The sequence below is a fragment of the Vulpes vulpes genome, chromosome 14 (assembly GCF_048418805.1).
Source record: "Vulpes vulpes isolate BD-2025 chromosome 14, VulVul3, whole genome shotgun sequence".
In the NCBI taxonomy this organism is placed as follows: Eukaryota; Metazoa; Chordata; class Mammalia; order Carnivora; family Canidae; genus Vulpes; species Vulpes vulpes.
Genome location: NC_132793.1, coordinates 78,566,177 through 78,638,265, shown reverse-complemented (window position 1 = coordinate 78,638,265; position 72,089 = coordinate 78,566,177). Strand labels below are relative to the sequence as shown.

The window sequence follows — 72,089 nt, the reverse complement described above, 5'->3', positions numbered from 1 at the left end:
CGTCTAGTTCAGGAACACGTGAGGGGGACGGGTGGGACCCGACTGCTGGTGAGCAGGTTTGCTGCACGACCTCGGGGTGGAGACAAGGGCGAACACCTGCGATGGGCCCCATACGAGCTCAGCAGGACACGTCTGCCGAAGGAGCCGCCCTTGCTGTGAATGATGAAGTCAGAATCTTTTGGATTGGAAAATGTTTCTCTGGATCCCTGGGTGGCTCAGTGGGTTTAGCGCCTGCCTTCAGCCCGGGGCATGATCCTGGAAGTCCCAGGATCGAGTCCCACGTCGGGCTCCCTGCATGGAGCCTGTGTCTCTGCCTCTCTCTCTCTCTCTCTCTCTGTGTGTTTCTTATGAATAAATAAAATCTTAAAAAAAAAAAAAAAGAAAGAAAAGAAAATGTTTCTCTGCAGCAGAGGAGGCCCCTGTCGCCTTCGCCGTTGGCAGCGACCGCATCTCGGTGGGAAGCCCCTTGGGTGCCCAGCATCAGCTGAGCCGGGTACGTGGGAACTGGATGTACTTCCTTACAGTTCAGTGCACGATGGGATTAGGGGTGGTTCTGAACAAGTTCAAGTTGCCCTAAAAATTTCCAGGCGGAACGCACTCCCACTCGTACACACTGTTGTGCCCAAGATTGCGAATCCGAGAAACCACCGAGGAGCCGACACCTATGGAAACACACGAGGGTTTATTTACAGGCTCGAGCCTGGGTTCAAGTATACCCGACACAGCAGAGCAGGGACTTGGACCCCGAGACTAAGAGGTGTAGCAGCTTTATAGGGGCCAGTGGCCCATGGGATACACAGAAAGTTGCACAATCATGTCGGTCCACACGCAGGTGGCCAATTGAATTACATCTTACCCTATAGTATCCATTTCAGTGGCCTATTACTTTGGTCAGAATTGGCACGCAGTTTGGCGCCAAAACTGCGGGCACAAAGCAGGGTTACATTGTTATGAGCCGATTTCCGATTAGGGTGTGCCCAGCGGGTGGGCAGCGCCTTAAGCAATAAGCAGGTCATGTGGGGGTCATACGGGAGGTGGCGGGTGTAGCACAAAATGGAATCAGTCCTACTCTGCTTGTCCAGGGGTAGGGGATTTTTGTTAAATTTCCTGGGTCCCACACACACATGCTGTTCAGACACACACCTGGGGCTCCGCTAGCGCATTGTTGACCCCCTCGCCTTGAGCAGGCCCAGCAGCTCCCATAGAGGAGCAGCGCTCCAGGGCCTGCGGGGCCCTGCGCCTGGGGCCATGCCCTCAGCGTAACATGCAGTGGCTGGTGGCCCTTTGCGGCAGCAGGAAGCTCGGTTTCTCCACTGGAGACTGCACATGTGTCTTCCCTTTACCCAAAGGCAAGAGACCTCTTGGATCAAAAAAAAAAAAAAAAAAAAGAAAGAAAAGAATCGCCACGAATCCAATCCCCGACTGGAGTGAGGGCCCCGTGAAGGCAAACGGCGGGCGCGCTGGGGCGGGGGCGCGGGGATCACAGCCGGCTCCGGGCCAGGCCGGGGACAAGGGGGACACGCTGCTGCGGGAGCCCCCCGGAGCCTCTGCCGGATGGGCCCTGCGGCGCCCGCCCCACCCCGGGCCTCAGTTTCCACCCCCGGGGAGCCTGGCGCGCCTGGGCCCCCGCAGCCCCTCGGTGCCGGGGGATCGGAGACTCCTGCGGCCTCCCGGCCTCCCGGCCTCCACACTCGGAGCGCGGGGACACCCTGCGCTGGCGGACACGTGTGTGTCCGAGTGTTTTAACACCCCAGGTATTTCCTCATGGGCACAACCTTTGCTTCACGCCCAGAACTCACGGATGATTTCATCACCAGACGCTGGATCCCCCGGGGAGATTGTAAGACCGCCCCCTGCTCACAGGGGTTCATAGGTGCCCACAGGGGCTCACAGGGGCTCACAGGTGCCCGCAGGTGTTCACAGGGGCCCACAGGGGCTCACAGTGGCCCACGGGTGCCCCCGGGTGCTCACAGATGCCCACAGGGGCTCACAGGGGCTCACAGGGGCCCACAGGTGCTCACAGGGGCCCACAGGTGCTGTCAGGTGCCCACAGGTGCTCACAGGGCCCACAGGTGCCCACAGGGGCCAACAGGGGCTCATAGGGGCTCACAGGTGCACACAGGTGCAGGCTCGCTCACCTCAGCTTCCTGGCGTCTTGCCGGCGCCCAGCTTGTAACCGAAGGAAAACATCAATAAGCTAAAAACGTACCTTTGTTTCTGATGGCCCCTGAGAAAGACACTCTTGTTGACATTTTTGTTCGTTCCCCACCCTCGAGGCTCCCGGCGCCCGGGTCGGTGGAATCTTAGGGTGGCGTGAGGTTTCGCAGGAGGCAGCGGTGGCTCCGGAGTCCTTGGGCCCGCGGCCCTCGCAGGCCGGCCCTGCTCCACGGGGACAGCGCCGGGCTCCTCGCGGCCGCTCCTGTGACCCTGGGCAAGTCGCCTCCTGTGTCTGGTTCAAGACTTGGTGGCTTGGGTCAGACCATAAACGACTATTTCTTTGAAACACTGTGGCCCTCTTGATAAGAAATTCTTACCCCGGAAAGGAATTTAACCATTTTCAATGTACAGTTCAGCAGCATTAAGTCCATCCCCATCACCCTGCAACCGTGGTCACCATTCATCTCCAGAATTGTCCATCTTTCCAAACTCCAAGTGTGTACTCACGAGACACCAACTCCTCATTCTCCCCTCCCCGCAGCTCCTGGGAACCACCACTCTACTTCCTGTGTCTGTGGACCTGAGTACTCTGCTACCTCTATTAAAAATCATTTTTAATGGTTGCCGACTAAGCCAACATGTGAATATATCATGATTTCTTAAATTTTTATTTATTTATGATAGTCACACAGAGAGAGAGAGAGAGGCAGAGACATAGGCAGAGGGGGAAGCAGGCCCCATGCACCAGGAGCCCGATGTGGGATTTGATCCCAGGTCTCCAGGATCGCACCCTGGGTCAAAGGCAGGCACTAGACCGCTGCGCCACCCAGGGATCCCTATCATGATTTATCAAATGAGTCTCTTTGTGAAGCATGTAACCTCTTTTCAGCTTTTCACTGTTAAAAATACCATTGCGGTGCATGTCCCCTGTACCTGTTCAAAAATGTGATCTTGGGGCACCTGGGTGGTTTAGTCAGTTAAGCACTCTGCCTGTGGCTCAGGCCATGATCCCAGGGTTGTGGATCAAGCCCCTCATCAAGCTCCCTACCCAGCGGAGGGAGCCTGTTTCTCCCTCTCCCTCTGCCCCTCTCCCCACCCATGTGCTCTCTCTTTTTCTCTCTCTCAAATGAATAAATAAAATATTTTTAAAAAACAAAATGAATTAAAAAAAAAGTGATCTTAGTCTATTTTCCCTTATGCCCATATGGGACACCTTGACTTTCCCTGTGTCTTTTTTTTTTTTTTTTTTTTTTTATGATTGTCACACAGAGAGAGAGAGAGAGAGAGAGGCAGAGATATAGGCAGAGAGAGAAGCAGGCTCCATGCACCGGGAGCCCAATGTGGGATTTGATCCCGGGTCTCCAGGATCTCGCCCTGGGCCAAAGGCAGGCACCAAACCCCTGTGCCACCCAGGGATCCATCCCTGTGTCTTTTCATTATGCAAGTGTTGTCCCTTCCTTAATGTGCTTAGATTACATTTTTAAAAAGGATTTTATTTATTTATTCATGAGAGACACACAGAGAGACAGGGACCCAGGCAGAGGGAGAAGCAGGCGCCCTGCTGGGAGCCCGAGGTAGGACTGGATCCCGGGGCTCGGGGGTCATGCCCTTGGCCGAAGGCAGACGCTCAACTGCTGACCCACCTGGGCGGCCCTAGATTTCATTTCTGAAATTTTTCATGGCACAGGCAGCAGACTCCTTTGCATGTTGCTGCTGGTCTTGGCAACGTGGAACTGGTGGAAATCTTGTGAAGGCAGGCTGTGACCTGAAGGTCGTTGATAAGGTCGGCTCGTGGGCTTCACTGTGTTGGGCTGAGCTGCGGCGAGGCACTCCCCGCGGGCTGTGAGCCTGGAGCAGGAGCCCTCGCGGGCCCCTTGGGAGATGGACACACGCTAGAGAAACCTCGGGTCCTGGCAGTCAGTAAAACATCCTGATTTTGACCGAGGTATGTAGGTATTTTACTCTAAATGATCAAATATGTATGTTTTTAAAGATTTTACATAGACATAGGCAGAGGGAGAGGCAGGCTCCATGCAGGGAGCCCGACGTGGGACCCATCCAAGGTCTCCAGGATCAGGCCTTGGGCCGAAGGCGGCACTAAACCACTGAGCCACCCGGGCTGCCCCTCAAATATGTATTTTTAAAATTAGAATTACTTCTTAATCTTTGGGAAAGATTATAAATTCACTTGATCCCAAAACTAAAAAACATAATCAGTAAAAGTTATATAGTAAAAATGCCCCACCCACCTCTGACCCTATTTGTCCGGTTCCTACACTACTCTTGCCATGTGGATCTATTGTCATAAATTTCTCTGTTCTTTCCAGTTTCTTTACGCATAAACAAGCGAACATAAATATATTCTTATTACATTCCTTATAATTACTGCCCTGCATTTTGCTTTTTTTCCTTTAAGTATATAAAGTGGAAACTGTTCCATATTAGTTCAAGGAGTTTCCTCATTCCTTTTTATATGGTTGCACGTGGGCTGTGGTATGGATCTATCCTCATTTGCTTAGTTCTCAGCCAGTAGGCGCTGAAATTGTTCCAAGGTTTTGCTATTATGAACAGAGCTGCAGTGGACAAACATAAATGTGTCTAAGCTTGTTCTGACTTAAAAATTCTTCAATTGTAAAATAAACACAAAATTTATCATCTTAACCATTTTTAAGTGTACAGCCCGGTGGTTGTTAAGTCCCTTCACACTGTTATGCAACCAGTTTCCAGGACTTTTCCCGGCTTGCAAAACCGAGGCTCTGAAGGCCCCGGCTTCCCCCTAGGTGGGCAGCCCCTGGCGCCGTCCTGCAGGTTGGACCTTGGTGCCTGGCTGCTCTCACCGCCGCTTACCCGCGGGCAGCCGCATGGGGCCCACAGGGTCGTCCTGGCATCTGGGGGCGGGCCCTGGGTGCCTTGCACCTTTGCTCATTGCAGGCACCTGCTGCAGCGGGCCCGGCCCACCTGGGTGCCTTCCCGGGGGCGGGGAGCCCTGCCCGGGTGGCGGGCTCGGGGGCTGTAGCACAGCCCGGTTCTCGGCGACCCCCTGGTGCCACCGCGGCCCGCGCTCCGCGCCTGGTCCTGGGTCGGGCTCGCGCGCCTCACGTCGTGGGCTGGAGGCAGAGGAGGCTTTGCCGTCCTCCACGTGCGGGCCTTAACCGCACCATAGGCAGGGACGACCGCCCACCGCGGGCAGCCTGGGGCACCGGGATGCTAAGGCGGCGATGCCACCCATGGTGTCCCCGCGGGGCCTACCCCTGCACCCCCGTCCTTGACCTCTGGCCCCGGGTGACGTCACCCACGGTCTCCCCGGGGGTACTCCCACCTGGCGCCCCTCCCCTCCCTGACCTCTGGCTCCGGTGACGTCACCCATGGTGTCCCCGCGGGGACTCCCCCCCGGCGCCCCCCCACCCCTGGCCCCGGTGACGTCACCCATGATCTTCCCGCGGGGACTCCCCCCGGGCCCCCCCCCTCCGGCCCCGTCGTGCCCTCCGCGTCCCAGTTCCCCCACGTGCTCTCCGACCTGTGTTGGCCTCCCCGCGGGTACGGAGCCCCCCGGGCCGGTGCAAGCCGGGATCCGCAGGACCCCAGCCCCTCGCTGTCCGGGCCCCGGGCCTGGCACAGGCTCGCCCCGCCGTGTCGTCAAGAGGAAGCACCGTTTCTGTTCCCACGACCCCGATGCCAAGGGCGCGCGGCTGCGACCGTGGATCCACGTGCGGGTGGGACAAAGGGGCCCGGGCCTGGGGTCCGTGGGACGTTCCCCGAGGCCCGTCCTCTTGGCGCGAGGCCCCGAGGCCGCCTCCTCCCCTCCGGCGGGATCTGCTTCCCCGGCGGCCCCTCAGCTTCCACTCGGCGTCCTTGCATCCTGGCTGGGGGGCCAGTAGGCTGGCGCCAGGATTCAGGTCCTGCATCCACTCGAGAAGCCCCGGTGCATATTTGGTGGAATTTATAATCGGGTTGGCGTGACGACAGCAACACTCACAATCCAAACACAATCCAGGGTACCGGTGCTGGCACTAAGGAACCAAGCCCCGTGGGCTTTTTTTTTTTTTTTTTTTTTTTTTTAATGATAGAGAGAGAGAGAGAGAGAGGCAGAGACACAGGCAGAGGGAGAAGCAGGCTCCATGCACCGGGAGCCCGACGTGGGACTCGATCCCAGGTCTCCAGGATCGAGCCCTGGGCCAAAGGCAGGCGCCAAACCGCTGCACCACCCAGGGATCCCCCTGTGGGCTTTTTAAGCAGAGGAGTGACACGTCGATGGTGATGGTGAAGAATCAGCTTGGCAAGGGCAAGATCAGGAAAGGCCAGGATTCACCTACAGGTACATTCTTTATGGGGACGTTTTGCACTCCCTGAAACACCTGATTCTCTAACAGTCTGTCCACCAGGCTTTGTCCCCAGAGCTTGGGCCCTCCTTTTGTGGCACCCCCCTGCTCCCACACACCCTGGCTGAAAGTAGGAGCCTGGGGATCCCTGGGTGGCACAGCGGTTTGGCGCCTGCCTTTGGCCCAGGGCGCAATCCTGGAGACCTGGGATCGAATCCCATGTCGGGCTCCCGGTGCATGGAGCCTGCTTCTCCCTCTGCCTATGTCTCTGCCTCTCTCTCTCTCTGTGTGACTATCATAAATAAATAAAAATTAAAAAAAAAATGAAAGTAGGAGCCTGTTCTGTTTGTAAATGTGAACCTCTGTTGCCAGAGACCCATCTCAGCACTTCTGCCCGACATCTCTCAGGGGTTAGGGATCCAGCGAGTATTTGCCCAGAGAAGAATCCTGGCCCTGGGATGCGAACTTCCTGGAGGGGCGAGATGGCACACGTTCGCTGCTCGTAGTGTGGTTAATAGACAGCAGCAGCAGCTGGGTGTGTATGAGAAGCGCAGATCCCAACCCCAGACTGAGTGGGACTCGCACTGGAACAGGATCCCCAGTTGAAACACGCATCTGCCGTGTGGGACACGGCACAGCAGGGCCGCTTTTGCCATGGAGGAGAGTTGCACACCTCAGCAGTTGTTCCCTGCTGTTGGGCAGGGACCCCTTGCTTGATGCCTTATCTGCGCCTCTGGTCTGTGTGAAGCACAGAAGGGGCACGGCACGTGCTGGAGGGAATCCAAACTCTGGTCACCCTAGAGAACTTCCAGGGAGGGGAACTGGAAGGGCTTTCATTCGCTGGGCTTCCTGTCCAACGGCCCTCAGAAGAGGAATGAATCACAACCACAGTCATACAGAAAATTCAGTTAGAATTAAGATCACAATAAAAGAGACCTCAGCACGTGGTGTCTCACCTCTGACTGTATGTACTTGGCATAGGAAAGGGAGGTTTCCGTGAACACGGCCCAGGGCTCTGCTCATCTGGCTGCACGGGACCCTGATGACACCGGGCACTCCAGCCAAGCTTCTGTATGAAGAGCTGGTCCGCGCTCGTTTCCCAGAACTAGCCGGTGAGTTAGTTTCAAAATAGAAGCTCCTTCTCCCTCAAAATGGTGGGGAGACAGTGAGCAGAACAATACTGTCCATTAACAGCAACAGCCCAGTTTGGGGAGACCTACTGCTCCTGAAGAATATGCAGCTCCTGGGGAGGGATTATCAGTGGATGCTCCTCCAGGGAGGATTATCAGTAGATGCTCCTCTGGGCAGGGACTACCAGTAGATGCTCCTCTGGGCAGGGATTATCAGTAGATGCTCCTCTGGGATTATCAGTAGATGCTCCTGGGGGAGGGATTATCAGTAGATGCTCCTCTGGGCAGGGACTACCAGTAGATGCTCCTCTGGGCAGGGATTATCAGTAGATGCTCCTCTGGGATTATCAGTAGATGCTCCTGGGGGAGGGATTATCAGTAGATGCTCCTGGGGGAGGGATTATCAGTAGATGCTCCTGGGGGAGGGATTATCAGTAGATGCTCCTGGGGGAGGGATTATCAGTAGATGCTCCTCTGGGATTATCAGTAGATGCTCCTGGGGGAGGGATTATCAGTAGATGCTGATCCCGGGTGAGCCTCTGTGTTCTCGGCGTCACTCTCCTATTGGGCGTTTGACAAAGTGGAAGAGCATTTCTGTTGCTGTGTATTCGAGGCAGGGGGTGGAAGGGTTGTGTGGGGCGTGGGGAAGCAGAGAGTGCAGGAATCTCAAGGTTTTAGGAGAGTTTCCACAACTAAGCGTGGTCCTGCAGGTCCTGCTCACAATGCCGTTACCCCCTCTGGGGAAACCTGCCAGTCAGTGTATTCAAAAGCAGGATCTCTAGGTGAAGAGAAAAGAGCAGACAGGCTTTTACTCTGGCAGCTTGGGTTTCTAAGAACTGCTTGCCAAGGACTGCATCGCCACGGAAGGTGCTTTCAAGACCTATTGATAGATTAGGGCTGGGGAACGCTCCTGTAAGGATGGCCATTCAAGCAGAGTGTAGGCACATCTGCTGTTGCCTGAATCACACTCCGCAAGACTCAGTGTCAGGCGTGGTAGGTACAGGGATGACGTCTCCTCCCATGACCTTGTCCTTGAGCACCGGGATTGTTCCCTCAACTTTAAATTTCCTGGTTTCTAGAAAAGAGGGAGAATTCTCAGGGGAGACTAAGTGGCAGTCCCCCGAAGTGGTGCAGGATGTGCTTGGGCGAAGACCATGGGCCTGGGCCTCAACGCCGGTGCTAGCCTCACTGGGCCGGTGCTCTACTTTACGAACTAGAAAATGGTCTACGTCGAAGGGTTGTTGTGGGATTACGTGAGTCATAGTATCTGGCACGTAGCAAGCGCTTAATAAATGTTACCTATTAATAATAAATGTTATCCTGTTTTTTCCAGAAAAGATCTGTCAATTCAAAAATGAAACGGACTCGAGGTCCAAGAAATGTGCAGTTTCATAAACGCATAAAGAAATTGTATTTGATTTTCCACTCTGCACTTTTACAATTCAGTTCATTAATGCCGTAAAATTCCAGTAGTAGGGTGGACTCCCAACTATGAAGATGGTGATGACGGAAGCTCTACCAGATGGAAAGACGGTATTAGTATTTGCCAATTACTGAAATGGAAGGTCAATTTTTTTTTTTGACTTATAGCCAATGGTATGATTTTTGCATTTCTGCCATTTTTTATAAGGTTTATTTTATTTTTCTATTTTTTTAAAAATTTATTTATGATAGTCACAGAGAGAGAGAGAGAGAGGCAGAGACATAGGCAGAGGGAGAAGCAGGCTCCATGCACCGGGAGCCCGATGTGGGATTCGATTCCGGGTCTCCAGGATCGCACCCTGGGCCAAAGTCAGGCGCCAAACCGCTGTGCCACCCAGGGATTCCTGCATTTCTGCCATTTGATGCAACATATGTGATAGCATAATCTAGGTTTTACACTGTTTATTTTTTAAATGATGGTAGGGGCAGCATCCTAGGATATGAAAAAAACAAAGGATTTAGAATACATAGACATGGTTTTACTCATGGTTTTGCCACTATTAACTGTGAGCCTTTGGGCATACTAATATTCAAGCTCAGATCTTCAATTTCCTTCCTTACAGAGGAGTGTCTCTCCCACAGGAGCAGAGATGAAGGTTGAGTGCCTGGGAAATGCCTACTCTCATGTCCAGAGCCCAGAGTATTGAAATCATCCACTGTTCATTATTTCCCTCCAGTGAGAGAACTACCTTTGGAAATGTATAGTTACTCTTGGCTTTAAATAACACCTATAAGTAGTATATTGCTTAGACAAGACCAGAAGTGTATACCAATGTTGTTTCTTTTTAATCTCTTGGTTATGTGATTACATGTCATTTTTATTTTCTTTGTACTTTTTGGTACTTTCCAGGGTTTTTTTTTTTTTTTGACAATCAGCATGCAGTATGTTTATAATCTGAGAAAGTTGTGAAATAAACATGATATCAAGTATCAATGTATATCAGTTTCTGTGCACCTATTCATTATAATTTAAGGCTCTCCATTCTCAAATTCTGACTCTAATTCTATAAAGCCAGAGATAAAAGTCTTGAGCAATAGGAGTCCAGTTATCCTATCATAAATTTAGTTTTACATCTCTGTCTCATGCTCTTTGTAAATGGCCCCCTTACTTTTATGAATGTTTAAAATAAGTAGTATGTTCACACGAGTCCAAAAAGTTTTTAGAGGGATGCCCGAGTGGCTCAGCGGTTGAGCGCCTGCCCTCGGCCCAGGGTGGGATCCTGGGGTCCCAGGATCGAGTTCCACATCAGGCTCCCTGTGTGGGGCCTGCTTCCCCCTTTGCCTGTGTCTCTGCCTCTCTTTCTGTGTCTCTCGTGAATAAAGAAATAGAATCTTAAAAAAAAAAGAAAACGTTTTTAAGAAAAGTATTCAGTGAAAAGTCTAGTCCCCATCTGTTTTTCAATATGAATATGGCTGGTTTCCACTGACCATGCTACTTACTCCCTCTTATAAAATCTGGGTAACCTCTTAATGCAGAAGCAAACAAATAGAATACATACTCTTCCTGTAGGAGTGTTTTAACTGTGGAGTTTAACTTAGGTTAACACTATTTGGTTCTGCCTTGGACAATATACTTAAAGCTTAAAAAGATGCTTATGATACTCTTAATTACAATATTCATAATATGCCCTTTCGTTTGTCCATATAGTAATGGCTTAGATACTGAAAACCACTCCCAGTTGTCATCTAGGTTCCTCAAAAAGCAGAGCCTGAGATTAAAGTCTATGAGTAGCTCCTTTTTTAGGGGTGCAAATCCAAGGAAGCAAGAGTGAGTTGAGGAAGCAAGGAGAGCCCAGACCGGGGTAAAATACCAAACTGGCAACCATTTGGTATTAAGCATAACTGATTATATGACTTTCAGGGTACTCTGTTCTGACAGATGCAATGGACACTTCAGGGCAGTTCATACAGGGAAGAAAGGAAGGACTGATCTGTTACCACAACTGGGTGTTAATTCTGGGCTGCGTAGGAGTAGGTGCCAAGTGGAGCCTACAGTCTCCTGTGCGTCTCACAGAGTGCACGGCGCAGTCATAGAGAAGAGTGTGGCTGTGGATGGGTAGCACAAGAAGTGCTGTTGGTTTGCGTTTGTTGAAACCGATGAGGAGCTGTTTGCCACAGTGGTAGCTGGGCAATTCAGAATAAGGATCTAATACGCTAATTTTCTCATTCTTTACTTCAGAAAAGCCTTAGTGTGCCCTCCAGAAAATGGGATGTCTATCTCACATTTATTCTCTGTTCTATTACAACAGAATGCAGTAAGAAAAACTATTTCCTATAATAAAGTTAGAGCATAGATCATGTTCAAAGTCAAAGAGGCTTCTAATTAAGTCCATCCAGTTCTGCTAAAGATATGAAAATTGAGGCTCCGGACAAATCCTTTAGAATTTGTTTTTATGTAACCCAGAGTACTGGGTGAGATAGGAGGGGAAGGTAGATGTCACTGTTTCACAGACGGGATCCTATTATTCACGAAATTAAATGTCTGGCCCAAGATAACCCAGTCAGCTAGCAATAAAACCATGAGAAGCCTGGTCCTGCTTTCCTCAGTCACTTTTACCCAGATGGCTTCCTCCTATTGGCCAGCCTCTGAAAAGTCTCTGCCAGGTCCAGAAGGTTTGCTGAGTTGCCCAGTGCTATACCCACCCCCATTTAACATTAACATTATTCATAGATCTCACCAATTCTCATCTTTAATTTTAATAGTCTTAGGAAAATGAAAACTAATATTAATATATTAATAATAATCACAAAGACTTTGTGATACAGTATCATTATTACTCTTTATTTTTAAAATAAAAATACCTTAATTAAATCTGTTTAAAATAATTTTTTTAGTAAAGTTCTCAAAATTTACTTAGTAACACTGGAAATGATTTAGCCTTTTGGAAATAACATTGAGAAAACAGGATTTATACACTTTTATGGTATACTCAGGGACAGGCTGAACTTACTAAACAAATTAAGTCGCTTTTTAAAAAAGTTTTACTTAATTGCTTAAATTAAAAAAATAACATTAAAATAAGCCTACATATAGTTACAAAGGATGGTATGACTTGAAAGAGTCTCTTGTAATTTTGAAAAGATGAACATGATGTATCCATGGTGTTCTAAGAATATGAAATTTTAAAAGCTAGAGACTTCAAATCCTTGGTAAAACCAGAAGAATTAAAAGATCTCAATGTGCATATTCATTTTAGTCAACCACTTTTATGGAGTGAATGCTTGTGAGAGACTGGGTGTGAGTTGACCTGGTTCCGAGGGACCGAGAAGCTGAGGTACTACTTTCAGGATGAATCGTCCGGGGATATTTTGCTGCAGCAGCTTGAGGAATGGTTTGCTGAAAAAGTTAAAAGTCTACTTTAACAATCCCGTAAGATTACACACATTAAGTGCCATTTCATTATATATAATTTAACCAAACAAACATTTGTTAAGCATCCAGTAGACAGAGGCAGTAAGCTAGGGAGGCAGCCATTAGAACAATTAAGCTGTGGTCCTTAATCCGTAAGTTAGACTCGTGTTCAATACTCAGTATAGAGCTACCTTGCAGAGGGTCACATAAGGAGCCGTGGGAGTCACTCCACAGAGAGGATTCCAGGGGAATCCTGAAATGTCCACAGAGGCCAAGTACAGAAAGGGACTTTATGGTGTCTGGAAGAAGGGTCAGCCCCAAGCCCTCCCTCCATTCTGGTCAGTTTTCTCCTCCCTGTATCTGTGAACACACGGGGTTCAACCTCAGGGAACAAGGGGGAAGCTCTGAGGAATCCTGCCTGGTCCTTGCTTCAAAAAAAAGAGTACGTGTCTCCTACCTCAGCCTGGCTCACCTGGGAGCTGACTAAACCTTTTATGATCATACAAGCGAAGGTATTTCCAGCAGTCTGGTGCTCCTCAGCATGGATTACAACTTTCTATACAAATAACTGGATGCTGGGGACACACTGAGAGGAGGATACCCATGCCACGTCAGAGCTCTGGGGAACATCTGGGACGTGAGCATCGAAGCCTCAGTCAGGGTACAACCGACTTCACCTACACATGTAATACGTGCAAGTACAGGTTTTCTAAGTACACGTTACATGCATACACACGCATGAGACGTACCAGTACAAGGATTCCCTATACTCTGGGGCTACAGCTTCCAGTAGGCAGCAGTGGAACTCATTATCCAGTCTGCAGGCCATGGCACTGAGTGGTGCAGGCACATTCCTAGTAGAGTCTTCCACTTAGAAGAGTCCTCTTTAAAGTACTTGAAGTAAAATTATATATATCTGACCACAACATTCACTATGTATTTTAAAAAAACCTTTTCTTAAAAAAATAATGAATGAAAACTCTTAAAGCTGTTTGTGACATTCCGCTTTAAGAGTTCCTCCTTAAAGAAACAGAAAAATAATTTCCTGACTTTAAGGTATTTTACAGAACTGTTTCACTGTACTAAGTAACTGGATAAGCATTAGAGGTGGGGAGATCTTCCAACTAGTAAGAAACTAGTTGCCAACCACCTAATCCGACCCTGTTCAGAGAGCGATTTCTCCTTGGGGACCTGGGCTACAGGAAATGGAGAAACAGATTCACCCTACCACTGCTTTCATGATCTACAAAAATATGGCCGAGAATGAAGGAGCACAGGGAACAAGCAATTATCCAGCAGATGGGGCTAACGTGTCAGAAATCCATGGTTTGTTAGGAACAGCTGTTTCCAGTAGTTACAGCTTCCGAATTCTGGGGATAGACGGGGAGTACAGAGGACTGCTCTATCTGTCTGTCATACAGTCCCACTTAGGGAATAACGGAAGCAGTTGACGGCTGTCTTGTTCACAACCAGTTGCTGGAGAAGTGTTATAGACAATCAGCAAAGGGCAGCTGGGGAGGGAAGCCTCAGAGGAGTTGTCTTTTATTTCTTTGTTTTTTTTCCTCGTAGAATACAAATTCCTATCATTACTACAAAAACAAAAGGCTGCCTAAATTAAAAGTAAGCATATATGTATGGTCTCTTTATGCCTTCATCATCTTACAAATGGATAGTCCCTTCTCTATACACATATGTGCTGACAAAAATAGAAATTAGCTCATTTCTTATTTCTGATAACTAATCTCACATATTCAAACATATGTCGAGAAGTCACCTAAGGACTTCAGAGTCTCTGCAACCCCTGAAGGCTGATACTCCTCCACCCTCCATATCCCCCATCTGGACTTGGTGCCTCTGTGTCTGTCTTCCACTTTCCTTTCCTGTGGCTATTCTTTACCTGAGGCTAAGTTTAAACAATCTCTCCAGCTTCTCTTAATCATCTAGCAACCATCTAGTGCCCAGAAAGAAAAGGATGCAAAATCATTTCACATATATTTTTGCTAATATTTTGACACAGTAAGTAGACAGGAATGTTGTCTAACATTGAAAATTTATGTACGGAGCATTCTCTTTTAAAATCAATTCTTGTTTCTCTTTAAGGATGTGATCTTATAACTTTCAAAAAAAACATTTTGAGAAAATTGTTGATTCATATGCATTGTTAAGAAATAATACAGCAGTATCCCATGTACCTTACTCTAGTAATTTTCAAGTTCAATATGCTTATGATGTTACAATTTATAAAATACCTTTTAAAAAAATATATATCTCATTCAATTTTTACATTATCTCATTTAATCCTGAATCCAGAAAATAACTGTAGGAGTGAAGTACTCTTAACATTCCCATTTTACGCAATAGGAAATGGAAGCTCAAATCTTTTACTTGATTTGTATATAATCACAAAGGCAGTAAATAGCAAAACTGAGGCATTAACTCAGGCTTTTTTATTTTTGCTTAAATTCCAGGCATTTTCTCTTATTTCACGTGAATTAATTACAACCTGAATTTCTTTTTTTCCAAACTACTAATATGCTGACAGTTGTACTGAAAAAAGGGGAAGACGACTTAAAAAGAACAAAAATTAAAGACTATAAAACTATAGGGAAGTGTTTCTTGTAATTAAATACCCGCTGCATGAGTAGCAGATAATGAGTAAACAGTTTTTGTCTCTTTAAATTAACGAGAAATCATGTATAGGTTTCTTTTGGTCACCAACATAGTGGATTACTTTTTGGGTTGATAATTTTTACACTGTTGAGAAGAAATATTTCTGAAATCAATTTCCTAAAAGAGCAAAGGTAGATTTAGAGCAGGTTTGGCAAAGCAGAAGTTTTATAAAGATGATCAGAGTAAAAGGCAGAGTAAGAATCATCATAAATTTTCATCTTCTCCTCAACATGTAATTTGTTTATTAGTCTATGAACTCTGAGGAAAAAGATTTTTTGACAAACGTCATCAAATATGTACTTACCACTGTGACTGGATGATGTTTCTCCACAACAACTGAGCTCATGGGAGGAGAAACTCCCATTATAGCTAAGCCACTGCTAATTCTGTTTTTTGAGGCAAAATCACATCTCCCTGTGATCCGGGCTGTAATTGTTCTTCCAGCTTTCTGTTGTGCAGATGTCACAACTCTGGGCACATACTAAAAAGCCAAAGAAATAACCAGATGGTAGAAAATCCATGGCAAAACATATAGTACTGTTGCTTCTGTAACTTATGAGGAAAATACACAGGCATTAAAAACTAATTGTAGGGACACCTGGGTGGCTCAGTGGTTGGGCGTCTGCCTTTGGCCCAGGGCGTGACCCCGGGGTCCCGGGATCAAGTCCTGAATTGGGACTCGTCCCTGTGGGGCGCCTGCTTCTCCCTCTGCCTCTCTCTCTCTCTGTGTGTCTCTCATGAATAAGTAGATAATATCTTTAAAAATAAAAATTAATTATATATTTAATCAACTTTAACACGGAAAAAAATAAATGAGACAAAAAGCCAAACATAGAACCAAGCACCCCAAAACACCCCCTTAATCTTGGGTGTACCCACCATTTTATAGACTTTTAAAAAACTCTTTATTTTGAAATAAATACAGATTCATAGTATGTTGCAAAGATAATACAGAGAGGTCCTTTGTATTCCTCACCTGGTTTCCTGCCATGATTACATCTTACCTAAGTACAGAATTATGATGTCAAAGCCATCATGTGTACAATGCCTTGGCTAACAGATCTATGTCATTTGAACACATCTACATTCCTGTTACTATCACTGTAATCAAGACACGAACTATTCTAGCACCACAAAGGTCCCCCTCTTGTGACCCTTTAGAATCATATCCATTTCCCTTCCTCAACTGCCCCTAACCTTGGCAACCATTATTCTGTTTTATGAACGCTTTTGATCCTTATGTATAATTAATATTATACACATGCTTTTCATTAGACATATGCTTGTGTGCTCTTTTTTCCTATTGCTTTGTTAAATTTTTTTTTTTTTTTTAAGATTTTATTTATTCATGAGAGACACAGAGAGAGAGTCAGAGACGCAGGCAGAGGGAGAAGCAGGCTCCATGCAGGGAGCCCGGCGTGGGACTTGATCCCAAGTCTCCAGGATCACACCTTAGGCTGAAGGCGGCCGCTGAGGCACCCGGGCTGCCCATTAATATATTTTCTCATGAATACAGAGACCTCCTATAATTTTCAATGAGAGGTTTTAATACCAAGAAAGTACAGTTTATCTAACTCAGTTCTTTTCCTATTATAGGAAATAAATTTTTGTAAATGAAGATTCCTTTTGAGAGCTATTTCTGTAGAATATTTCGCAAAAATGAGATGACCGTATCAAAAGGTAATGTCAGCTTTTACAGCTTTTGTTACTGATGGATAATATTCCAGAAAGGTTCTATCAGGAATAACATATATATTTGATTTAATTTGTGGTTTCTTATTAATGTTTCATACTTACAGTTCATTTTGTCAACTATCCATGTTCTTTAATTACTTGCCAGGAATGGGTATTGTTCTCAAAAATGTTCAATGGCTCCTAATGAATGTTTAAGGGCTCCTGATACAGATACTCATCTCATAGTAGTTTTCCTATTTCGTTTTATTTGTTTTATTTTTCATGCACATAAATTTAAAAAATTATCGCTAATTTTGTCATTAATTTCTTCCATAATTGAATCAACCAGCCTGCTTTGGACAGCTGGGATAATTATACTCTTCTAACGTTTATTTATTTGGGTTTAATTTATTAAAACATTTACAATTTCAGTGTGACTTATGAATCTAATTTTCCCTCTAATCATAATTTTTCCAAAAGCATTATGAAATAGTGATCTTTGTCCATCTGAGGTATCATTGAGTTCTTTACATATCTGCATCTAGATACAGATAGTCATCAGCTATATACTGAAGGATGATGATAATGGGTTCCATAAGAAATGTCTCTGGGAAAATTAAAATGATAGAATATTGATGTGTTGGGAGGACTCTAGGAAAACAGCGCTCAGTGAGGTTTTGTAAATCATTACAGAGTTTTGATTTGAGACTTAATTATAGTTGCACAGAAAATCAAGCAGAGACAAAAATAATCAATTCCAAGAAAAAAAAAAGTTGTACCAGAAAGGAAATGTAAGCATAGTATACATTTGTAGCTTAGCTATATTTACATATCATAAATTTAACTTAATGCAAAGATGGAATATCTGTATCTAAATATGTAAAGTGGAGGAGCACCTGGGTGGCTCAATCGGTTAAATGTCTGACTCTTGATTTTGGCCCTGGTCATGATCTCAGGGTCACGAGATGGATTGCCATGTAGGGTTTTGTGCTGAGCGTAGGCCTGCTTAAGATTATCTCTCTCCCTCTCATCCTGCCCGTGAGCTCTCACACACACACACACACACACACACACACACACACACACACAGTGGATGGGGGAGGGGAAGGAATCAGGTGGTATCAAAAGGCCAAATTCTTTCATCCATAACAGGAAACAGATAATGTCTGAAATTGATGCATGTGGAAATAATGATATGAGCATATTTAGGGAAAAAAGGTAAACAGAAAAAACAGCTAGTAGAATTTAAGGAAAGAGATTTGGAGGACTATTTCTCACTATAATACTTGTAGAAATTATTTGGCTATTTAAACTACATTTTTATGGATCTTATGAATTTAAGGAACCAAAATGCAGATCCTAGGATATTTACAAATATATATTGTAGACTGAATTCATGCTTCTGACCTTCGGGAAACTTTATTCTATTTCTTATTAAATATAAAGTATAGGGATCCCTGGGTGGCGCAGCAGTTTGGCGCCTGCCTTTGGCCCAGGGCGCGATCCTGGAGACCCGGGATCGAATCCCACATCGGGCTCCCGGTGCATGGAGCCTGCTTCTCCCTCTGCCTGTGTCTCTGCCTCTCTCTCTCTCTCTGTGACTATCATAAATAAATAAAAAAAATTAAAAAAAAAAATTTAAATATAAAGTATAAAAAAAGATTTTATAAACTGCCGAAGAGCCTTAAAAAACATTTTAAAATGTAAAATATAAAATTAATTGCTGGTAAGAGTATTTTTATGAAAAATTAAAAACTGAAGTACAACTGAGCTGGTAACCTTATTTCTGCCCAGTCACATTTGAGGGGTATAAACACTCCCAACCATAACAGCTGTTCTTACTTGGAGGATGAAGGAGTGAAAGAAAAACTAAGTAAGTTTTTTTAAATTTATTTATGATAGGCACACAGTGAGAGAGAGAGAGGCAGAGACACAGGCAGAGGGAGAAGCAGGCTCCATGCACCGGGAGCCCGACGTGGGACTCGATCCCGAGTCTCCAGGATCGCGCCCTGGGCCAAAGGCAGGCACCAAACCGCTGCGCCACCCAGGGATCCCCTAAGTAAGTTTTGACTAGGAGATGTGTGGAATAAGAAAATTTAGAGTAGCTGGGAAAATGCTCATGGCTGAAACCTTCACTCAGCCAGTTGAGAATTGCTTTAAAATGTCTTCAGGGGATCCCTGGGTGGTGCAGTGGTTTGGCGCCTGCCTTTGGCCCAGGGCGCGATCTTGGAGACCCGGGATCGAATCCCACGTTGGGCTCCCTGCATGGAGCCTGCTTCTCCCTCTGCCTGTGTCTCTGCCTCTCTCTCTCCCTCTCTCTCTGTGACTATCATAAATAAATAAAATATTTTTTAAAAAAATAAAATGCCTTCAGTAAGGGGCGCCTGGGTGGTCAGTTAAGCCTCTGTCTTTGGCTCGGTCAAGATCCCAAGGTTCTGGGACGCAGCTCCACATGGGGCTCTCCACTCAGTGGAGAGTCTGCTTCTCCCTCTACCTCTGCCCCTCCTCCCCCCCTCAGCTCTCTTTCTCTCTCATTCTGTCTCAAATAAATAAAATATTTTTTAAAATAAAATAAAATGCCTTCAGTAAGATGAAAATACATACTCCAGTAAAGGAAAAAAAAAAGACTTTAAAAATAAACCTTTATATATTTCTCTGAATTAAATAGTTGTCTTAAATTGACTTGCATGACCATAAAAAAAAAAAAATTGACTTGCATGTTTATCAAGTCCTCTTTTGGTTTTCAAATGGTATATTCTATCATCAGATTGCATTGCAAGTTTTGTTAGATTCTTGCTTTACTTGACAAAGACTGAAATGGGAAATTACAGAAAATAATCCACTGAGTGTAGCTTATATAAGAGAAGGCTTAATTACAACCTGTAAACCCATACTCAATTTGGCTCCACATTAAAAAGTAGCAAATTAATACACACTTTTGTTTGAGCATAAAATAAAGTGTAAGATATACATAATTTTTAAAAATTTCCTGCTTTGCCTGACTTTTTAACTGACTTTTTGACTAAATGACCACTTACTGGTCCCAGTCATGTTGAATCTCATTAAATTTATCAGCTTAATTGACTTGGAAAAAATGCTATAAAAACGAAAATTCTAGCTTTTTATACCCTATCAATAAAAACAACAAAATCAAAAGGATTCAGAAAGAAAAGGGAAATGACATATTTTTAAAACTCAGTATTTGTATCTTAATATTTGACAGAGACAAAACCTGATTATTGGTTAAGAAACAGGGCACTGTGATCAAACAGTCAAAAGTCTGAATACCAGTTCTATTACTTCTTTTTTTTTTTTTAATCTTTTATTTATTTTTTTATTTATGATAGTCACAGAGAGAGAAAGAGAGAGAGAGGCAGAGACATAGGCAGAGGAAGAAGCAGGCTCCATGCACTGGGAACCCGACATGGGATTTGATCCTGGGTCTCCAGGATCGCGCCCTGGGCCAAAGGCAGGCGCTAAACCGCTGTGCCACCCAGGGATCCCCTCTATTACTTCTTATATCCACAGGCAAGTTACTCACTCCCTCTCTCTAAACCTCAGTTTCCATTTATAAAATGAGGAAAGCTGTCCTAGGTGCCTAATGATACCCTCTCACTTTCCATTCAGATGAACAGGAAAGTTAAGAGGGAATCTTTACTGAAGAGCTTAAAAATCCAACTCTCAATTGTTGAAGTGTCCAAAGAATAAAGTGTCACCTATTGTCCAACCTTGTGAACTGCAATGTATTTGCTTGTATAACTGCCTGATGTTTTCTTTGAAGAGTGCTTTCCTACCATGAAATTCTGGTATTTTATTTAACAGAGTGAGGGTATCTGCAGAAAGTAAATAATTTTACAGGCAAAGGGGTTATTTTACTAGGATTACTAGGATTATCTTATACTCCTTTCTCCAGTTGTTTCCCAGGCTCTGTGGTTTATTCTCTGTACACACCTCCTACTAAGTCTGGACAAAGTTTTTTGAATGTTCATAGGAAGACTCTGTGATTAAAATGAAAAGAAAGATAAGCAGGCCTAGCTCAGAGATCTCTCCTTTCCCACTTCCAACACTCATGGTTTCACATTAGGTAACTTATCCAACTAATGTACTTGTTTTTAAAAAGAACCATAATAACAAAAGTAGGAAACAAGACACATTTGAGGTGAATCTGAATGTGAGTTCTGTAATTATATACGGAAGGAAGAACACCAGCATTACACTGACAGAGTGATTTACTTCTGATTTTCTTCTCCCCCTAACTGTAAAGGCTGTATTTATGGAACAAAAATTGAATGTGTATCTATTAATGAAGAAGGAAGGCTGGAAGGGCTCTCTATACAATATTGTATTTTTCAGGTTTCAAAGACTTCAAAATTATCTCAGATGATCAAATTGTTTCAAGAAATAACAAGTAGAGGGGATCCCTGGGTGGCTCAGCAGTTTAGCACCTGCCTTCGGCCCAGGGCGTGATCCTGGAGACCTGGGATTGGGTTCCACATTGGGCTCCCTGCACGGAGCCTGCTTCTCCCTCTGCCTGTATCTCTGCCTCTCTCTCCCTCTCTGTGTATCTCATGAATGAATGGATGAAATCTTAAAAAAAAAAAAAAAAAAAAAAAAGAACAAGTAGGTGTTAAGCATATTCATGCATTCTGTTCTTCTGTGCATGTTCAAGTTTATATATAAACGTACAGATGTACAAATGGTGTAGTCGTATTTGAAGGGAATTCTGAAAAATCTAGGTCTATGTATTTTATCTGAATATGCAACAAAAGACAAACCAGAAATTTAAACAAACACTCACTGTGTTTACTTAAATGAGATCATCTGTATAGGATCATACTTGAAAATGTGTAATCATGAAAAATAAACACAGTTTGAACATATGCAGAGTTGAATTTTAGTGTCTTATTTCAAAATCAAAAATTTCCCTTAACAGCTTTAGTTTTTTAACCTCTTTGAATCAAGAGCAAAAATGATAAATAGTAGATCTCAACATATTTCTCCCTGAAGTTAGCTTTCAAAAGGCAGAAATTCACGTGAGCTGGAACACCCAGGATGATCAGTTGTCTGGCTGACTCAGTGCCTTCCTTCGCTGCAGAGAGTGGTCCGGGGCAGTGGCACCTGGTGACGGTCAGCCAGGGAGACCGTAAGACACAGAACCCATTCTGCCATCCTCTGTCCTCTCAGTGGTTGGGGTTGCGGAGGAGAGGGACACAAGCAAATCCCAATCCTCTCAGGAGCTTTATAAAACTACACGTGCCTTTGTGCCTAAGCCAAGCCAGAGCAGGGAAGGTTACAGTGTTGTTAAAAAACAGCCCTGAGGATCCCTGGGTGGCGCAGCGGTTTGGCGCCTGCCTTTGGCCCAGGGCGCGATCCTGGAGACCCGGGATCGAATCCCACATCGGGCTCCCGGTGCATGGAGCCTGCTTCTCCCTCTGCCTGTGTCTCTGCCTCTCTCTCTCTCTCTCTCTCTCTGTGACTATCATAAATAAATAAAAAAAAAAATTAAAAAAAAAAATTTAAAAAACAGCCCTGCATAAGTGAGCCCGGTAGGTAAGTTTGGACTGAATCCTTACTCCCTTTGCTTGAGAACCACGGTTTGAAGAATACAGGATTAACAAGAAGCCCAGGAGTCAGAACCCTGACATGCTTTGTCTATAACTTCTAAATTAGCTTGATGAATTCCCCTTCAGGCAAGTTCTCACACAGATACTCCGTCCCCATTCAATCATTCTAGCTCTACGTACTTCTCTTGAAAGTAGCTCAGTGACTAGGAAAAACTACTCCCATCTTTATTCTAATGTTTTTCCAAATGAAAACCTAACCAAATCAAGATGGAGTAATTACAGAGTTGTGTTAATGATAGATCTGCATCCAGGAAAAGGGAAAGTTGTAATTGAATACAAAATGTACAAAAGAGCCATTAATCTTCTAAGCCCTTGAAAATACCCACTAGGGTTCCCTTAAAAATAAAAAAGTCCATCATCAACTCTTTCTCAAATTTATTTTTCCTGAATAGTTCTTGAAAAATGGGAAATGAGAAAGTTATTTCTGTTTAATTATCACTACTATATTTGAACTTTCAAATATTATTTTCATTTTAAGTTGTTTTAGCCACTTCACATATTAAATATTTTCTGTAGCTTGGTCTAAATATCATTAAGACTTTTCCTCCATGAGAAAATATATTCTAAGTTAAAAATACCCAATATACAAGCAAGGTTTGAGCCCCTTTCCCCACGAGAGCACCTGTATTAACTGTACTAACCATTTCTTCAGGTGCAGCAGTAGCTGTAGGTCCAGCGCCAAGAGCTGCAGAAACGGGAGGGTGAGTAGAGGAAGCGGAAGCAGGCCCAGCAGAAGAGACGGAAGCAGCAGAGGGAAAAGCAGCAGTGCTGGCTGCTCCCATGGCTGCTGGCGGTGGGGACGGCGGCAGTGCAACCACTGAGGGCATCGGAGGGGCCAGAGGATCCAAATGAGCAGAATGTTCTTTTCCTTGAATGCCAGGGCCATACTCTTCCTTTTTATTATTTGTGAAGTCTATCCCTACAAATTACAAATTCATCAAAATTCTTCCAAGCTAAAGTTAGTCTTATGTCCCCCAACAATGAAACTACATAATAGCTAAAATTTGGTTCTAAAGAAAATGTAGAAACTTGTCACGTACTGCATACAATGTTTAGCTAATATAGTTTGTCATTACTAACTGATTAACGTCCGCATTAACTATTAGAAACTTCAGACCATTTCCTTCAATATGTGAACACTAATGAAGAACTGCTTGTATGTAAAAGATAAAAATAAGTATCTATTCAGCTAGGATGTCAGCTGAGTAAAGTGTATTACCAAAAAAGTCATTATAATAATTTGGTCACATTAAGTCTAAGGATTTATGCTCTTTTACATAATTTCATACAACTGTCCTGATCCATGGTTTGGTATTTAGATCTGTAGAATTCTTTTCTGCTATCACTATACCCTCTCATTTCTATCTAATGCTCCTATTCAAACAAAATCAATGTATTTTAAACTTGATTTTTCAGCAAACCATAATAAATCAGTATGTAACCCTAAAATTTTTACCTTTAACACTGTAAAATATAAAGCACAAAGTAAGGTATATTTGCATACTTAACTGACTTCAGTGACACACTATATAGTAACCTTCCCTCAAAAATGAACCTTACCCTTAGATCAGAGTGAGTAACATCGGCTTCTAGATGCTGGAGCAAAGGGTTTCTTCAATTTTTAGATTTGAAGAATTTAGATTTGAAGATTTGAATTTAGATTTGAATTCTAAAACCCCCAGTTTTAGAATTTGGTTAAAATTCCCACTTAAGACTATACCTATGTGGCACCTGACACCAGGGTGAGGGTTTGGAGATTCAGTCACTGAAACGTTTCAGAATGTCTGAACAGAGGGTGTTATACAGCCCTATGTTCAAATGGTCTCTTCCCATTGGAAATTTGGGCTTCTGTGTAAGTCCTTCTCTCAGGCTACCTTTACATAAAACAGAGTAATAGTACCTCATTAACAAAGTTTAATGAGGGACTATAACGCATAGATCCTTTGAAATCCTTTGATGAGAGGGACTAATTCAATATAAAGCAGTGTTGACAATTAAAAGACCATTTATTGGAGAAATCAAGCACTTCTTTGGGTATTAGCAGGATAAACTAGTCTGCTCTGAGATTCTAGGATTCTAAGTTTCTAACCTGCATGTGGACCACACACCATGGTTGCTTCAGACAAAAGTTCCTTGCCTTAACGGCTACCATCCACAACACACACAATTTAAATAATAATGTTTGAAGATGTTTTAAAATGAAGGTACAACAACCACAGAAGTTATTCACTGGATTGGAACGTTAATGGTGTTACAAAATGAAACCGACTCATTGATAACTGTGAGTCTCAAATATGATTTAATATGAGGATATACTGTAAAAAATGATCATGTATTTACATAAAATCGGCTGACTTAATATCATTACTATCATCTTACATATCAAAGTATTTTTTTGTCTTTTAAAGAGCTTTCGATTATATTTCACTGCATTTCCACAAGAACCCTCTGTGAAGCAGGTAGGAAAGATTTACATTGTCTTCTTTGTTCAGAGAAGAAAGCTAAAACCCAATAAGGAAAATAGGCCTTGGTGCACATTACTGGCAAAGATTCTAGCCATGTGCTAATAATCTAAGCCCTGCTGAAGAAACACCCACATAAACCACACAGATCCCAGCTAATACATGGACTTCTCTTCTTAAAATAAATTAATTTCAGTTGAGGCCTCTCTTAAATTGGAGACAAGCAATTTTTAAAATGGGAAGCCATGACTAGATAAATCTTTAATAAACAAAATAGCCCAAGGCACTTGGCAAATTAATTAATTCATTAATTAATTTGTACTTGAAGGCATTGAAATTATTAGTTGAAAGAGCCTTAAAATGTTTTACATTCAAAACATCATTTTAACATTGAGCCTAAACACTTAAGAATTGAGAGTTTACTTGATCAAATCTAAGATACCATAAGTAACCAAAATGGAGTGACTTTTCATGGCAGAATTGAATTGGAGATGACACCATCAAGTAAGAACTGTACCTGGATAAGACACAGTCACTGCAGAAAATTAGTACCACAGACCATAATAATCACTGAAATCTCCTCAAATCCTTTTTGAAAGTAGGCAGAGAACCTTAAATAAAATACTAACCTGTATCACCTCTGTTTTGAAATATAGTCATGGCTTCGAGATTTAATGCACACACTCCCCTCATGAAGGCTTTCTTCATGGAATCTTCAAAATGCTCTTTTTCATGCTGCATTCTTTGGATCTCAGCTTTCGCATTTTCCAAAGCTCCAGATAACTAAATAAGGAGAATTTTTAAAAAGAAAAAGATATGGGACACAAGGAAGGATGTTAATTATTAAAAAAATAGATTTACCCTGTGATGTTATTAATTTTTTTTAATAAAAGGCAGGCTGTGTTTTTATTTAGACTCACAAGCAGTTAACTGACTCAAAATGACTCCAAACACAATGAAGCCATTCTACTTCACTCCATTCTGAGTCCTAGGATGGCCCTGACTAACAGGCATGCTGCTTGGAGCCCATTCACAAGTTTAGTTTCTCAGTGAGGGCAATCTGTGACTATGTGATTGGCCAAGTAGCTATTGAGCATGGTCTCAACATCACTGGGGATTATCTTGTGTACTTGGTTAGCCAGACTCATCAAGCGGCAGCATGAGATATTGTCAGTGGATGCCTTTTCCGACAGCACATCCTCTGTATACTGCAACGCTGTGCTTAGGACATCCTAGATGTGAACTGATGCCCGTCCTACCTGCTGCAAATTGCTTGACAGTCTGTACCCTTGGTTGGGGCTAAAACAGGTCTTCAGAATCAGGTCAACTCCAATGTGTTCAGTGTCATAATATGCATATTCCACTGTCAGAGGTGTGAACATCACCCCATGGTACTCCCAGGGACACCAATTAAAGTGCTGACATAGGCCTTGGTGCTCATGTGGCAGTTCTGGAGGCTCCTGTCCACAGTGAGGTGAATAGGGACAGGGACTTTCCTGCCGTAGTACCCCTGGATCAGCACAGGGTACTCTATAATGTCATGGCCTGTCGGGTACCAGCACAGGATGAGCTCTTCTGGAGACTTTAATTCATACATACTCTCAGCGAATTTAATGTCAACAGATACCTCATCTTTTGACCCCTTGTGAGGCACTGAAACGCAGCTGTTAGTGATTTCCACTGAATGCTTGTCAGCAGTTCTCAGCAGGGTCCTAATAAGGGGCAGCACCCTCGTTGCATGGTGGCTGTCCATGATGGAGGCCAAAATGGCCCGAGTGCAGCCAGACCACACAGCTGCAGGGGGAAGGGATAGGCGAGGGGCAAGGATGCCTGGGAGAGCAGGAGTGGGGCCTAGACCAGAGTCACCGTCCTAGCAGCTTTGCCATGGGGTCTACAGATGAGGCTGGAGCCAGCACTGGAGTTGGAACCAGCGCCAGAGCGGGAGCTGAGGCCAGGGCTGGAGCTGGAGTGGTGGCAGGAGTATTTGCTGGTGCTGCTGGTGTGGCCATCTTGTCAAGCTGTGAAGTTATTTTTATGTGACATACTAAAAACACTTTACCTCTTCTGCTCTGTATCTCAGTTTATTTTAAAAGGTGAATCTTATTTCTACTGTCTCCATCAACAAACCGTTTTCATTCCTAACCATAAAATCAAGGTTCAAACAAGGGGAATTTCATACCAGTCCCACCAAAGGTTGCTGATGTGTTTTAATTATACAAACAGACATGTCATTTCTTAACATAAAACTTTTTTTTTTAATTTTTATTTATTTATGATAGTCACACACACACACACACACAGAGAGAGAGAGAGAGAGACAGGCAGAGACACAGGCAGAGGGAGAAGCAGGCTCCATGCACCGGGAGCCCGATGTGGGATTCAATCCCAGGTCTCCAGGATCGCACATCCTGGGCCAAAGGCAGGCGCCAAACCGCTGCGCCACCCAGGGATCCCAACATAAAACTTTTATAGAGAATATTAAAATACCGATCTCATCTCTTCAGAAAAAAAATACCTAAGTGCACTATTAACAGAATTTTTCTTCTTTTTTAAAAAAACTGTTATCCATAGAATTCAAAGTGCAGAGGGACATCAAGCACAAGACTCTATCCCATAGACCAAATTAGAAGAGACTGCATTTCTTTTGCATGTCATTTTGAATTGCAAAAATGTATACAGTAAATCTTATTTTTAGCGTTAAGAACTTAGTTCTATAATGGAAAAAGGTTTTTCTTTTAATATCTGACTTCAAGAGACCTACTGCATTCTTCACTATGGTTTTTATTTCATTTTGGGTCTCAAATATTTTGCCTTGGAAACAATGTTTATTAATAAAAGCCAATGGGAAAATAATTTTAATTTATATGCAACTGCTTTATATCAACCTTATCAGAACATAATTTACTTAAATTAACATAAGGATAAACATTTTTGTTTTGGGTCTTTACTTACAGCTCAATAAAAGCCAAATGAAGCAGCAAAGGAAAGCATGCTTTCTTAGAAACATAGGATTCTTTTTTTTTTTTTTTTGAAACATAGGATTCTATAGCTGATTTACATTTCCAAGGGAAATGGATATGCTAGAGATCCAACAGAAGTATGGAGTTCAGAGAATTATGTCTGTGGGTCCAACTTACTAGCGTTCTTTGCCAGGAAGTCTTGTTTGAATCTGTAGGGCATTAAATGGAACTGGAAAAATGGGTTACTCTGCTGAACCATAACTAACGGGTTTTTATCTTTTTAATTTTTATTAAAAGAAAGTGAAAGTATGAGAAAAAGTTTACCACAGCAACTCTGGTTTCATAATCATTGGAAAGCTGGACACAAACTTCTTCCGCTCTTGCCTGACAAGCTCTTTCCACCACATCTTTCCACTGCTTCTGTACTATGGATCGCCAGCCCTTCCAGACTTTCTTCAGTAAAGTTCTCTGGAAGTACTGGTCAGCCAGTTTACCTTCATAGACCTAAATGAAAGTAATACGCAACCTCAAAAACACAGTGGACTAGTAAATATATTGGCAGTAATGTTAAAAACCATAATGTAACACTGTGCTAAGCAGTGTACATATGTTATCATCTAATCCTGTGTAATCACATTATTCTCATCTGCAGACAGGAGGACAGGCTTAGAGAGGTTAAATAACCTGCCCAGGTCACACAAGTAGAAATGGAAAAGCCAGCCTTGTCTCACTTCAGAACCCAAGCTCTCATCCTTGTATCATCCTATATGCCACCAATCAAGTTAGGAGTAAAAAAACAAAACAAAAACAAATGAAGGAAAACTAGTAACTTGCCCATTGGAGGTAGGAACGTATAGCACCTTTTACTTGAAGGCAGGTCTAGGCGAACAACAGAGAATGGCTGCAAGGCAGAGACGGTGGTGGCTGTGGCTTCAGGTGGCCACCACTAGAAGAAAGGCTAATTTAATTTACACACTTTGCCATCATATATAGCACCAAATAGATCCAAATAGAAACCTATGCCAGCCTTCTTTTATCAATGAACTTAAAGTCTTTGGAAAAAGTAGTTCCAATTTCAATTTTCTTAAATTTAAAAAGCTATTCAAAAAACTGATGGCAGCCGCAACTATTTCAACTAATATTTAAATATAATATATTCTCATTATTTCACTTGGCAAATAACTTTCAAAATATGGCATGCTCATTTAAGTAATTCTTTTCAATATGATTAGCATAAATTAATCTACTGGGATTAATAAAAAAAAAAAAAGAAAGCACTAGAAAGTATCCTTCAAAGAGAAATCCTAATTCCATGATAGTAGTAGCCTTTTCCTTAAGTATTAATCTCTTAGAAGTAAACCCACAGAGCTCACTCCATGGCTCACATGAGCATCAAATAAAACACACACACACACATCCATTCTGTACACTCTTGAGTCTCCATACTTTGTATTCTTGTTGGATATACATGGATTCTCACTTTTCCACTTCTGATACAGTAATTTATTCTTCTTAGTTCATATTTGCTCTGCTACACTGATTTAGCTCTGATTTAATTAAAATAAGATGTTTAAGTATAAATTATAAACAAACTAAAAATAATTTTTAAAAAGCTATACAGATATGGCTTTTTTGGTTCTCTGAGGCAAGTCTACAATAGACATTTACACAATTTTATAATATATCAATATAGTACTTCCTCTTTATGAAAAGGATATATTCAGGCATTTCTGAAGTAGCAACAAATAAGAAGTATATATGTTAAAGATTATAAATTCTTTCCCCACATCTGACATTAAATTTGTTGAAGGGGTTCCATGACGAGGGCATGTGTAAGTCAGGTATGATCCTTACTAACTTTATTAAGTAGGAAACCATATAAATCAGTCTATAAAATATGAGGGTTTTTTCCCCCCAAACTATACCAAAATCAAATTCCTTTGAAATAAGAGCAATATTAAATTATAAATTCATTTTGATTTATTAGAAAACAAATCTCCCTTTGACTTTAATGAAAGCGCTAAAATGTGATCCTAAACTCTTTTGAGTTCAGAAGTCTAATATCTATCAGTTATCATTTTGTTTTTATACTTACATCCTGTCTGGATTTAACATGGCCAATTCGCCAGTGGAAGAATGTTCTCATCAACTCTATCCTTTCCTTTTGTTTGCCTATGGCATGCGACAAGCTAGAAATCACCTGAAAACGGTAATTAACCCAATTATTGCGATGTTATAATAACAGTAATTGGTAAAGTAACTTGCTTATACATCAAAAAATGCCCTAGAGAATTCCTATATGTCACTAGTCTATTCATCCAGTTAACCTCATTATTATCTGTAAAAAGACCAAAAAACTTGACCACATGAATGTACTATGTATCAATGAATAAAGGGGAATAAAAGAGAATAGTAAGAGAAATCTTCATTATGTATCATGGTAATCCTCAAAAAGTTCACATATATGAAAATTAATATGGTCACTGACATTTAATTCAAGAAAGATAACTACACATTTGAATATTTTGCTATGTATACAGAAAGTCTTTGTTCACTAGACTTAAGGGTAGGACCGGGTTTTAAACATCTTTCTGGTCTCTAAGTACCTTTGGTACCTTGGATTAGAAGTTGTTCAATAACTGTTTAAGGATTTTCTGGATTCAACAAACTCATTAAAGCAAACAATAGTTATCCTATAATGTACTTTCTCAGGTCTTCTTGTTCTTTAAAAAAAAAAATTTACAAAGGTGTTTAAATCCTAAGATGGTTATCTTCCCTTAAAAAGAACTGAATAACTAAAATACATTCTTTAAATTGGCCACCTTAAAGCAAAATTTAGTAAATTGGGTATATTTACTTTACTTTTTTTTTTTTTTTTAAAGATTTTTAAATTTATTTATTCATGAGAGACACAGGCAGAGAGAGAAGCAGGCTCCCTGCAGGGAGCCCAATGTGGAACTTGATCCTGGAACCCTGGGACCACACCCAAAGGCAGACACCCAACCGCTGAGCCCCCCAGGCGTCCCTATTCTGGCTTTTCTTTAAATTATTGTCAAAAGTGGAAAAGGGCACACATTCTAAGACATTAGTAATATTCTATTTCTCGAGCTCTATGGTGGCACACAGCTGTTCATCTTATCCATTTTCAAAAATTGGACACATGTACACTATTTTGTGTGTGATACTTTGAAATTAAAAAAACATGCATTTAAAATATTTTAAAATCTTACAACAGATTTTTGACGGGTATAGAGAAAATGACTGACATTAGTATCTACTGCTTCAAAAAAGAGAACTATATAAAATGTTTGATTTTATAGGATACCCTGAACATTAAATGTGTGTGTGTGTGTGTGTGTGTATATATATATATTTTTTTAAGATTTTATTTATTGACTTGACACAGAGAGAGCATAAGCAGGGAGAGCAGCACACAGAGGCAGAGGGAGAAATGGACTCCTGATGCAGGGCTTATTCCTAGGACCCTGGGATCATGACCTGAGCTAAAGGCAGACATTCAACCGACTGAGCCACCCAGGCACTTCAATAAATATTTTAAAAGATATATTATCTTTATTTAGTTCATTAAAACAGTGAATGCTACATCAGCAGACAAGTAGCAGAGGTGTTACCTCTGAAAGGTACCATCCTCCGGGGTGGGGTTAGGGTAGGAAGCGGAAGCAGTGGATATATTGCCCATTCTGCTTTCTTGAAGGTGCTGTTGGGAGGCACAAAATTAGCACAGATCTGAACCTTACCCTCTCATTCTTAAGAGGCTAACAGAAAATGAAATAAAAAGTATTCTCTGTGTGGGGCTCCTGGGTGGCTCAGTCTGTTAAGCGTCTTGACTCTCAATTTCAGCTCAAGTCATGATCTCAGAGTGGTGACATCAAGCCCAGAGTTGGGCTCCTCACTGGGCATGGAGCCTGCTTGAGATTCTCTCTCCCTCTCTCTCTGCCCCTCCTCCCCTTCACCTGTGTGCATGCTCTTTCTCTCTCTCAAAAAATAAATGCTCTGTGTCTATAATAAAATTAAAAAGACTTCATCAATGAATAAAGACATATCACAGATAAAATATGAGATACTTAAAATGGCTCCTAAAAACACGGTTTAAAATGTGGGTAATGCTGGTTCCATGATGTTCTCTTAAGAGCAATTCAGGAAAAAAGACGGAAGGAAAAATTAAGTGTTCTGACATTTAGCATGCACTTTTATTTTTATTTTTTAATTTTTAAAAAATATTTTATTTATTTATTTGAGAGAAAGTGAGCAAGAGAGAGAACATCCCAAGACCCCAGGATCATGACCTGAGCTGAGGGAAGATGCTTAACCAACTGGGCCACCCAGGTGCCTGTAGTATGCACCTTTAAAACTTCAAGCACATTGAAGCTGATGACAAAGATGAAATGACATGACCCTGGAATGTTTAATAGGACAAATATGTCTTATTTCTGTGCATCTACCTTTTTTTTTTTTCCAGTTTCTGAAGCAAACTTCCCTTTGTATCATGTATGACTTGAATACATTTAAGCATTACTTGGCATTTATTACCTAGCAAGATTTTTACTGCATCTCACTTAAAAAGAAATATAAAAGTGAAGACCTCATCTTTTCTCCCAATGGAGACTTCATAGGCTTTCTGCAGCTCCTTCAAGCTGTTGATCTGGTTGCACAGTTGTTTTAAATGTGCTGCGTGTTTTTCTTTCTCTTTTTTCATTTCCATTCTGTGCCAGTCAATAAAATTAAGTCTCCATTTGCTTAGTTCAGATATGATGTTTGTCTGAAAAATAAATACACCAGCAATTAAGCAGTTTAATATTGCTTCTTAAAATTACACTGAAATTAAGAAATATTAAAAATAATCAGAACAAGCAATCAACATTAAGAGCTATTTATAAAAACCACTAATGAGAACCTTTGTAAGTTTAACTGTCACGGCTCTTCTCAGTTCATATTTGCCATATTAGGGAAATGAATTTTTTTCCTATTTTAAGTTACTCTTTATGAAACCTGGTTGTCCTTTAAAAAAAAATTCAGGTCTCCTCCACCAGTAAACAGATACTTTATTTATTCAGGACTTTAATGTCCATATTAAGATGGAAAGAAGAAATGCAAGGGTTATGGCCTAGGCTCAGCCATAGGACAGGAAGTTATTTAGATAGAGGCGGACAATGGAAACCATGGGGATTGATGCTTTCCTCCCCCACATTATTTATCACAAAGGCCACCTTACAACAAACTGTTAAGTGTGGTCCCTTTTCACCCTACTAACTACCATAAGTGAAAATACCAAATCATCATGTTATCAAAGAAACTGGGTAACAATATGATTAACTGAACGTAGAACAAATTAGATGACTGCTCCAATGGACTTACACCATGACTGGAAGCATGAAACCTGTTCCAATGGGAGAAATGGTAAAAATTATACTAAAATATTATTTCTAGAATTTATGGTTTCAAATAATAGAGAAATATAAATGCCACAGAACTCTCATTAGAGTAATTTCACTGTGAAGGTGAAATCAGTTTTCTCAAACTGTTTCTCAGAAACACTGTCATTTTCTCCATTATATATTAAATAGCAAAAAACCTCTGCCATTTCTATAATATTGTTTTATTTAGAGGCCAATAATATCACCAAAATAATCAGTTTTTATAGACTTCTCAGTTACACACTATGGTTGCTTTAATAAGCAGCTATAAAATGAATATATGTTGCTAAAACTGGATGCTGTGTTTCAGACAAAAAGAGACATGATATGGTAAGGGTTCGATAAGGGTCTCTGCTACACATAGGCTGAGTCTTTAAAAACATCTGAGAAATTCAGTGGAAACTGCAGAACTATTCCAGCAACTGTTGAAAAGTATGCTATTCAAAGTATGGGTCCTGAACTAGCAGTGTCAGAGCTTGTTAGAAGTGCATAACTTCAGGCCCTGGTCAAGACCAACAAGGACAAGCTGTAGCTTAACAGGATCCCAGATGATTTGTATGGACATTACAGACTGAGAATTGTAGATTTAAAACACCGGACTAATCTTCTCAGGAAACTAAAGACTTTTTTCACAAAATCTTTTGATTCAAAGAAAAGAACAAAAGATAGTGGGATCAAGAGCAAAACTGTTATACTACATATTAAACTGTAATTGAATAAGCATAATACCTTAAGTCCTGAACTCCAAAGATCAAGTACATTTTCCATCTTCTGAAGGTTTTCATCAGAAATAAGAAAATCGCTCACAACGATCTCATGGACGTCTGCATGACTAGAAATAGTCCCTGGTGAGGAAGAGTCACCTAAGAGGTTAGAACTGAAAAAATCCATGACTGGGTGTGAGGGCTTCCTTGGTGATGACACTGGTGATGACCCTGGAGAGGAGGGAAAGGTGTGGTGGTCAGGCTGGAGAAAAGATAACCCAAATGTAAGGAGTTCTAACAGAGGGTAAGATGTCAGTTACCTACAGAGGTGGAGCAAAATGCAGAGAAATGACCTTTTAGTGTACTTTTTAAAGATTTTAAAATTTTATTCATGAGAGACACACAGAGAAACAGAGACACAGGCAGAGGGAGAAGCAGGCTCCTGGCAGGGAGCCCGATGTGGGACTCGATCCCTGGACCTGGGATCACAACCTGAGCCAAAGGCAGACACTCAACCACTGAGCCATCCAGGCATCCCGTTATAGTGTACTTATAAATTAAACTGAGCACAGTCTGAAATTAATACTGTAATTTCAGTATTGTCACTGAGTCAGGACTAACCAGCACAAGATGCCTCCTATACTCCCTCCCCCCAAAAAGGACCTCTATCCCAAACAAGGATACTTCATATATCCAGGTCCAGCCTGAGCTAAAGTTATTCTCATCTGCATCACCATATTAACATTTACTAAGTGATTGCTATGTTCCTGTAATAGTGTTTGAAAGATGAGCTCTTGGCAGTTTGGTGCCACCTTCAATCCAGGGTGTGATCCTGGAGACCCGGGATCGAGTGGGACTCCCTGCATGGAGCCTGCTTCTCTCTCTGCCTCTCTCTCTCTCTGTGCCTCTCATGAATAAATAAATAAAATCTTAAAAAAAAAAAAAAAAAAAGAAAGAAAGATGAGCTCTCCTATTATATGCCGCCAAGAGAGTCAGGCATTACTATCTCCACTTTACTGATGAGGAAACAGGTGCAGAAAGAGGCAACTAACCAAGGTCCTGGTGGTTGTATATATAGGTGATTATTACTTCATGTAAAACACTGGTATGGGTTTTAACACCAGCAAAATTCAACTCTATAAGTAGAAAGAGACTAGTAGTTTAGTTGTATCAGATAATCAGCTGTAAGGCAAACTGTTAGCCTTCAACATATAGGTGAAAATATATATACATCTCTCTCTATATATATCCATATATACATAATTCCCATCCTCTGCCCATAGACATGGTGGCAGGGTGGGGGGTGGAGGTAGGGGTGAAAGCCAGAGCCAGAAAAACTGGCATCTACCTTTAAAAAGCACAAAGTAGGAAAGGTTACTATTCTATCACAGATGCACATTGGAATTATAGACTGTTTATCATTTCTCACCTATTTTGCTTTTCTTAGGAGGGTCCTGATAACCAAGATTAAAAGGCCCCCCTGTCTTCCTTAGTGAATGAGATGAGTCAAACAAAGGTAAAGCTACTACAGGAACTTACTTAAAAGTAAGCCAAGAATGTTTTGCAAAAAGGATAATCATTCCCTAATATATATTTTTATATAAAAAATTTATCAACAAATGGTTCAGGCTAGTCAACTATGAGACACTACCTACGTATTCTGAAGAATAAACACAAAGAATAAAGTAGAGTGACAGAGTACATGAATGTTCTCTTTCACTAACAAGAGTTGCACTTGTGGAAAAGCAAGAGGCTCTGCTTTTTAAAAAATTTTTAAACATTTATTCACCTTTTACAAAATAGAATCACCTAAATGAACTACTTGAAATATCCCCCGGGGAGTACAATGCCCAAGCCTTTTATTTACAAGTGAGGAAATAAAGGATAGAGGCACTCTTTATGTGGTGGCTTAAATGGCCTATACGTCATATAACATCGAGTCACAAGGCAAGCAAAGTGTCCTATTTCAATCTATGTCAAAGAAAAAGTTTCAGTCTGGTACTAGTTTGCTTTTATAATCTCTGTAACACAAGTTAATCTCTCCTTTCAACAAAGAAAAAGCAAACTTCAGGCTGAACCCACCACCACTAGCAGTATTCAACCAAAACTTAATAATTTTGTCTGAGTTGCTTTTTACTGACTGTTTTCTATTTATAAAAAGTATATATTAGTTTTATGCTATAATCAGTAATGACACACACCAATTTTCCTTTTAATGAATTTAAGCTAAAAGTAAATATATCTGAAGAAAACCAAAAAATAATAGAACAAGTGATATAAAGATAGGACAAAAATTATTAAGTTGGTACACAAATGCCTGAATGTTGGGAAATAATGCCCTGGTTCTTAAAAACATTTAAATTGGCCAAGCTCTCTGACATTCCATTAATTCTTTTAAAGTATTTGCCTGCTAACCTAGCAGTTTTAAGAAAGGATGCCATACACTATAATACATTAACCTGTCTTAATTGTACTATTTTGGAATTTTATGAAATTACTTTAAATAAAATTAGTTAATAGATTAGCAACAGCAACATTAAAGAATCCTGCCAATAAATAATATGGTGAAATTATTCCTCTTATTACACAAATAATATTCACCAAACCATACAATGTTATATATTAATAAAAACAAAGTAAGGCAAAGGCATACCATCTGTCTTTGAATGACTTGAAATATTCAAATCACATCCTTTCCCAACTTCCATCCTTGTTTCTCTTACTACAGGGCTATTTCCTGCTGAAAAGAAATAAAAAAAAATTTTTTTATTAAACCAAACTACTCATATCAAAGGTCTAATGACACATAGCTAATTTAAGAAGGTAACAGTGTCTACAACTTTAGAGCAAGCAAAATACAACTGCTGGGGATACAGGGACACCAAGACAAAGAACAAGAAGAAAGAAAAAGTCTGAGACTAGAAAAAGTCTTACCGTATCACTAGTTAAGCTCAAATTGACCCACCAAACAGAGCTGAAAGAGAATGCAGCCTACTGCAGCATTTAGTCCACGCTAAGAGACTAAGTGGATGACTGGCATTAGAACTTAGGAGCTACGCTAACACTGGTTGTTTTCCAGGGGCCTGGGGCTTTTCACTAGCTGCAATCAAACTAAAGTGACACTGGTTCCCCCAGAACAGGGACTTAGTCAATACACGGCAGAAAGAAAACAGAGGAAAACTTCACTAGAATGTCTGTGCTGGAGGCTTACATATACTCTGCCAACTTCAAAATACACCCTGCTTATACCAAGTAACAGCAAATGGGATGATAAATGCATATATTCCAACCATGCCTATGTGTGAATTGGGATATGTAAATTCACTGCCTGCTGTGTGCTTAAGATCTCAAACCCTTTGTGGAAAAGGCAGAGTATGAATGAATGAATACTAACTTGCATGCTAGAGAAGAACAAGGGTTTTATTTATTTTTTAAGATTTTATTTATTTATTCATGAGAGACCGAGAGAGAGAGAGAGAGAGAGAGAGAGAGAGAGAGGCAGAGACACAGGCAGAGGGAGAAGCAAGCTCTATGCAGGGAGCCTGACGTGGGACTCGATCCTGGGACCCCAGGATCCCACCCTGGGGTGAAGGCGGCGCTAAACCGCTGAGCCATCCAGGCTGCCCAGAACAAGGGTTTTAAATTCCAATTGATGTCCCTGAAAGGCTGGCAAGCCGGAGCAAGGAAAGGACTCCCACTTTGTGTCTCTGGGAACAACAATACAGTAGGACTGCAGCCAGTGGAAAAGGAAACAAGCTTTTGGTAGAGGCACAGAGGGTGAACACATGGATTGACTATTTACATATTTTATAAGACAGTTCGCAGCACTTTGGGTTTGCTCAGTAGGAACTACAGGCTGAGGTCAGGATCATGGTCAAGATCACTATGTAAAATGAATAAATCCCAGTGTCCTATCTCTTGAGGATCAACTAAAATTTAGGCAGAAAATATTCAGTGTTAGAATGTTTCAGTGGCATGTTCTGCCCTTGATCCACTGTAGTAGGTGGAGGACAGACGAGCAATGAAAACTCCAGGTCTGCAGAGGGAGAGGAACCAAATATCGGGGCTGCAATTTCCCAGAAACCCAAGAGCCTGCTGACTCCGATTAGGCTGCATCATGTGCCTTCAAGAAGAGATCCTCAGAGTTATGCCTATTGTTGACAACCGCCCATTGCCAGGGCCATCTTAGGGGACCTTTCTGTGCCCTTTTAAGTAATATTTACTTTGTGAGCTGTTTGGAATCTTGCACTTTAGTGAATAAGGAATGGATAGGTGGAAGGAGTTTTACCCTCCTTTCTCCAGCTTTCATTCATCTATCATATACATTCTGGTCTGTGTTAGCTTTCAGTACTGTCACTGACATAGTCCAAAATGGGTTCACCTTTGTGGTGATTTCAAACAGTCTTCCATACTCACAGAAATGCTACCAACCATGCCCCAGCAAAGGGCAGTTATCAACAATAGGCATAACTCTAAGGATCTCTCCTTAGAGGTTTTTGGGGTTTTTTTGTATATTTTTTATTGGAGTTTGATTTGCCAAAAATATGAAACACTTCACGAATTTGCGTGTCATCCTTGCGTAGGGGCCATGCTAATCTCTGTATGGTTCCAATTTTAGTATATGTGCTGCCAAAGCCGAGCACAACTTAAAAAGTTCTGAGGGCTACCTATGGACCACCTTTAATTTGGGGCCTTGGGCATTTAGTTTCCAAGGTAATCCTGGTATCTAACGATTGGAACAAGCAGAGGTGCAGTATACTCCACTGAGGAATGTACAATGACTACTGTGTTGCTTTAATTATTATTTTTCATATAAGTAGCACTCAAACAAAATTCACATAAAAATCCAGCTGTCACGTAAGAGAGAGAAACATTGAAATGGAAAAAGTTCCTCCACATGATAGTGATACACAGGACTGACTGAGAAGAATCACTGGCGAAACATTTTCACAATCATAGGTCAATAGCATTAATGAGCTCAGTAACATCTTAAATTAAGAGATATCTTTAAAAATATACATGACCTTGATTATGAAGAATATCATCAATTACAGTAGGAACCCTAACATCTGGTACCACTTCTCCCTTAGAATGACATGGCTGTGAAGCATCTGATTCAACGTTTGGAGTCACAATGGCATAACGAAGCAGTTCTTCATATTCTTCCTATGAGAAGCCAATAACAAAGAATATATTTATTATAACACATTCAGGCAAAGAACAACAAAGACACAGTTAAACATGTTCTCTACTTCAATTCTCAAAATAGCATTCCCATGTCATAAGCAATGTGTACTCCTTAAAAACAATAAAATCCAACAAATAAACCAATCCAAGTTTCTTCCAGTGATAGTACCTTAGTACACAAATTCCTTCGGCGTGTCTGTCAATTTAGCAGTGGTGACACCAATTACCTAGTGTAGTTGCCTGAAGCCAACCAACAGCTACAAGGCAGAAGAGCCCTCCCTCAACTGGCAGCTGCTTGCAGGCCGGCAGAGACACCATTAGCCACTTCTCTGCTTTTCTGAAACTTCGTTTGAAGATGTTGCTCCCAAAGACTCCACAATAGGATAGTCTAGGGATGAAAAGTAGTTTTGACTCTGCTTACTGACAGCCACCATCCAACAACAGCCACTCAGCAACAACTCTGGGTCTCTCTTCACAGTATGAAAAGAGTATAAGGGAAATACTGGAAGAAGACAAATACTGACGATAGAGAGACCATGAATGTAAACCTGTTTCACTCTATCTGCTGGCACCTTCATAGCACATGAGAAAGGAGTGATAAAAAAGGGGTTACGAAGTGTAGACCTTACAGGAATTCCCCAGGCTTTAAAAAAAAAAAAAAAAAAAAAGAATTTCCTAGTGCAAATACTTAGCTATTTCTTCAGCCAAATCAAAAAATGTTATTTGTGAAGTAAAAAAGTATACTGGAATTTAGTCTCTATTCACAAGGTATTGGTATGATATAACAAATATTCCTCCTAAGAAGCAGTTACTTTTAAGAGTATTGCATGGACCCACAGAATGTCTTTGCATTAAAAAAATTGGGGGGAAGATTTTCAAGAATGTTAAATGTTATTTTCCATGGGATTATTCTGTGTTAGTTTTTCTCCATAAGAAGTTTAGTTCAGATACAGAACTATCTTCTCAATAGTCCTAATTGTCTTATTACCTGGATTCATCTTCAGTATGAAGATAACCGATGCTCAAAACTACCTCTTTGAAAGGTCATAGTCAAGACCTGCTGAAGCGAACTGAGTGAATTGTCGAAATCAATGAATTATCTTTGATAAAATCATTATATGGTATACGTATTGGAAATTAGCAATTTTTACTCTTTCCCTATGATTTTCTATGAGTAAGAATATTTAACTGCCCACCACACCCAAGTTTCCAGCCATGGTTGTATCACAGTTGGCTGAAGTAAGTGTCTTCATGTTTCCCAAAGGAAAAGGAAACCAGTCCCTCCCTGAGAGTGAGAAGCTGTGCAGCAGCAAATGACTTCAGATCATGTTACATGCTTATCATATTACAGTCTTAGCACTTATTTCAAGTTTGCATCTTCTGGGTGTTTCTTGTGTGATTTTTTTTTTTTTAACTTTTATTTATTTATGATAGTCACACAGAGAGAGAGAGAGAGAGACGCAGAGACACAGGCAGAGGGAGAAGCAGGCTCCATGCACCGGGAGCCCGACGTGGGATTCGATCCCGGGTCTCCAGGATCGCGCCCTGGGCCAAAGGCAGGCGCCAAACCGCTGCGCCACCCAGGGATCCCTCTTGTGTGATTTTTATATTACGAAAAGTTTGAAGAAGCAACCAATTTTGTTGGTGATTCCACACTGAATAAAAAATTTTCTATCAATTTTTTTTATGGTTTTGATCAGTTTATTTGAAGAGGAGATACATTTTTAAGAACCTACCAATTTTTTTCTTTCTTTTAAAAGATTTTATTTATTTTTTTTCATGAGAGACACAGAGAGAGGCAGAGGGAAAAGAACAGGCAGGGAGCCCGATGTGGGACTTGATCCCAGGACCCTGGGATCATGCCCTGAGCCACAGGCAGACGTTCCCACTTAACCACCCAGGCGTCCCAAAGAAAGCTACCAATTTTTCATAATGCACAGAGAAATTGAATCACTATGGTATACACCTGAAACTAATGTAACTCTGTGTGTCAACTATACTCAAAAAAACAAAAAAGCTACCATTTTCAACCATTTATGTTAAGAATCAGAATTTTCTTATTATCATGTAGCCCAAATAAAATACAGATGCAAAAAGGTCACTTAGGCTTATCAAACTATGCTGGTCTTCTATCATTCACCAATGTCAAATCTGCATTTATAAAGGCAGCCTCATTGTTTTTGCTACCTTTGTGAGAAGTAAATGTCACAAATTTAAATTTATAACATAAATCTACACAATTATATTTCTGCTTTAACCTTTTCCTATTGGAATTTGAAGCAAAATTGTTTGAAAACAGGGTTTATGCTGGTAGCGGTTTGAAAGCTGCTGGTCTTTAGGTAATTAAATGTAAAAAAGTGACTTGGTTTTAGTTTCAGCCTTGATCTGCATATTTAATATAGATTACTTATATACAGTAAATTTAATTACAGAAAGCTCAAATTTTTACATGTCAAGGTTAATTGCAGAAGAGAAAGAGATACTCCAAAGTGAGAATCATTAGAAAGAAAACTTAATCATCAGATTTTGGGGCACCTGGGTGACTCAGCCGGTTAAGCATCCAATTCTTGGTTTCTGCTCAGGTCATGATCTTGGGATAGTGAGATCAAGCCTGAGTAGGACTCTGCTCATGGCAGTGTTTGCTTAAGATTTCCCTCTCCCTCTCCTTTTGCCCCTCCCCCACCCTCTCTAAAATAAATATTATTTTTTTTACTCCATCTTTTTTTAAAATTTTTATTTATTTACTTATTTATGATAGTCAGACAGAGAGAGAGAGAGAGAGAGAGAGAGAGAGGCAGAGACACAGGCAGAGGGAGAAGCAGGCTCCATGCACCAGGAGCCCGACGTGGGATTTGATCCCGAGGCTCCAGGATCGCGCCCTGGGCCAAAGGCAGGCGCTAAACCGCTGTGCCACCCAGGGATCCCTAAAATAAATATTAAAAAAAAGAACCTTTCATATGGCTATAGACAACTCCTTAGATATATCCCCTTTATGATAATAAACACATGTCTGATTTTTATTTATTTTTTAAAAGACTTTATTCATGAGAGACAGAAAGAGAGAGAGAGAGAGAGAGAGGGGCAGAGACACAGGCAGAGGGAGAAGCGGGCTCCATGCAGGGGGCCCAATGCGGGACTCGATCCCCGGACTCCAGGATCATGCCCTGCTGAAGGCGGCAGTAAATCTCTGAGCTACACAGGAATCCCCCATGTCTGATTTTTAAACTTACGTTTCCTGACAGAAAATAAAAGTATTTCACATTATGGTTATCACTGAGGTAGGAGGCTCTTACTAGAGAAAAAGTAACTTAGAATTTCAGATACATTTCATTTTTATGTTGACAAAAATAACTACAATTCTTTAAATTTAAATATTCTTAAATTTAAAAAATAAATTCCTGAATCATATCAGTTTTCCAGTTATTACAATAAAAGGAAATACCCAGAGAGTTTGATAAATTGAAGCCCTATACAAGATAATCCACTGGTTTCTATATACTCGAATGTATGAGCCAGTCCTAACAACATATATAAAATTTCAAGGGTAATACTCTCTATGACAGAAAAGGCTAACAGTCCAGCAGCATCTGTTTTCCCTTTATTCCTTTAAGTTTCTAAGACCTCAGGGTCTGACCTGGGCAAATGACCACCCAGCAACATTTCTCAACCTCCCTTTCACAGGTATGGCCAAGAGACCTAGTCTATGGAAATGGCGTGTACAACTTCAGGGCATGTCCTTGGAAAGGAAGCTGCTTGCTCCTACTCGCTCTTCCCATGGGTTAGAGACGGCAGTGAGCTAGCACCCAATGATGCGAACCTCGTCAACACCCTAGGGCATGGCACAGCCACAGGAGAGAAGAGCCAGAGTCTTCAGGTGACCTCAGGACTCCCTACCAGCTCTGACTTACAAGAGACTATGTATCAGCTCACGCTTTTTTTTTTTTTTTTTTAGGATTTTATTTATTTAGTATGTAGAGAGAGAGACAGAGAGAGAGAGAGAGAGAGAGAGAGAGGAGCACAAGCTGGTGGACCAGCAGGCAGAGGGAAAGGGAGAAGCAGGCTCCCTGCTGAGCAAGGAGCCCGATGCCCTGCAGGGCTTGATCCCAGGACCGTGAGATCATGACCTGAGCAGAAGGCAGACACTTAACTGACTGAACCACCCAGGCACGACTCACTCAAGCTTTTAAACAATTTACTTAACAATTTTTACTTGGTTCCTGTTAAAGTGGCCAAAATAATACCCTATTATACTTCCCAAACAGCCAAAATAAACTTTTGACTTCGACTAAGAACACATAAAAATGTGGCTGTTACAGATTGAATGTCAGTGTCCTCCTCAAATTCATATATTGATAACTGGAATCTCCAGAGCAGCTGTATTTGGAGATGGGGCCTCTATAGTAATTAAAGTTACCTAAGGTCACAAGGGTGGGGTGCTGATAAGTCAGGATTAGTGTCCTTTTAAGGAGCGCAGAGAATTCTCTGTCTGCCCATGCACACGCACTGAGGAAAAGCCATGTTGAGGACTCAGTGAGAAGGCAGCTGTCTGCAGGCCAAGAGGAGAGAGCTCACCAGAAACAGACCCTGCCAGACCTTGCTTTGGTACATCCAGCATTCAGAACTATGAGAAAATAAATTTCAGTTGTTTAAGCCACCCAGGCTACGGTGTTTTGTTATGACAGCCCAAGCCAACTAATACAGTTGGCTATCTTGTACTTATATTTTGATGTCAATTAACTTTTTAATTGGTGACAATTACAACTATATTTAGCCAAATCAGCATTGCTCAATCAGACTTAATTTATTACAACTTCTAGCCTATAACGGGAGGGGAATTAGAAGTCAGTGGCTTTAACTTGTAGCCTCCCTAATCTGACTTCTGCTCTGGATCAGAAAAGGGGGGGAAGAAAAAGAGCCAGACATGTATTACAAAGTCCCCACAACAAGCACTATGACTTAGAACAGAGGTAAGTAGGTGTATATTAACAGCATTCTATGTACATATGTTAATTTATCTTAAGTAAGACTAAAATACTAGTTATTTAAACAATTATCATACTTTCATATATGTAGATACAGGCCAAATGGGCTATTTTAAATTTAAGGATCAAAATAAATAATATTGTGTTTCTTAATTATTAAAAATAACCTGTCTTCAGGTAAATAAGAATCCTGAACTAACAACCAGAACTTGTAATTTTGCTCCCCACCAACAACACCTGGACTGGTGTGACCCTGAACTACAGGTGAACCCATACATACCATGTAAGGTCAGGGCAGCTGGCTGCCAGTTTGGAGTTGTGCTTGGAGGGAATTACCAGTCAGTAAGCACCACGGATGCTGCCCATCCCTCAGCATTCATCAACGAAGTTTTAGGAATCATTCACACAATTGAGACAGTGAAGAAAACTCCCTTAGAAGGAGTACTGACTTGTAAGGGGCTCTTATATTAAATGTTTAGTTTTACATATTTGTTATCTATGTAAAAGCATATAGTTATTTTTAACATGTTTTAGTATTCATATTTTGAAATGTTTCCAGGAATGGAAATATAGCCAAGTTTTCAACTGTCATCAAGAACCAATAGGGTCGTAAGCTGAGGCTTACTAATAAACAGAATCTCAGGTGGGCTGACATTCTAAGCAGGTAACCAGTAACACAAAATTATTTCTGGCATGTTTCTCTCAAATTCTACTCTGGAGATTTATTTTTTTGATATAAAGCTTTGTCTCCAGGCAAAATGACAACTTGAGATCTTACAAGGTGTTTACATTTTAATATTAAAAGGATCTGAACCCAACAATGACAATGTGTGGGGTTTTGATTCCCTCACCAGCAACAAGCTATTCTTAGGCACTAGCTGAGTGTCCTGCAATTCAACTCAATTCTGACACTATCTACTGGAGACAGCATCAGGTTCCACAAAGTAAAGGCTCAGTCCTCTAAGACTTCACCTCCCCCAGCCCAAAACTCAGACACCAGGACCAAGTCCAAGTTACCCCCTGAGCTTATGACTAACCAGCTACACAGACTGGAGGTTCCAAAAATCCCTCTCCCCAGGTCTGATGAATTTGCTAGAGCAGTTCACAGAACTCAGAGAAACATTTTCCTTACCAGATCACCAGTTTGTAACAGAAGGATCCAAGAGACACAGGACAAGGTATAGTGTAGAGGGGAAGAGCTTCCATGCCCTCTCCTGAAAGCCAGTCACCCAGCACCTCTATACAGCCACCAAGCTGGAAGCTCTCGGAACCCTCTCCCACTGGGTGTTTACGGAGGCTTCATGACACAGGCAAGCCTGATTAAATCATTGGCTCCTGGTGGCAGAACTCAATCTCCAGCCCCTCTCCCCTTCCAGGAGCTCAGGGTGGGTGGGATGAAAAGTTCCAACCTTCTAAACCTGTGGCTAGCTCTTTAGCAACCAGCCCCAATCCTTAGGTGGGGTCCAAAAGCCACCTTGCTAGCATAACAAACACATTTATCACTCTCATTATTTAGGAAATTTCAAAGGCTTTTGAAACCATGTACACAAAATGGGGATGAAGATCGAAATATATTTCTTATTATAAATTGCAATATCACAAGTATAAATTAATCAGTTCTCTCCTGAAGCAAGTTTGAAAAAGGCCGAGATAAAAAATGCAGGAAAGTCCTGCTGCCTTCAAAGACGGCACAAGGTAGAAGTACATCCAAAGCTGGAGCAAGGAGGAAACATCTATGTCACAATTCCACACTATCTTTATCCTAGTAAATATTCACAGTATTTCCCCAATAGCCTCCCAATTTCTAAATCTGTAATTTCAATTAAAGGAAAACATTTGTTTCATAAAATATCTTCCTAAAGTTTTTCTCGTATTATACACTTTCAAAAACTTACTCTATTTAGGCATAAACATACTGTCCAGCTTTTCCCCCTCTTAAGTGGTACAATTCTAAAACTCAAGACATACCATGTCAGACTCTCTCATTTAAAAACTACTTTAGAAATCTGAATCCATATTTCTGATAATAAAACATGTAGGAATAAAAGAAATTTAAAACAGTTCATGTAAAAACCACACCATCTATCTGTCACCGTCCAGGTCCTGGGCAGCAGAATGTGCTGAACGTTGTAGCAACAGGGACTAGAATCTAGAGTAGAACTTTAGGGAATCTAGGGCCCCAGAACAGCGTATTAATTTGCATTAAAGTGAAAGCAACATTCAGCAGCGATGGCTACAATGAGAAAATCTCAAGGAAAAAAATGTTTCTTGGGATTTCCAGCTTCACTTGTTATGCTGTTTGAAGCTTTTGCACAGAGTATTTGAAGAGCTCATGACTGTTTTCTGAAAGGTTCAAACAATGTAAGGCATGTATGTCCCAAAGTTTGTGCAATAATTCTCGAAGTTTGATTTTATTATAATTTGACCTACATCATACGCTATAAACAAAACGTAATTATAAAATGTACGTGGCGTGAATAAGTGAAAAATGTATTTCTAGTTTTCCCTCATATTGTCACTTGTTTAAAATAAATCACAACAGGGACGCCTGGGTGACTCAGTGGTTGAGCGTCTGCCTTCGGCTCAGGTTGTGACCCCAGGATCCAGGATCCAGGATCCAGTCTCACATCGGGTTCCCTGCAGGGAGCCTGCTTCTCCCTCTGCCTGGGTCTCTGCCTCATGAATAAATAAATAAAATCGTTAAAAACCAAAATAAAATAAATCATGACAAACTTAGACATGTCTTCCTACCTGAAGATCTGAAGAGACAGAACTGCGCTGGTCAGAGTCTTTCTGCATAACGGGAAGCGAGCATTTCTCTTCATCTGATGACATTCTGCACAAACACTATAAAACAATAGAAACTCACTTCAGTTTTCTTCCCTTGATATAAACATTTTAGTTTTCTATATACATACATCCTAACCTGTAAACAATAATCCTGTTAAAATCTTTCAACATATTGAGCACCCACCAACAAAATAAGCAGGCAAGGAAGGAAATAGTAAAAGACTCAATTCTCAGCATCAGTGAGTTTTTAATGTAGTCAAGGAGATGACACAAATATATGAAACGTTAAAGAGAAATGGAAGCTCCTCAGACACATCCACAATGGGGTCTGTTGAGAATAGACTGTGACCAATGTTCCTCAGCAATGTGTAGCAACCTGTATGCTGTTCGTTGTCCTATAAGATACTGAACCCAGAGAGAATGAACAATGTAGGCAAATTCTCTGCTTAAGGAAACTTACCATTTGGGAATATTATTTTAAGAAAAGCAAGACTATACAGAACGAAAGATTCTTATACACCATAGAAAAATTGTTAAAAGTCTTAACCAAAAAAATAAAACAAGTACTTTTAATAACAAGTAAATAAATTTAAAGGGCAAGTAGTAGGGAGCCCGGGAGGCTCAGTCAGTTGGGCATCTGACTTTTGATTTTGGCCCAGGTCATGATCTCATGTCCTGGGACTAAGCCCCATGTGGGCTCTGCGCTCAGTGTGGAGTCTGCTAGAGATTCTCTCTCTCTCTCCCCCCTTCTTTCTGCCCCTCCCGCTATTTGTTTGCACACACATGCACTCACTCTCTAAAATAAATAAATCTTAAAAAAAAAAAAAAAAAAAGGACAAGTAGTGACTATTCAAATTCCCTGAACAGGAGTTACATGTAAAACAGTGGTGAGGAATTAAGATGAAGTTCTGTCCTCACAAACTTTAGAATCTGCAGAGATAGCCAGACACACATAGAATATGAATGACAAAATGGAAAAAAAAAAAGCTAGTAGACCCAAAAACAACAGCAGTACAAAGCAGGGAGTAAGGAGTAACTATTTTTCATGGGGTGGGATTATGAGGGTGAAGAAATGGGAACGCAGTCAGAGAATGTTTTAATTAAGAAGATGAACCCAGTATTGAGATCTGAAAGAGAGATAGATGTAAGGACACGCTAGGCATTAGAGCAGCAGAAGCAAAGACACAGAGGGGCATGTGTGCCGGCCAGGAACATAAGTAGTTTGCATGGCTGAAGCAAAGGGTGCAAAGCGAGGCTTGGCTAAGGATGCAACAGGCAAGGTAAGGAGCTGCTAGAGTATGGAAGATCATTGCGTCATGTCAAAAAATGTGGGCTTCCCTCTAGAGAAGTTATTGAAATGTTTCAAAGTCATGACATGCTCAGCCTCTTCTTGTAAAGCCTCCAGGTTTCTAGCTTGGGCAATCAGACGGATAGTAGTGCCACTCACCAAGGTGAGAATCGGATAGTAGTGCCACTCACCAAGGTGAGAATCGTAGGAAGATAAGCAGGTTGGGAGGGCAATGTGTTCAAAATCAGACCAGCTGGGTGTGAGGCATTGCAGTAAAGCTGTGGATACACCCTTTACAGTGCACAACAAGGACTGTGTCCACGAAATGAAAGCTGCTTTCTGGAGTTAAGCAATGAGGGAGCTCTTCTGCCCTGGAGGGACAGTAAGAGGAATCAGCAGCATAATGGGAAGTGCTGAAAAAGGGAGGGGGAAAAGATCACCCAAAAAGAGGAGTGTGAGAAAGAGTTCTTATTCTGAGGTCCATTCACCCAAATTATATGCAGTATTTTTAGTATAAATGCACATGTGTATTTATCTAGTAAGAGGATCCTCAGCTTCTAATGTGTTCAGAGGGGCCTATAGCCCTAATCAAGTTAAAGGCCTACTACTGTAATGAGATTAATAACTAGAAACACACGCACACACACACACAAAAAAAACTAGAAACAGTAACATTTAAAGGCAAAGACAGGAAAGGAAGTCAGGGGAAGCTCGGATGGTTCAGCGGTTTAGCGCAGCCTTGGGCCCAGGGCGTGATCCCAGAGTCCCAGGATCGAGTCCCGCGTCGGGCTCCCTGCGTGGAGCCTGCCTGGGTCTCTGCCTTTCTCGCTCTTTCAAGAATAAATAAAATATTTGAAAGAAAAGCAGAGTGGTAGAATTATCAGAAAGAAAAGCATCATAAAAACTTGGGGAAGGGCGAGGTTACGGTCCAACCTCGCCGTTCGCCAAGTTTTTATGAAGAAAGATGAAAACTGGGGTCTCCTGAACATGGCAGGAAGGAAGTAGCTGACGTCTATCTAAGTAATTTCGGCGGAAGATGAAGCAGGTGTCCATCACAGCAGCCTGAAACATAAACGAGACCAGGACATCGAGGTGGAAAGCGCAGAGCACGGAGGTCAGGCCCCGGCGCGGGACGCGTCCGCCCCCCGCCCCGCGCGTCCGCCGCATCCAGGGGACCAGGCGTGGGTGGGGCGGGGAGGGCGCGCGGGGAGCTCCACTGGCCCTGGCCGGGTCACACTCTGAAGAAAGCGTCGGCCACGGGGGCCTCTCCCCTGCGTCTTCACGGGCCGGAACCGCCCCCCCCCGCCGGCTCCGCGGCGTAGGAGCCGCGGCGCAAACACACGCAGGCCGCGGCACCCCCCAGCCCCGCACGGCCTCCACCACCTACCGACGCGGCTCTCCGCGAAGCCGGACGCTCCCCTCCGCGTCTCGTCCCGCGGCGCCGCCGCCACAGCAGCCGAGCAGCGGCTCCCGGCAGCAGCCCGACAGTTGCAGCCGCGGGAGGAACAAAGGACGGCGCTGTTCATTGGCCCCGAGCTTCAGCAACCTGCCGCTTGATTGGCCGCAGGTTCGGGGGCGGGGCCCTGGCCGCCGGGGACGCACCGGGCGGGGCGGGGTTCTGGAGGGAGAGCCCCGCCCCCGGCGCCGGCCGCAGCAGGGGGCAGGGCCGTGGACCGAGGAGGACCCGCGGGGGCGGGGTGTCTGGAGGGAGAGCCCCGTCCCCGGCGCCGGCCGCAGCAGGGGGCGGGGCCCTAGGCCGACGAGGACCCGCGGGGCGGGGTGTCTGCAGGGAGAGCCCCGCCCCCGGCCCTGGCGGCAGCAGGGGGCGGGGCCCTGGGCCGACGAGGACCCGCGGGGCGGGGTGTCTGGAGGGAGAGCCCCGCCCCCGGCGCCGGCGGCAGCAGGGGGCGGGGCCGTGGGCCGATGAGGACCCACCGGGCGGGGCGGGGCCGAAGGAGAGCCCCACCCCCCGGCGCCGGCCGCAGCAGGGGGCGGGGCCCTGGGCCGACGAGGACCCGCGGGGGCGGGGTGTCTGGAGGGAGAGCCCCGCCCCCGGCGCTGGCGGCTGCAGGGGGCGGGGCCCTGGGGGAGCTCCGCCCGCGCCCGGGAGCTGAGCCGCGGGCTCTCTCCGGTCGGCCCTGGGCCCCGCTGGGTGAGAGGGCGCCCAGCTGCGCTGATGACCTCCGATGACCCCCAAAGCCCGTGCTGGCCCTTGTGCACGAGAATCCTCTTGTCCGTAATGCCCTGCCACAGGATCGTTGGAGGTGCTTTTTAAAAGTACGGATTCCTGACACCCACCCCTCTGCTTAATTCCTTCCGTCTTAGCGCCAGAGAATCAGAATTTTTAACGAGGACTACCAGTGATTCTGGTGGAAGAGTCAGCGAACCACACTGTAAGAAACTGCTGGACGGCGTGTTACTAATGACCTCAGGTCAGGCCCTTCTGGCGAAGTGACTATGAACCTTAGAATAATCGGGTCATAATTGTATCCTGGCTCTACCAGCTATTCGCTGCCACCTTGGGTAATGCTGCCCACATTAGGATCCAGGTTGCAAAGGGGGAGCCCCGTCTGGGGACCAAGTAATGAGCTCTGGCTGTTCTCAGGCTCCCTTTGTTACGGGAGGATGAGGTGTCTGCGTTTTGTTTGTTTCTGTAGATAGAAATGGCATAACCTGGGCCCGTCTACCTTCCCGTTGGCAGAGCCAGACTTCTACTTGTACAAACAATGAAGTCAGAAGAGCCAGGAGTTTCTTTGGCATGAGCTATGCTTGTGTTCCTCTCCCCCACCCTCTCCCGTGGTTATCATAAATAGAACAAATTCCTACTAATGCATATGAATTCATACCTGGTTGAAATATGTTTTTGAATTGAAATGCAACTAATGACTCCATACACTGTAATTTTTACTGATGGACTTCCCCCTTTCTCTCCTGCCTCTTGGCTCCATGTTGCTCTTTTCTGTCTTCTCTGTCCTGGGGGGGTAGATTTTCATAGAAAAACATTGGGTAGGTCATCTCCATTCTTCTGTGAGGGTACAGAGAGAAAGAGACCAAACCTAATCTGGATATCAGGAATTTAAAACGGATTCTTTTTCCAAGATTCTGAGAGAAGGGAAGAGGGGAAGAGATGGAGAAAGAGAGAATCAAACACCTGCAAATTCATAATTAAATTGCCAGCTTGAACCTTCATAATTATTCATTCAACAAATAATAATCTAACATTCATCAGATGTAAAACATTTTGTTGGTGCTAGGAATAGAGTGGTGAACAAAATAGACACAGTCTGCCCTCTTGGGAAAAAGGGCACATCAAAGAGGAACAAAAAACCCCACACATGTGAATAAAAAATTATGAATTATGTTTGAAGAGAAGGGATAGCAGGAAATGCCTGACTGAGAAAGTTCATTTAAGCTGAGACCTGAAGATGAATACGTAAAGAACTTATTTTATCTAATAAACACACATATGTTACTATGTTCTGGGCATTATATTCATTAACTCATTTAATTCTCAGATTATCTCTATGATATAGATGCTGTACCCATCCTTGTTTTAAAGATATGAAAACTGAAGCTCACAGAGTTTATGTGGCTTGCCTAGTATCACACAGCCAATAAGAACAGAACTGGTGTTCAAATGGAGGCAGTCCAGACTCCAAGTCCATGTTCTTATCATTCAGTATGCTCTGTTGGGAACTGCATGTCAGTTATGTATTGGATGGTGTCCTCCAAAAAACGATATTTAAGTCCTAATCCCTTGTACTTGTGAATATGATCTTACTTGAAAATAGGGTCTTTGAAAATATAATCGAGTTAAAATGAGGTCATTTTGGATTGGAGTAGGGCCTATCTAAAACTAGTGTCCTTTTGGAGAGAGAGATATAGGGAAGAAGATGAAGGCATTACAGAGAGTCAGACAGAAAAGTTCAGTTTTATTTTTTTATTTAAAGATTTTATTTTATTTATTCGTGAGAGACACAGAGCGAGAGAGAGAGGCAGAGACACAGGCAGAGGAGAAGCAGGCTCCATGCAGGGAGCCCGACGTGGGACTCCATCCTGGGTCTCCAGGATCATGCCCTGGGCTGCAGGAGGCGCTAAACCGCCGCACCACTGGAGCTGTCCAAAAGTTCAGTTTTAAATATGCTATTTGGAATGCCTAGAGATAGCCCAGTGCACTGTCCTTTAGGCCATTTGACATACATGTTAGAGCCCAGAAAAGAGATCTGGACTCATAAAAAAAAAAATGGGTGTGCTTTGGATATAGATCTGTGGAGGACTCCAAAAAGGCTCCAGTTCTTCATATCTCCCGTATCAATGTCCTTTGCCATGCCCTCTCATTAATGGCCAATGGGATTTAACAAACGTGGTGGAGGCAGAGGCTTTAAAGGCACTTGTGTGATTGACTTGGCTTATTCTTGCCCTCTTTTTTGATCATGGGGACATGCCTAGACTAGCCAGTTGGAAGATGAAAGACATGTGTATTAGACTTGAGGTGCCTTGTCATCCTGGTGGAGGCCATCCCAGATCAGTCTGTAGCCTACTGACATTCAGACAGGGGTGAAAGTCCAATAAAAAATGGTAAGACCATCAGGTAAACTTCTAGAGTCATGAGCTCAGTGAATGTTGATTGTCTAAAGCCACTGTGTTTTGGGTGGTTTGTTATGTAGATTAACTCCTAAGAGAGAACTGATAAGATGCAATTTAAAGCTAAGGAACTAGATGAGACAGCCCTGGGGGAAGCAGGGGTTGGGGAGAGTAGGCAGAGTAGAGAAGAGGGTTCAGAACCAAACCCTGGAGTCAGCTACTGGTTAAGGGCTGGTATCCTTACATGTCAATGGAGAAGCAGCAAAAGAGACTGAGAAGGAGAGGCCAGAGAAATGGGAGGAGAACCTGGAGAGGCTTCAGTAAAATGCTAGTGAAGTGGCTAATGAGTTTAATGATATGGAGGCCTTTCCGGGCCTTTAGGTGCCCTAAATTCTGAACCTCTGCTCTAATAATCTTTCATCTTCTTTTAATCATCACTGTTTTAGATTTGGCTGTTGGTGAATTTGGCTTGGATTGTTTCTATAGTTGCATGTCTTCATTTCTTCTTTCTACAACTCACGCTTCACAATGCTGACAAATCATCTTCTTAAAATAACATTGCATTGCATAACTTCTCCCTCAAAAACCTTCCATGGTGTTATATAGCATTCAAAGCTCTCCTAAATGCAGAAGATCTAGGCTGGAATCTTTAAATTGTCCATGTGCTAGGTATACAACTTTAGGGAAGTTCTGTATCTTTTATGAACATAAGCCACATCTTTTTAAAGTTGAGAAAATAATAGAACCTACCAAAACTAAATCTAAATCTGAACCTGAATCAACCCATCTATCTACCTATGAAAATTATCCCTTTTGAAGCTGGGGAGATGTCAGCCTAGTTAGATTATGCGTCCCAGTCTACTTTGCAGTTTAGTGAGGCAATTGAATATGTGTGGAAGTGGAATGTACCATTCCCTGAACTAGTTTTTAAGACTTTAGGTATGTTTTTTCTGAGCCTTTTCTTTCCCCACTGTGTTGAATGATCATGTGAAATAGAACTCCTTTGCCAGTTCTGTAATATTAAAAAAAAGTTTTTTTCCCTTTAAATACTTGTTTTTGGGGGTCAGTCTGTTACAGCCATCACTAATATAATTTCTAGGTGTGTATAGATGGATACGACACTGTTGGGAGGCAATGTATATGAAAGTATTTTTTAAATTTTTTAAAGTGAGGTAAAATAGCATAGGGTTTGGAGTCATAAAATCTGGTGTTTAACTTTTTTCCAGAAGTTAGCATCAAGTTTTATGTCTCTCTAAGGACCCCATGGGAACATTTACTATCAGTGGTGGCAAGAGTTGAAACCCGTGTCATTTTTGCTAGACCTGGGTTAGGGGATTGATTTGAAACTTGTTTCTTTTTCAGGTCATCTGTGACTCATCTTAAAATGTCTCCTGGGATCCCTGGGTGGCTCAGAGGTTTGGCGCCTGCTTGCGGCCCAGGGGGTGATCCTGGAGTCCCGGGATTGAGTCCCACATCTGGCTCCCTGCAGGGAGCCTGCTTCTCCCTCTGCCTACATCTCTGCCTCTCTCTCTGTGTGTCTCTCATGAGTAAATAAATAAAATCTTTTAAATAAATAAATAAATAAATAAATAAATAAATAAATAAATAAATATTAAGAAAAGGTCTCTTCACTCTATTTGTTTAGCTGGGACTTTAAGGGAAAGATCCTCAATCTGGGAATCTAACACAAATGACTTGTCCTAGGGTAGCAACCGTAATTTAGTCTATCACTGTGATTTTATGGAGGAGTAAATTAGATCTAGAGGAAAATAGATTTACTTTTCTTGAGTTGCACATCTGAAGAGAGAGAGAGAGAGAGAGAGAGAGAGAGAGGCATGTCCAGAGGAAGGGAAAGGAGTAGCGGTGGAGATGGGGAGATTTGAGTCAGAGCCCTTGCCAGGGCCTCTGTCTGGCTAGAGGCTGCCATAATCTTACCTATCTTTCCACCAGACTGCCAAACTCAGATTTTCTTCCTTTCTTTTTCATCTCTTCTACTCCTCAATTCAAATGTACCTAAGGCTGGACTTTGTTTCTCCAGGTCATAGGTGGTTGACATAATAATAATTTAATCTATACAGAGAGAGGAACCAGCCTCCAGAGTGCTCCTCTCCCTGTGAGTTATGAACACTGGCCTTCTGGAAACAATGTTTTGGTTTTTCTGAATCAGATAAATGACTTGATGGTGAGATTTGAGTTCCAGCAGGAAGGTGCGCAAAGAACACGGTAGATTATTTTTGGGTAAGAGGCTCACAGTGTGTGTCCCCAAATAGAACTTCTGTAGCTGAATTCATAGAACACATTTACCTGAGGCAGAGCAAAGGGAAAAAGACTGTCACTTAGCCAAGACACAGGGTGGTAGCAGGCACTACGTGCGCTGTGGTCTACAGATGTGGCACCACGGCAGTGATGTGCAGGGGCAAGTATTTGCTGTGGAGTAAGAGCTTGTTCAGGATATTTTGATTCCCTGGATTCCACAGTTATATTTTGTTACCCAGCACTCCCTGGCTCTTTTATAGTAGAGGGGGGTTAATTTCTTAGCTTCCTCATCAGCCTTCTGTTCTTCCTAATTATAAGGACTCATCCAGGACCCTCTCCATTAGCATCCTCCAGCCATGTAAAATCTTCTTCACCTTTCATGTTTCTTTCTTTGGATAAAGCCATCTAAGTCTAGCTGTGAGAGGCAGGATTAATTAGTTTTTCAGAGAATAAGTTAGTGAGTCCCACTGATGTTTTGAATACTACACAGATGCTGTATTCTTGGGTCTTTAGGGTTTCTGAGATGGGTTTGCAGATCAGGGTAATTCAGCCCAGTGATGAGAACCTGTGCAATTGGAGGTTAGGGAAGCATATGCAAAACCGACCAGAAGCCACTGCACTTATCAGCAAATTTCATATGATTGTTTGGTAAAAGCTCCACAGGTCTACACAGGTCACCTCTCTCAGGACTCTGCAACCAAATGAGCCAACTGTGGGCCCCTTGCAATCAAGAGTTTACAGCTACAGGAGCCCCGGAGACAGAGGCTGGGCCCAGCGAGGAGCAGCAGCACTCAGGCTCCTGCTCCCACAGAACTCACAGGAAGAGTTCTCTCATAAAGACGTTTGTAGTCAGAACTTTATGCTGCATTTTTATTCAGGAAAGAAGCAGGAACAAAAGAGTGTCATTTCCTAGGAATCCAGCACTGGAGAAATGAGGAAAATTCTTCCAAGGCTGGTCTCCCATGCAGAATTGAGGAAACTTTTCTGTTCAGCTGATGTAGTATGGTTTGAGGTTGATAGCACAATCATCGGAGAAGATGGAATTGATGAGCTAGCCAAACTGTATGGAGTTGAGGATACTATGTCAGAGATGACATGGCAAGCCATGGGTGGGGCATGCATTTCACGGCTGCCCTCACAGAGCACTCAACTCTGATCCAGCCTGCCAGGGATCAGGTGCCATGGCTGATAGTAGCGCACCCCACCTGACCCCGGCATAAAGGAGCTAGTAAGTCGCCTGCAATAGGTTTTCCTATTATCCGGTGACTTTAGGAACATTGTAGAGCATGTTGCTTCAAAACTCAATATCCAGGGCACCTGGGTGGCTCAGTCAATTGACTGCCTCTGGCTCAGGTCATGATCCTAGGAGTCCTGGGATTGAGCCCCTGAGTCAGGCTCCCAGCTCAGGAGGGAGTCTGCTTCTCCCTCTCCCTCTGCCCCCACCCCTGCTTGTGCTCTCTGTCTCTCTCTCTCCATCTCAAATAAATAAATAATCTAAAAAAGATTTTATTTATTTATTCATGAGAGACACAGAGAGAGAGGCAGAGACAGAGGCAGAGGGAGAAGCAGGCTCCCTGCAGGGAGCCTGATGTGGGACTTGATTCCAGGACTCCAGGATCACGCTCTGAGCTGAAGGCAGACAGACGCTCAACCACTGAACCACTCAGGCATCCCAAGTAAATAATTTTTTTTTTTTTTTTAAAAAGCTCAGTATCCCATTAACCAATGTACTGGCCAGTAAGCTGAAATTCTACTTTGATGGTAAATATGCAGGTTTTAATGAGATGCAGCCAATAGCCAAATCTGGTGGGAAAGAAGAGTTTTTAAATTTGTGAAGGCAAAATTTCATTTTAAGAAAATGGTCATGATTAGAGATGGAGCCATAGACATGGAAGCCTGTCTTCCTGCTGGTGTTTCCATTGAGTGGAAATGTGATCACACAACTAAAAGACAACTCGGAATGGTACAACTCGGAATGGTATATCACTGATTTTGTAGAGCTTTTGGGAGAATTCACAAAATAATATCAATTTTCATGTAGTTCATAACAACTTCAGGTTAATTTTTAAAAAATATTTTATTTATTTATTCACGAGAGAAAGAGATAGAGGCAGAGACACAGGCAGAGGGGGAAGAAGGCTCCATGCAGGGAACCCGATGTGGGACTCAATCCCAGGACTCCAGGATCATTCGCTGGGCTGAAGGCAGAAGCTTAACTGCTGAGCCACCCAGGCATCCCAGGTTAATTTTTTAAAGTTAGAATTTGAGGGGTGCCTGACTGAGTCAGTTGGTAGCACGTGCAATTCTTGATCTCAGGATCATGAATTTAAGCCCTATGTTGGGTGTGGAACCTACTTAAAATAATTTTTTTTTTAAAGTTATAGTTTGATACTATTTGCTTACAATTGTCTATTACAACGAAATGTATAGATTTGGTACTGTTTATCTGTACTTCTAAGTAAACTATGGAAAATTGCTTTTTTTTAAACTGTGGCTCCAATTTTATTATGATGATTAATTACTTGGAGAGTTTTATAATCTGAATTCTTTGTGTGTTCTCCTAGCTATATTTTCTTTAAAGCCTTTTAAAAGTATATGGAAAAAATAAATAAAATAAAATAAAAGTAGATGGTAAATTGTACACCTTCACTATTGGAAATATAGGTTAGGCAGGTTTTTGTGAACATTGCTTTTCCTTTTGGTAGGTAAATAAAAGCTTGTCCATGTATCAGAAAAAAAAAAAACCTATGCAATTCTAAATTATGGCTCTTCCCTTCTACCCTCCCTTCCCTTCTTTTTTTATTCCCTCTGTTTTCAATGGAGGGAAGGACAGAGAAGCTAGATCCAGCAACTGAAAGCAGATTTGAAATGTTATGGTAGGTAGAACTTGTTTCATCTCATTGATAGTACCATTTGTATGGATTTTTTTTCTGTTCCAGTTTGTGAGAGGTGATGCCAATCATTCCGCCTCCCATCTACGAACACATTCCAAAGTTCAGTTGTAAGTGTATTGTTTGTAAGTTGAAATGCATCTTTCTACAGAAAATTGAAGATACTGTAACTCCAAGATTAGCTCAGTTATGATTTTCTAATGGGGCTGAAACGTTGTTCACAAGCAATAAAATAAAGTAGAAAACAATACTGTTGCAATACTAGTGAGCTGGATAAGGAGGACAAATAATAGTGAATGAAAAAATTTTTTTACTGTGTTTATCTTGAATGCTGATGAGAAGGACAAAGGGTGGCATGGTTGTGAAAGCAGGGCCATGCGGTGTACCCAAGAGGGGGCGAGTCGAAAGCATATTGAACACGGGACTCAATGGGGTGATGGCAGATGAGGAGACACTCAAAGCTAGTGTGAACCCCTTCTATTTTCCCGCTCTCAGATACCACTGGGGGCTGCCAAGCTCCCAGCCCCTTGTGAGCATGTGTGCCTGCTGACTTCACACAAGTTTATGGTGTGAGAGGAAATGTTAGTCTCACCTTATACAGTCTGTGTCTGCATCTTCATGGGTCTCCCATTTCCAAATCTGTTGAAAGATAGGTGAAAGGAGGTTGGGAGTCCCAGATCGTAGCCTCCATCGTGTTGCTTACCCCTCCGGGTCAGTCTTCAGTCTGATATTAGTTCCCATTATATACCCCCCTCCAATCCCTCAGGTCTTCTGAGTCCCTAGCCTGCATCAAAGTTACCTGAATCATTTACCAAAAACATGGATTGCTGGCTCCACCTTCAGCAGTTCTGACTAAGTACTCTTGGGGTTGAACCCAAGACTCTGCATTTCCAACAAGTGCCCTGCTGACTCTGGGGCTCTGTCCTGGGCCATACTTTGCCCCAGGTCAGTCCAGGTCCTCCGCCGGGAGCAGCATCTGTTGGGCCCCAGGCGTCAGCCTTCTCCACCCGCGTCACAATCGGACCTCTCTTAGGGTCTGCGCAGGCCCCTCCTAACTTCCTACGTGGTGCTCTGGAGGTTGAAGTCCATTTCTTTCCTAGATCCCGAAGATACCTTTCCAGACTGAGGACTATGGAGCCCTGTTCAAGAGGAGACCTCTGGGGTTCTGGAGCTTGGGGGTCTCCTCTCTTCAACTCAGTTCCTCTGTTCTTCTCAGTTGCCTGCCACATATTCACCCCAGCAGATCCACTCGCTGAAACCCCCCTAAGTAGCACCAAGTCCTGATCTGTCCTCTTGGCAAGTGGGTATCTGATCCTGAGAGCCAGTTTGTGTCGCCTCCAATAGCTTTTAGCAGACATCTGGTCCCTGCCTCAGAGCTGCCATCGTTGAAGCTGTGAAGCGGCTTCTGGGGACCCAGTGCCACAGCCTTGGCTCCCTGACCTGTAAGTTTGGATTCTTCTCATGTACTATCTCATCACTCACTATCTCATGGTGACCTTTATCCTCGGGAAACATATATTTTGCTATTAGTTTGTTACAAAGTTCTGTGTCGTTAAATCATGGGACCAGGACTACATTCCCAATAAATTTAGTTTGATAATATACAGGAAATTGTGATGATTTTTCAGATTTTTTTTCAGTTTGAAGCTCATGCAGCCTTGGAGTAAAGCCAAAGTCTCTATAATATTTCCTTTGTTTGGTCCCTAACAACCTATCTTAAAACAAGCCTTCCCCCTGACTGCTTCCTGGTGAATCATAGGGGCTAGTTCATACACAGTCACAGAGTGTCTTCTCAGGTCCCCAGGAAATGCCCCCTTCCCTAAGTGACCTGCTGCCAGGACCTCAAATAGCCCCAGAGACCCTGCTGATCCTGCCTAAGGTGTCTTCACCTCCCACACCCACCAAGATGGCTCTGCTCTCTCAGTCAGCTGCCAAAGGCATATTGCTGGCCACTCTGCCCTGTCAAAAATTAATGTCTCTGCTGAATGTATCGGCACCTATTGTTAGCAGATTGCTAGTGTTGTGCACTGTTGATAGAGACATCGATGATAGAGCCTTGACCTGACAAAAATGTCATGGCACCAATAGGCTCTCTAAGAATGTGGGAAGGATCCCTTTATCTTTTGTCTTCTGTGTTTTTCCTGGGTTCCAAAGTAGTGCTTCTGGTGGTGCCAGTGACTAGAGAGTATTTAGTGAGAAGGACCTTCCGGCAGAGGTGGCCAGCTGTCTACCGGAATTCCATTATGTAGAATTAGTACCAAGAAGCAGCTGCCTGAGATTTTAAAAGTTTTTGAGACTCCCACCCGACCTGTGCATTCAGTGGAATCATGGAATGAGTTCACAACAGTTTCACATTCACAACTTCACAGAGCTGATGTGTATCATTTCCAGGCCAAGGAGTTTAAGGAGTAGATGTAACTCCCTTTCCTTTCTTTCTCCTTCAGCTGACTCTAAGACCCAAGGGAATGTCAGAATGTAGGATGGAAGGAACTAGAACACCTTGGACTCCTCTATAAGCAAAAATACATTCTCTGTACACTTAAAAATGATTAAAATGGTCAATTGTTAATAATAGTTTGCCACAATTTAAAAACTACATTTCTACTATTCTAAATTACTAAAAATTTGAGGCTTATGTGTACAGGAGCTAATGTTACCCTAATTAATCCTCATCAAAGTTCATTCTCATTTAGAGCTCCATTTCCCAGAAACTTATTTCAGGCCACACACAGGGTGCAGTAGAAGCAACACTCAAAATTCCTTTTTTCTTTTCACATTGGCCCTTTGTCCTTGACAAGTCTTTCTGTGGACTACTTTAATACTCCTTTAAAGACCTTTCTAGAAACAGACTCTAGTTATTATAGAGTAATAGTTAAGCTCACAGACCCCAAACACAATTTTGTTGGGTTTGAACATCACCTCTGCCCTTTACTAGCTGTGTGACCTTCGGCAAATTACTTTTAACCTCTGTGTGTGTCACTTGTGTTAACTGCAAAATCATCGGGCAATAATATTACTTATCTAGACATCCTTGTGAGGATTCCATGAGTCAAAAGATGTAGAGTACACATACCTGGCTGAAGAACAACACATCACTGTTACATTATTGATGATATTCATAGCCCTTTTAGTCACACATGTGTGAATCTTGGATAAACAATTTTAATTTGAATTGAGCTTAACTGACTGGGCCACCCAGATGCCCCAAGACTCCTTTTTTTAAATTAGAGGTTTTATTATTTTATTATTTTTGGCATGTATTTTTTCCTCTTCCTCAGTTCCCTATTGCAGCCCATAAAATCCCAAATCTTATTCAAAGCCTATATAAAATACTACTTCCCCTAAGAAGCCCAGTTTTGCTTTTTCTTTTTCTTTTCTTTTTTTTTTGATTTTATTTCTTTTGATGTCTTCCCACCTCACGCTCTCCATCTGCTTAACTCACATTGCATAATGCTGTGTATCTGCGGTATATCGCTGGGTCCTCTGGGCAGATTGTGCCTTCTTCCTTTTTGTGTCACCTGGGGGACCAAGCACAGGCCTATGTGCAGTGGGCCCTAAATAAATACTTGCTGAATTAAAAATGCTAAGTAATTATGGTTTTTCCAGTACTCTGTACAATAATTTGTGTTTGCTGTTGTTCCAAACCTCGGTTCACTTACGTAGGTCTGCAAATGCCTTCCGAACAAAGCTCAGCCTGCAGCATGACTCAGCAACGCAGTCTGTGTAGCTTCTACAGAATGAAAGGAAGATTCCTTCAGCCACACCAGGGGGCAGTGTGATACACATCTGCATGGCCATCAAGGCTCCTAAGCGAGGAAAAAGGTTGCAGTGCTTCTGCAAAGAAAACATTTAGAAAATAATACAAAAGGGGTAATGAACTTAATTTTCTGTACTTTAATCAGACATCCCAAGATTGCCATGCTGTATATCACTGCTGCTGACAGGGAAAAGTGGAAAAAAGTTTTATTATTTGTGTTGTCAACAGGTACACAGAGAGAAATAGACGTGTATCTCGACAGACAGGAGTCCATCTTTGCACTTATATAAAGGTATAGGAAAAAAAAGGTATAGAAGTGATCATTTTGAAAGTAAATGTTGTTATATTATTGTGTAAATATGAGAATAGCTATAAAAGGCACAATTATTATTTGCAATTCAAATGGTCAGAGCATCTTACTTATCAATTAAGAGATTAATCTGATTCTCAATACATGCATTTTTTGAGTTACAAGATGGATGAATTTAGGAGCAAGTGACTGATTTGTGCAAATTTTTTTTCCATGCTTACAAATAGCATTTTTGCCTCAAAGTTGGGATTTCATCTGAAGTCCCACTGCATCTGACATATGTAGAATGAGGGACGATTGCATTATACTGCTCTCAGTGCCGTGCCGTCGTCTTCTGTGCAGTAGCACACTCCGTGCTTGTTAGGTATCATCACTTCCACATTTCAGTTGATGAGTATTTACTGGAACTGTAGGATAAAGGAAGCACTCACTAACAAAGGCAAATGTCTCCTTTAGGGCTTATTGTGGACATTTGTCATTGTGGGCATTTCTGATTGCCCAGCACCCTTTGAACACTTTTCTAATGTTTGCAAAACATCCTGTTTTATGATTCCCCGCCCCGGGGTTGAAACTGAAAACTGGCTTTCATCAATTCCCTCGCAGCAAGGGTACAGGTGTGTGGCCTAGGTTCCACCAATCAGTTGCCCTTGCATGTGGCTGACTGGGAAGTGGGCAATGGGAGGAAGGAGGCATGCGGAATCTGTTATTTGGCAAGTACAGCAACAAAAGTGTTGGGCTCTTTGGGGCGTCACTGTCAGAATTTCTGGTATCCACTCCTGAGCAGCACTCAGCACGATCTGGGCCCCATCTCCGCAAGTGGTGGTGGAGGGGCTGACCGATGACAGCAGGGGCGTTTGAGCTGTAGTGGCTTCTGCGGAGTGTTGGACATTGTTCTGGATGCTCAGCGTCCGAGCCTGGTCTTAGCTTCTGGGAACTACTTGCTGACCTTTAATTAATTCTTTTTCCTCTTCAGCCAGCCAAGGTAGCTTTTGCTGTTTGCCATTTAAAACTTTGACAGAAACAAACAATGAAAGGACATACTTTTTTTTAGACATAAATTTTGGAATAACATGTAAAAAAATGTCTCCTATTATGAATCTGGGGAAATGTTCTTATGAAAACAAGAAAGGAAGAAAGAATATAATACAATACTTATATCCTGGACCTGATTACAGATCCAATAAATGAGATAAAGCAGGGACACCTGGGTGACTCAGTGGATGAGTGTCTGCCTTTGGCTCAGGGCATGATCCTGGGGTCCTGGGATCGAGTTCCTCATCAGGTTCTCTGCAGGGATCCTGCTTTTCGCTCTGCCTATGTCTCTGCCTCTCTCTGTGTCTCTCATGAATAAATAAATAAAATATTTTTTAAAAAATGAGATAAAGCAACTGCAACTGAGTGAAAATAAAGTCATTTTAATATTCATATCTTTAAGTACCTGCTTTCTATAAATAGGGGAGAGAAAATTTTAATGTTTAGAAATAGGATTATATCATGTCAGGAAACACTTAAATTTGATATCAAAGAGTAATTGAGCAAAGTACCAATCTTTTAGAAAAGCTGAATAGAAAACTGTTGTTTTTGTTTGATTAGTATCCCATTTTCCTTCAAGTTGCAGAATCCTTCTTTATTCCTGGGAACCCTTGAGAGGATAAGAAATAATTCTTGAGAAGAGTGGGGCAAAAGGTTATAGCATGATAAAATTTTTGGTATCCCTGGGTGGCGCGGCAGTTTGGCGCCTGCCTTTGGCCCAGGGCGCGATCCTGGAGACCCAAGATCGAATCCCACATCGGGCTCCCGGTGCGTGGAGCCTGCTTCTCCCTCTGCCTATGTCTCTGCCTCTCTCTCTCTCTCTCTGTGACTATCATAATTAAAAAAAAAAAAACATGATAAAATTTTTATAACTTATCCCCAATTTATGAACCAGGAAGTGTGCTCTCACCAGATACTGAATTGATCAACACTTTGATCTTAGACTTCCAGCCTCCAGAACTGTTAGAAATAAATGTTTATTGTTTAAATCACCCCGTTTATGGTGCTTTGTTGTAGTATCCCCAATGGACTAAACATTCCCCCAATCTTCACCTCAACAAAACGCCGGTCTGATTTTTAAAAAATTACTATAGATGACTTTTAACTTATTCTGGAAATTCAAATAAGTGGTATCAGAGTATGTACCCTCGTCCTGGCCACTTTCACCCAGGGTTATGTTTGTGAAATTCATCCATGTTATTTTGTTTATCAGTATAATTTGTCCCCCCCCCCCCTTTTTTTTTTTACTGAGTGCCACTGCATTTATTCACCTGTGGGTGGACATTTGGGCTGTTTCCAGTTTGAGGTGTTATTAATGTTCATATATATGTCTTTTTATGGACACGTTTTTGTTCTCTTGGGTAAATACCTAAGACTGTAGTTGCTGCTATGCATTAATTATTTTTACATATTGTTGGATTTGATTTGCTAATATTTTATTTAGGGCTTTCATGTCTCTATTCATAAGGCCAAGGGAAGTCGCCATAACTATCATTCAAAGAAGGAAACATTTAGTCCTTTACTGGGAAGTTGACAAAATACAAACCCTTTGGCTCCTTACTTGTGTCAGAGCCATTGGAGCATCAGTCCCTTAATCCTAAGCAAAGGTCAATGGAACCAGAATACATATGAACCCGATGGAATCATCCATTACCACAGGAAGAAAGGTATGAGAAATGAATAATATGGCCATGGCAATAAGGAGTCATGCTGAAATTCAGGTGCAGCAAGACTCCATTCTCATAACTCTAAGTAAACTTGCTCTGCACTCCTTCCAATCTCTCGCTTTTGGGAGTTGATGTACATATATTCTTAGGAAACCAATCCACAAGTCAATAATCTTATGATGGAAAGATAGAGACTCCCCAGAGGGGAGCTGTACATTTTTGGGGGGCTACTGATATAATTTAAAATGTCATCATGAGGCCGACTGTTTTTAGTTGTGGTGGTGTCACTACTGTACTACTGCATCCGAAGGTGGGTTCAGAAAAAGTACAGTTGCTCTGAATCCATGGAGTTACAGTTATCAACATCAGATCCAATGTCCTCTTTCTTAAGTGTGGATTGTCTTGGGAGTGTTGCTGCTTTAAAAACTGTCAGATTCCTAAAAAGTAAATATTTTTTTTATGAAAGTGAAGATTTACAACGAATTTACTGCAACTTCTCTTTCCTATATACTTTAAAAATATCTGACTGAATCTTTGGCATGTACTGAAGCAATCAGTAGGTTTTTAAGAACCTTATTGTTCCAAGATGTTTCATCACAAAATTAGGAATTATGTAAAGATAATTGAGGTAAAAGACGAACATATTGTTCTCCTGACTCATTTCAGTTCTTCTGACTCATTTCAGTCCTTCCCTGACAATGAATTTTCATGAGCTGCTTGGACTATTAAGGTAAATTGATATTTTAAAGTCTGTGATTACTTGTGACAGGAGTACAACACTGGTAGGCTTTTGTTTACATATTTATATTTATATGGAATATCTATGACCCAATTGTGAGTAAAATACCTCCGTTTTTAAATTGCTCATTTAGTATAATACTTGCCAAACATCACTTGAACAAATACTTAATATATGTGAAACACAAGTGCTATAAGACTTGCCTTTAAAATATTTAATTAAGATGGGATGCCTAGCTGGCTCAGCAGTTGAGTGTCTACCTTTTGCTCAGGTCGTAACCTGGGAGTCCTGGGATCCAGTTCCATGTCGGGCTCCCTGCGTGGAGCCTGCTTCTCCCTCTGCCTGTGTCTCTGCCTCTCTCTCTCTCTGTGTCTCATGTATGAATAAGTAAAATCTTTAAAAAAAATTTAATTAAGAAATGGGGGGAAGCATCCTAGATATAATATAAATAGCTTATATGACTTTGTGGGGAAAGATCTATTAGAGGAATTTTTCTGGATTCCTTTGAGAGCTGCCTTTTTCCTTTAACCAAGTAAATAATATTCTTTCAAAATGTATTGCTTGACTTCCTGCCATCTTAGGCAGAACAAATAGAATATGATCTGCACCTTCTATAGATGATAATTAATGTATGTCAGTTCACCAAGGGGTGTTGCTCCGCGGTATTAGAGTGCAGACACCAAAGGAAGAGATCAGAAAATGAAGCAGTGCAGCAGTTTGGGGCCATGTAGTAAATGATGGGGCCCTCTAGTAAATGCTTCCTGTCTCCTCTTGTTCCCTTCTCTCATACCTGTTGACTTCTAATCTATTCATTTCAACGCAGGAAGATTGAGAGTTGATACAAGAAACCAGATAACTTTAGCTATTCCCTCACTAACTTTATTTTCTATTCTTTTTACATTGTTGTTTTGGAGGGAGGGGGGGCTTAAATGCTGTCACGCAGTTATCAAGTGTATATATATGTATATATATGTATACATATATTTTTAAAGATTTTATTTATTCATGAGAGATACACAGAGAGAGGCAGAAACATAGGCGGAGGGAGAAGCACACTCCCTGCAGGGACCCTGATGTGGGACTTGATCCCAGGGGCCCGGGGTCATGACCTGAGCTGAAGGCAGATGCTCAACCACTGAGTCACTCAGGTGCCCTCAAGTGCATATTATTCATAGACCTTTTCCTCTCTTTTTTATGCCATAGGTCTTCCAGTTTGGTCAAAGAGTGACTGCTGGAAACATGGCACCTTACTGGACTAAGGTATGTGTGCTGTACAAGCTTTCAGTTTGTAAGGTAAGTATGTTCTGGGGATCTAATGTACAGCATGGTGACTGTAGTTAATAATACTGTTTTATGTATTTAAGATTTGCTACAAGATCTTAAGTGTACTCACTGCATGCACACACGCACTGTATGCACACACACATATGCACACACACAGACAAATGGTAATCCTGCGAGGTGATGGATGTATTAACCACTTAGATTGTGGTGATCATTTCACATATGTGTGTGTATGTGTATGTATATATGTAATCACGTTGTACACCTTAAATATATACAATTCTTGTTTGTCAATTATAATAAAGCTGGGAGGAAAAAAGTCCTTTGTACTAAAGTATAAAGAAAGCATTGGATGGCCCTCTCAAGACATGGCTTTAAAAATTTTTTTTTCTGTTTCTGTCTTTTCTGGGACAAAGATTCGGATAAGAGAAGTTCATCTGACAGGTGAAGGACACATGGGCAGTGAAGGCACAGACTCTGTGCCTCCGTGGGCAGCTGGCCCAGCGCAGGCTGGAGTATACCAGGGCCACTGGGAGCACCAGGCCCACTGGGAGCATCGGGACCACTAGGAGCACCAGGCCCACCCGGAGCATCGCCACCACCGGGAGCATGGGTCCCACTGGGAGCATCGGACCCACTGGGAGAACCGAGCCCACCGGTACCATCAGGCCCACCGGGAGCAGCGCCAGCACCAGGAGCAGCGCCAGCACCAGGAGCAGCGCCAGCACCGGGAGCACCTCCAGCACTGGGAGCACCGGGCCCACCGGGAGCACCTCCAGCACCGGGAGGACCGAGCCCACCGGGAGCAGCGCCAGCACCGGGCCCACCGGGAGCACCGCCAGCACTGGGAGCACTGGGAGCACCGGGAGCACCGGAGCGCCATTCCGCCTCAGGAGCCCGCCTCTCCCTCAGCCTGTGCCTCTGCCTCTCCGGGTCTCTCATGAATAAATACATAAAATCTAAAAAAAAAAAAAATTCATTTGAGTGGAAACCAACAGGAATGTGGCAGGGCCAAGCGAAAATGGTCAGAGCGCTTTGCCACAGGCGGGAGCCGGGGAGAGACTTACAGCCTAAAGCCTAGTTGACTGTGACTGGTGGAACTGAGCTTTCAATTTTGTGACCTTCAGGCATTTATAAACTTAGATTTTGGCTTGCTTAGGAAGGCTGCCGCAGCGTTGGAGCCGCCTGTCTCAGGGCCTCCTTGTTTCATGAATCCAACAGGCTTCTTGTCTTGAAGCGGCCATGGGGAGGGGGTAAAGGTGCGGCACCTCGGTGTCCCCTGCAGCTAGACACCTGGACACAGAGGGGCCCCTGTGGCTTGTAGACTGGCATTTTGAGAACAAATTGGCAACCTAAAGAAAGAGGTAAATTGAAGGAAGCTCAAATTATCTGACATTGAGTTTATTCTGCAGCAGAGGAAATGCAATTTGAAAATATGAACTTACAGCAAGCTGTAGGTGCACCCCTTGAGGCTTTGCAGGTTTGTATTTATGGGCAAGGAGTACGAAGAAGGGGAGTCCAGCCAAGAAGCTCATTAGCTTGAAGATAGGCAGAGATTCTTGATGGATGTTCATTGCTCAGGAGTATGTTTCCGTCTTTTATAAATCAGGCATTTATGGGAAATCAGTCTCTCAGTTCTTCCAACAGCACAGGCATGAGATTCTCCATTTCACATCCTCCAGTTCCATCTTATGTTGGAATCCTTTCATAAAATCAAGATACTGTTGTGAGTTTCCCTTATACTAGTATCTAGAAACACTGGTCTGTAATGTTTCTGGAGGAAAAACTAAATTCCTATTAAGCAGATCCACATTGCCTGTCTTTTCTGATGGACTTCCTGAATGACTTATCCAGTGAATTGTCTAACGCAGCCCTCTACTTTTATAATAATTTAACTACTGCCAATTTGAATTTATTCTGTCTTGAATAGTCCGCTGTGGTGAGATGAGTGAGAGTGATTGATTTTCTAGTGTCGGTTTACTCTAATCCCTCAAATCAGACAGTTTTTAAAATTACAGAGTAATGATTCTGAAAAAGATTATGTCAAGCACTGCTTACTTATGGAAATTTTATCCTGTCTGTGTAAGATGCTCAGCGACGGGAGCAGGGAGTACAAATGAACAGGGATTCTGTATATGGCAGCAGAAAGCTCTTTTTATTGGCTGGCATTTTTTTGTGTGTGGATCCATTTCTCCTCAAATCCATTTGTCCCTAGAGGTATGTCTATAATGGAGTCTCACACATCTGCATACCCTTACAGGGTTGGCACATGTGCTAATTTTACGTGTCAACTTGACTGAGCCAAGGGGTGCCCAGATGGAACGTTAAACCTCTAAGTGTGTCTGTGAGGGTGTTTCTGGATGAGATGAGCATTTGAAAGCATACATCCAAGTGGATTGCCCTCCCCAGCATGGGTGGCCCTCATCCAATCCATTGAGGGCCTCGGGGAACAAAAATCAGAGCAAAAGAGAACTCATTCCTATCTTGGCTTCTTGCTTGAGCCAGGACATCAGTGTTCTGCCCCTGGACTGGGATTTACACTATCAACTCCTGTGGTTCTTAGGTCTGTGAGCTCAGACTGGAACACTACCACCAGCTTTCTTGGGTCTTCGCTTACAGGCAGCAGGTCATGGGACTTCTCAGCGCCCATAGTCATGTGAGCTAATTCATCATCATGAATCTGTAGTATCCCTGTGGTTATATTTCTCTGGAGAACCCTGATGAAGGCAGCATGTGACCAGGGCTGAGCCAATCTTAGTTTACTATCTGGTTGAGCACACAGAGGTAGAAACATGATCCAGCCATGGCCAACCTGTGTGTGTGTTTGTGTGTGTCTGTCTGTGTTGCGGGGGGGGGGGAGAAAGAGAGAGGTAGGGGGAGAGGAAGTGGGAGAGAGAGAGAGAGAGGGCAGGAAGGAGAGAGATTGATTAAAGATGCTGGAAGAATGAAATTCTCTTTCTGCCTCATTTGCTAATCTGATAAGAGACCAGGCATGATTGTGACAATGCAGCCAAGTAGAGACAGGTAGTGGAGACAAAAAGTCTTAGAGACTTTAGTCCCTAGATCTGGCTGTGCTTGAGCTCAACATCAGGGCCTCTGTTTTTCTGTGAGCTAATTCCTCTTCCTTTTTTCCCTCTTTCTCTTTTGTTTAGTTTAACTTAGATTTCTAGCACCTACAGTAGAAAGAGTTCTGACTAAAACACATACTGAGAACTGGCAAGAAATTGAAGATGAAAATGAGAAAATGTACCAAGAAATTTTTTTTTGAGAAATTAGCTTGACGATTAAAAATATCCTTAAATACGATAAAAACTGATTTAAGGGCAGCCCCAGTGGCCCAGCAGTTTAGCGCCTGCCTTCAGCCTAGGATGTGATCCTGGAGACCCGGGATCAAGTCTCATGTCGTGCTCCCTGCATGGAGCCTGCTTCTCCCTCTGCCTGTGTCTCTGCCTCTCTCTTTCTCTGTGTCTCTCATGAATAAATAAAATCTTTTTAAAAAACTGATTTGATATCAATTAATAAGATGTTTTTCTTGAAACCAGAAGATGTGCGAAATTATGTTTTCACTGGCTGTTGTATTACAACACTCCTGAGAAAGAGTGCTAATATTTATGTTTACTTGCAGAAAATTACTCCTGAATATTTTTGTTTCCTGGCATCCAGTTTCAATATGTTTGTGAAAGCTGGTGAATAAATACGTATATTCCTTTATAGTTTTAGTTCCAATGTGGAACTTTATTTCTAGGGTTAAGGGATTACAATGTGAAGTGAATCCCAAGCACAAAAAACATTTCTTGATGTGCAATATTTATGCTCTCCAGCAAATCAAATAGTACTCATAATTCTTTTGAGAAGTTGTCAGAAAGCCATGAGATTTCAGGTGATGTCTGCTTTGGAAACCTCAAAGGTTCATTATAGGGTGGTCAATCTTGTGGCAAATCCCTTTCTCTCCTGAGAAGACCTCTCGCTGCCACCGAGCCATGATCTCAGCTATAGTTGCCTTACCTTTAAAGTGACTCATAGGGGCAGCCTGGGTGGTTTAGGGGTTTAGCACCACCTTCAGCCCACGTCCTGATACTGGAGACCTGGGATCAAGACCCACATCGGACTCCCTACATGAGGCCTGCTTCTCCCTCTGCCTGTGTCTCTGACTGTCTCTCTCCCTGTGTCTCTCATGAATAAATAAATAAAATCTTTTTTAAAAAAGTGACTCATAGTTGTACAGCAAAAATGAATAATCTATAGAGGGGTAGTGGGCTGGAGCCTCTCAATGCAGATGTTCAGAGTTCCGCCCGTAACTATCCATGGAGGCACCTAGGTTGTAAATATGAGGACGGTTGCACAACGATTGACACAAATCATCTGTTCTCAAACTTTGTTTTCAGGACCCCTTAAAGATTGTTGAAAAACTTTTTTGTTTATGTGGGTTACATCTATTTATATTTACAGTACTTTTTTGTTTATGTGGGTTACATCTATTTATATTTACAGTATTACAAGTTAAATCAGGAAAATCTAAGTAGTGAGAAGCTTAAAAGCACATGGTGCAGGATATGAATTTCCAGTATTCTAATTTATATTGAAAGATTAGAGTTTGTAATTGACAGCAATTACTGTGTCCTTTTCCTTAAAGTAACTAGAATGTGAAGTGAAAATGTCCACCAATATGCAAATCCAAATAACCATACAAATAACCATACCAAGCCAGTATCTTTTTAAGACAACCTGGTGTTCTATCAAAAAGTGTCTAGTTCAGCTCACAACTTAAATACTCTCACACAGGTTGTTTTCCTTGAACAAGCCAATGCACTTTGGTATACAGCAGAAGCACTTTATGATGACCTCCTGTTTCAGAACATAGAATATTAAACAGGAGTATACTTAAGGGTTGAGAACTAACACTTTTTCCGTGCTTTATCCAGTGCATTCTTATGCAAAACTGGCTTTTCTTTCTTTTCTTTTCTTTTCTTTTCTTTTTTTTTTTTTTTAACTGCAAGCACAGGGCAACGAAGAACAGTAAATGACGATGAGAATAGTTCGGTGCCACTGCTTTGGTCAGTGCCAGCAGTTTTAGCCACGTTGTTTTTGCACCATCAGCACAAGTGACAATACAATGGAAAATGCAATTATCACCTCAATGTCATCATGAAAATCATTTTGACTTCTGGGTTCCTGGGAGGTAATTGGGAACCCCAAGGCATGGCAGAGCATACTTTGAGGATCACTGATTTAAGAAGTGCCATCATTCTGTCATTCAAAGAAAGCCTTATAAGTACCTGCTTATTGCCAGGCACTTCTGGACATATGGGATGTGTCAGTTATTGTTATTGTCTAGCAGGGTGGGGCCAGACAG

General features: G+C 42.3%; 1 protein-coding gene, 1 non-coding gene and 2 pseudogenes across 3 annotated transcripts; 1 reads left to right on the top strand and 3 right to left on the bottom strand.

The window, feature by feature from the left end:
• Window positions 1-11,849: 11,849 nt before the first annotated feature.
• On the bottom strand, window positions 11,850-49,749 carry POC5 (POC5 centriolar protein). 2 transcript variants are annotated; one of them, XM_025998287.2, is made up of 12 exons: window positions 49,604-49,749; window positions 46,890-46,985; window positions 38,994-39,135; window positions 36,623-36,709; window positions 33,995-34,200; window positions 32,434-32,610; window positions 29,926-30,030; window positions 28,155-28,334; window positions 25,500-25,653; window positions 23,050-23,327; window positions 15,415-15,591; window positions 11,850-12,425 (listed from the first exon to the last, which is right to left on the bottom strand). In XM_025998287.2, exons 2-12 carry the CDS (start codon window positions 46,971-46,973, stop codon window positions 12,282-12,284), a joined length of 1,734 nt encoding a protein of 577 aa, XP_025854072.1. In that variant the 5' UTR covers window positions 46,974-46,985; window positions 49,604-49,749; the 3' UTR covers window positions 11,850-12,281. The 2 variants fall into 2 exon arrangements, with proteins under 2 accessions (XP_025854072.1, XP_025854073.1); XM_025998288.2 differs by having other exon boundaries at window positions 36,623-36,706; window positions 49,604-49,737.
• On the bottom strand, window positions 25,833-26,736 carry LOC112919750 (eukaryotic translation initiation factor 3 subunit F pseudogene; annotated as a pseudogene).
• Window positions 38,508-38,612, bottom strand: LOC112919760 (U6 spliceosomal RNA). The gene has a single exon (XR_003234957.1). It is a non-coding gene; the product is annotated as a U6 spliceosomal RNA (small nuclear RNA).
• A 6,238-nt stretch (window positions 49,750-55,987) lies between the features above and the next one.
• On the top strand, window positions 55,988-57,080 carry LOC112919599 (phosphoserine phosphatase pseudogene; annotated as a pseudogene).
• The last annotated feature ends 15,009 nt before the right edge of the window (window positions 57,081-72,089 follow it).

What these genes read in the sequence shown, in the direction of transcription:
- POC5 (XM_025998287.2), bottom strand. Translation starts at nt 46,973, where the DNA reads ATGTCATCAGATGAAGAGAAATGCTCGCTTCCCGTTATGCAGAAAGAC. An exon ending in CTGTCTCTTCAGATCTTCAG is followed by an intron (nt 39,136 to 46,889) that starts GTAGGAAGACAT and finishes GGCTTCTCATAG; the next exon opens with GAAGAATATGAAGAACTGCT. An exon ending in CCATTGGGAGAAAAGATGAG is followed by an intron (nt 30,031 to 32,433) that starts GTCTTCACTTTT and finishes TACCGTTTTCAG; the next exon opens with GTGATTTCTAGCTTGTCGCA.